We start from the raw sequence: 61,301 nt of genomic DNA on the forward strand, positions 1-61,301 counted from the left end.
GTGATTACCATAAATGCATAAATTTTTTTAAGGAAAGTTTGCAAAGGAATGGTATAGGTGATACAATGAGGGGTGTTTGTCTGAGCTTATAAGATCGAAAATCAAGTGACTTGTTTGTTTATAACTTTTGGGGTTATAACAAAATAACAATAAATAATAATAAAGTTGGGGGATCCTACATTTTTTTTTTCTTATAAGCACTTGTGTTATAAGTATGACTAAATATATTACCACATTACCCTTATTTAATTTTAAAATTCCATCTATAACCTTATTTATTATTTGATAAAATAATGTAGTACTATTTTAATCATTTTAATAATAAAATGTATTTATAAGCCATATTTTATTAAACGCGTTAACTACTTATTAGTCATTTATAAGTATTTTAACCAAACTAGTAATTACTTAAATTTCAATACTTTAAGTTTAAATCTCTTATAAGCACTAATTACTTATAGTTAATTTTATAAGCGCAGACCACATACTTGAATTATTATATAAAAAAGGTGTATAGAAGTCATGTGTTTTGGTAAGACTTAGTATTTATCAGATACATCGTTGGGTGATTATATCATTTATGTTAATAGTTCCAATTCCCTCGTAAATATTATTATCAAATAGTATAGGTATTTACATAATAACAGCGTTTTGTTCCATGATACCAAGAATGTGCATTTCCATCATAAACTTTTACACAAAAGATAATATATAAAGGGAAATTTTCTTAATGATAACCTATTTAGAAAAAGGAATACTCCTAGGCTCGTTTGGTTGGATTTTGGGAATACTACTTTTAGTATTCCCAAAAAACTTAAACAGTAAAATATCAAAAAACTCACGATATTATTCAACTTTAACATTTTTTAAACCCCTTAAATTGTAATTCAATTAATACCCCTAAATATTTTAATGTTTGTTACGGCGACTCCGGCCACCCTCCGGCGGTGGTGGCCGACGTCGTATTTGAGGGTGGATTGGGGGTGTGTTTTTGTAACTTTAATGTTTTATTATAAGGGGTGTTTTGTAAAAAAACAAACATAGGGGTATATTATCAATTTGTAAATCCTACATCGTAATACCCGCCAATTCAACTTTTTTTTTAACTTTTTTCAAAAACTTTTCAAAAACACAAAATTGTGAACAAACAGAGCCCATTTGTTTTAAAGATTCCAATTAAAAAAGCAATCTAGAAAGAAGAGACAATGAAAGAATATCATAAGATTACCAAAAAGGGATGATATATAAAAGGGGAATTTGGTAATAGTGACTTGTTTCTATCAAAGAAGATCTTTCTTATTTGTGGAAAACTACAGTTAAGAGAATGAAGGGATAATGAAATAATATTATAAAGGATTTTCATTTATATAATATTTTTCTCTCTGAACCTCATTGGATTACTTCTCTTGGAATAAAAATAAGAGTAAGGGTTGTTAGATACAGGAGAAGTCGATAAAATATATCTAGAAATTAAATAATAATTTACATCTTGGTTCTAAGCTTTATTCTGAAACTCAGCCCGGTCTGGTTAGTTTAACCAGTCAGACTGAGACTTGGGGCTTTCTTCGAGTCGGGTTACTACTTTCAACTGTTCCCAAAATCCTTAACTTGATTGTTGGTGAAAGAGGGGCTATCAAGTGTTGAGGTTAGAAGAGTTTTGTAAAATAAAGGTCGGTGATTCAAGAGGTGGTGTCTGATTGAATTTTGGATGTCGGAATCAGTTGAAATTTGGTTGGAAAAATCAACCCAATCGCAGCAACATATGTGAGTCACTACCAAGTGTCAATTAGAAGGGTTTTGTAGAGTGGAGGTTTGTGGTTCATGTGATTGTGTCGGATTGAATTTTGGCCGTCGGAATCAGCCAGAATTTGGCCAAAAAAAGTGAAACTCTAACTGTCGCAGGAGTGTGTTTGACAAATTTCAAACCTATAGGGGTTGATGGTATTTTTTTCAAAAGTATGTTTGCTAGATTTTAAACTTACTGGATCACCGATAAATCGCCGGTTTAACCGGTCACCTGGGACCCGACCCCTTGGTTGGATGACACCCAGATTCAATTTCTAAACACTGGTTCTAAGCTTTTTTTCAAGTGTATATAAACAGTAATTGTGATTTAACCATTAAAAAAGGTCGTTTCAATGTGTGTTATTGCTATAAAATAAAATGCTTGCTTATTTTAACATACTTTATGCACAAATAGACATCGGCATCATGTCAAAGCAAAATTTGCTTCATATACAACAATCATTTGGCAAAGAAATTATAAGCATGGGTTTGAAATTAATGGTTCTATGAACATTTGGATGTGGAAAACATATTAACACGTTGGAGTTGGACCCAAAGTTTTTATTCTTCTACTTTTCTTCAAATATTAAGCACGGCCTCGAAAGTCAAAAACCCACCCAACCTTCAACAATTACCTTAACTTCTAAGATTCAATAACATCAGAAACCATTTCTTGTACTACTCTTATATCAAATTTCAGCATCATCTCCATAAGGTTTTAGCAAGACCAGCTTTAGCTTTCTTGTGGGAAAAGGCAAAATAATGGCTGCTGACCCAACAGATGGATACAGTTGTCAACGCAGTGGTTGCAATTTGTATCAATTTTGTTTGAGAAAGCCATGCTGAGTTCCACTGATATTGCTTTGTTTCTTATATTTTCATATATACCAAGTCTTAATTCAATTTGTTCTTTCATAAAAATATGTTTATTCTTCAGCCAAGGTCATTAATTATCAATCGATTTGAATTGAATTCCCAATTCAAAAGATAGCACAACTGCAGACACTAAGCTGTGATCACAAAAGAGAAAGCAAAGATAATATACAGGAGTCAGTCTTCTTTCGCAATAAGTGGCAATCATAGTTTAGTACTGCTGTTTGTCCTTGAGAAATTGAAGTGATATGATACTTACTCCAATTAGGGTTCATAAATGGCAGTTTTGAAAGGCCATATCAACCCGGGTTGAAGCTGTAATTGGCTATGAACAAAACAAAACCTTAAAACAAGAAAAGAAGACATTACAAATTCATACACATTAACTCTCAAAGAATACTGTGCATTCCTTCTCCCCCAAACTAAATCTATTTCTTTTCACATGACACACCCATTCTTCAATCCACAGATGTTCATTTCAGTCATCTCAAGCACAGAAGATATAGGTAACCTTCTAATTAATAGAGTCAATAGTATTTAACTACAGAAACACACGAGTGAAATAGACTTCTACAAGTTGGAAGATTAGGAATTGACTTTTAATAATAATTGATTCTTTTTTCAAAGGTTCAAAGATGACCAATTCTACATTTTGTTTTTCTTCAAAAACTAGCTACCATAATAACAAATTGTCCAGGCATCAACCACCATTGACCAAATGGGTGTACAAGGAGCAAAAATACTTCACAAGGACAAGTGAAAACCTCCCAACTATTACAACCTACTTGACAAGTAAATGTTGTGAGATAGGCAGCCTTACCTGACCATTTGACATATAATTCCACGCAAATATAATTAAAACATCAGTCAATTACACTCCATTATTCTGATTAACAGCTCATAGTCCTATAGTAAATACAGGGTTAAATTAAGAAACAATCTTTCTGCTTCACAATCAAGTCTTCAAAGGGCAATCAGTTCAGGTACTATTTATGGCAAATGGTGTTTAATTCATGGCTGTATAAAAGAACTAATAAAGAGATAAAGGTCCATATCTTATGATTTGAGTTGACACAAAAAGACCATTGAAAAAACTGAAGAAGTTATAGGAATAGATAAAATTACATTGCAACAAGTTGGTTACTTTTCTTTTCCTATTTGTAACAGACATGCTTAACCAGTTGGCAAATGGTGGCATAAAATAGAGGAGGAATATTACAAAAAATCTGAAATCATATGAAGAATAGCCGAATAGGGCAGGAAATTCTTAATGCATACTTCAATAATTCCCAAATACTGCTCTCCATATGTAGTTAAGTTTCTTGTCACTTGACAATAACTTGACCAAGGGAAAGATAGAAAAATTTGAACAACATCATAACAAAGACGAGTTGTTTGGACATGCTTTTGTCCCAAGATGAACGACTTTTAAATATATAACCAAAATGAGACCTAAGCCAGATAGGTAATTGACAAACAACTTCAAAGTAAGTTGGAAAGGTCACAATATTAGATGTTGCAAGAATGAAGTAGAAGATGCTAGATGTTGCAAGAATGGCCTTATATCTAAATGGACAAACAAAATTAGACACATTTGGATAGGAACGTCGCTTCATATCAAATTCAGCCACGAACCCTAGAGCCCCAACATGTATAAATTATCAAATTAATTCAACTTGCAGAGGGACAAACCAAGTTGGGAATATCCTTCTGTACCACAATTAATGATGCCAGTGTATTCACTTTACCATTCAACTTGGATAACCGAAACGACCATGGTGGGGAAAATTCGGATGAATCAACCCCACCATCTCTCTATTGTTCTCCCCCACTCCGTACCTATCTATATCTGCTAATGCAAAGAGCTTTTATCAATCATTACCGAAGAAATTTAAATTTCAACCATAATAGTATTGAGTTTTCAAACCATGTCTCATCAAAAATTGAACACATTAAGGCATAAGATGACATAAAATTAATTTGGTAAGCTTACCATAACAGAAGAGAGCCATGAATTTCAGTAGCACCAACTCCATTTTTCATGACTATAGCTGCTATTCCTACATCATAAAAAGCTACATTCTTCCACAAGGAAAAGTTGATTAGAGAGTGGAAACCAAGACAACCAACGAGTACTCAAAACATGGCAAAACCTAACTAAAGTCATCACTTGATCAGGATTCACAAAGATAAAGAAACCTAGCTAACCTTCCTTGCTATGCTTATACATTGAACTATCAGTACATTTTGCACAAAACCAGTCAGCAAAAAAGCCCCTTCTATCATTCTCTCCTCCATCACCCTCTCAGCCTCTTTCTGATTAGTTAAACGGAGGCGGGCGAGGAGGCGGAGCCCAAAATACATCATGAGGCATTTGTCCATTAGGCAGCAAATTAGGGGGCAGATTATACATAGGCATAGGCATTGTTGTTGAACCACCTTGCTCACCGCCCAAAATCTGGGACTGACCACCACCACTACCTCCTCCTCCACCTCCACCTCCTCCACCACCACCACCACCACCACCACCACCACTATTACTTCCATTCCCTTGCTGTTGCAAGCCCTGAGACTGTCCAATTGACCCTCCACCACCAGCCTGTTCCCCTTCATCTTCAACAGGTAACCTCTCATATGTAGCATTAGTAAACGTAGCTGCTATCACCATCACTGGCCCTGACGCCATTAAAGCCCCCATCACAGTTCCCCCTACCACCTGACCTTGTCCACCCGCTAAATACACGGTTAAGCCCGTAGCTCCCGGTGGCGATGGCGCCGGCAAAAACGCACCAGATAATGATAAAATCTCGAACCTTCCATGGAGAGTGATAACCCCACCGGGTGCTGCTGGTTGTCTGAGTGTGACATTGGTCACAATGCCACTTCCACTTAAGATGGAGACGCCACGGTGGCGGCGCTGAGCGAAATTCGCGATGCTCTCAACGATGTCAGTGCCGCTTGTGATTTCAAGAACGTGGCTACGGAGAGAGTTAGGGCTTTCTTTGGTAATAACAATGGGAGGTTTTGGTTTATTCCTTGAACCAGGTGGTCTTCCTCTGGGTCGACGAGAGGAGGAGCCGGAACCCGGTTCGATGGTTTCAAGGCCCAAGTTTTGGTCTTCAGATTCGTTGTTGTCACGGCTGTCTTCTTGGTCATCTTGGTGTTGTTGCTGGTTGTGGGTGGTGGCGTTAGGGCTATTGGTGTTGGCGTTGTTTGCATTAGTGTTACTGGTGTTTGTGGCGCTATTTGGGTTGTTGTCTATGAATTCTTGCTCTCTTCTTGGACCGAGACGACTTAGACCGCTATGTTCTTCTTCTGGATTTCTCAAGTGAAGACTCGGAGGTGGAGTTATTGGATCAACACCCCTCATTGCTATATTTCCAGCCCACCAGCGATTAGCCATGATTGGTTCTCGAGAATCAATATAAGAAGAGAAGAAAAATTAGTCCTCTATGATCGCCTTTGTTCTTGTTTAGCTTTACTTCCTTGCTGCTTTGTTGAACAATGGGATGATGATGAAAAGCACCAAACAATGAGAAGTCGGATAAAAACTCTCGGATTCTTTTTCCTCTTTGATCTTTGTTTGTTTCCAGCTGTAGATTGAGAGATCTCTGAAATAAAAAACGCAAATCCAATAGATATAATCCAAAACCTTATCCCTTTTTTCCTTTTCTCACCCAAAAATCAGCCAAACCCATCTAGCCATGTTGCATGAATCAGACATTAGAGATATGGGTTCCCCTTGTTTTGCATGAAAACCCTAACCATTAGCCTCCAAATTCCAAAAATCAGATCCCACAAACCCCTCACTTCACATAAACCCCTTTCCCTAGACCCCCCAAAAAAATCAAAGATATAATAACTCATTCACTCTTTAACAAGCTTAAAACCCCCACACCCCTGAAACATAGAGAGTTACGTGTCTATACAATACGAGTGTAGTAAAAAAAAAAGTTGAATAATTTGGTGGTCAGGAGAAGAGAAAGTCTGTACCTCTTTAGACAAAGAATCCGCTCAAGTACGATTACTCTTCTGCGGGACCTCCAGTTCTCTCTGTTACTTTCTGTGTTTCATACTGTTTTAGGGCGTCCGTTAAAACACAACTTAATATTAACACACTTTCCCCTTGGCTGGCGTACGATAAGGATTCGTGTATCACTCTAAATAGGTAAGCGGTTTTGCAGAGAATGGTTTTTCTTTGTCCCCCATGTATCCAGTTTTGTGCTATACAGGTTTCAACTCAATCCACAAACCCAAGTTCAATGAGCCCTAGTCCAACTCCTCTACAACAAGAAACAAAATAAACACCCCCTACTGATCTTTATCCAATAGAAGAAAAGACAGAGCCACCCTTGCCCCTACCACGTGGGGAAGTATAATTGGGGGAGAAGGAGGTTCTCGAAATTGGGAAAGTGTAGAAGAAAAGAAGAAAAAGATAGAGGAGGAGGAGGAATAGCCCGAAGCATTTGGTAAGAAGTGGACTAAATTTCTGAATCTTGAATGGTGTGGGGTAACGTGCGCATGAGAGAGAGAGAGAGAAGGAGATGGGTAGTGGGAACACGTCACTGTCTTCAAGTCCCGACAAGGTATCGAATGCCAAGGTCTGCAACATGTCACCCCTAGAAACCGAGCCACCACCACCATTTTTATTTCATCTCTGTCACTCTGTCCAGTCTTCATTACTGCTCTTCTTATTAAATCTGATGCCTTTTTTTCTCTTTTCTTTTCTTTTCTTTCCTTTTCTTTTCTTTTGGTAATTCTGAGTCCATTTTCGGTGCATAATATCTTTCTATCTTTATCACCTTTTTTAATGCAAACATACTTTTCACTTTTGTGTTACCAAAGCCACCGAGTTCGGATTACATTGGTTGGCTGTTCTACACAATTGTACTGTTGTATGTATCTCCTGAGATTGTGACCCTCGCCAATTCTTTCGAATTATTACTTAATTATGCAGTTCGTTTCACTATATTGTATTTCTGTTGATGTGTACGTTAGATGTTCTGGAAATTCAGAAGGAGCTTTTCAATTTTTTTACTTTTTCTTATTATTATAATGTTTGATTGATTTCAATTAGTTCATTACTATAAATTCTAAAAATTCCTTAAAAAAAATCACAAAACCCCAATAAATGTATAAAAAAAATAATAATATATTTTTTAAATATAAAAACCCCACCTGAATAGAGGATTTTTTAAACTCTTCGGGTGTGTAAGACTTAACCATCTCTAAGAGAGCAAATAAAATTAACCCGAATGAATTAGAGATAAAAATATTTATTATTTTTCAAAAATTTTATCTCAAATTTTATCCAACCAGTCAAGCAAACTCATGGTTTATTCCACTCAGTGATGGTTTTTAGGACGAATGACTCTCCTTAAGCCCATTAAATTCATTACCTAGGCCCAGATTAACTTCCCTTTGGGCTTAGCATTCAAAGCCCAATATTTGACCCGACCCAAACCCTAAAAGCCCATGCCCATGAATCAGCTTCACGTACACAAGAAGTACCCAGTGTGAATAACCACACCCAAACAAAACCCGTATCCTATCAGATTATGCTGATATGCTCATTATCCATTTGCTACTCTGTCACTGCAACTTCTCACAAAAACAAAACAATAATGGCACTTCTCAACGTCTCATTTTCTTCCAAAATCCCACCAAAACTTCCTCTCTCTTTCAATAAACCCCTCTTCACAAACCCTCTTCTCTCCTTCTCTAGCTTCTCTTCACCCCAGGTTACTCTACATTCTCTCAAAAATTTTCCTATTTTTAAGTTACATGCAATGCGAATTGACAGTTTCTATATTCACGTCTTAGCCCATGAATGTGCAAAGTTTTTTACATTTTTTTTATTTTTTATTATTATTATTACAACAGATACTGAAGAGAGAACTCAATTGTAATGAGAATCTAGTCTTGTGTTTAAGTGAGTCCGTGGCTAGAACTAGCTTGCTTGCTCTTGTTTCTGCTTCATTGTTCTTTGCTGATCCTGCTCTTGCATTTAAGGTAAAATAAAACTACCCGTTCTAAATCTGCTCTGAAACTCAGCCCGGTCAGCAATTTAACCAGTCAGACTGAGACTTGGGGCTTTCTTTGCTGGGTTCACTTTCAACTGTTCAAAATCTTTAACTTGATTGTGGAAAGAGGGGCTATCAAGTGTTAAGGTTAAGAATTTTGTAGAATAGAGTCGTGGTTCGAGGGTGGTGTCTGATTGAATTTTGGACTGGAATCAGCGAAATTTGGTTGGAAAAATCACCCAATGAGCGACATATGTGAGTCACGAGGGCTACCAAGCGCAATTAGAGGGTTTTGTAGGTGGAAGTTGTGGTTCATGTGATTGTGTCGGATTGAATTTTGGCTGCCAGAATTTGCCAAAAAAAGTGAAACTCTAATTGTCACAGGAGTGTGTTTGAAATTTCAAACATAGGGGTTAATGTATTTTTCAAAGTAGTATGTTTGCTAGATTTAAACTTATTGAATCACCGGAATCACCAGTTTAACCGGTCACCTGGGACCCAACCCCTTGGTTGGATGACACCTGAGTCAATTTCAAAACACGGTTCTAACTTTTTTTTCAAGTGTATATAACAGTAATTGTGATGTAACCATTAAAAAAGGTCGTTTCAATGTGTGTTATTGCTTAAAATAAAAGGCTTGCTTATTTTAACTACTTTATGCACAATAGACATCGCATCATGCAAAGCAAAATTTGCTTCATTACAAAAATCATTTGGCAAAAGAAATTATAAGCATGGGTTGAAATTAATGGTTCATGAACATTTGGTGGGAACTATATTAACACGTTGGTGTTGGACCCATGTTTTTATTCTTCTGCTTTTCTTCAAATATAGCACCGCCTCGAAAGTCAAAAACCCACCCAACTTCAACAATTACCTTAACTCCCAAGATTCAATAACATCAGAAACCTTTCTGTACTACTTATATCAAATTTCAGACCATCTCCATAAGGTTTAGCAAGCCCAGCTTTAGCTTCTTGTGGGAAAAGGCAAAATAATGGCTGCTCACCCAACAGATGGATACATTGTCAACGCAGTGGTTGCAATTTGTATCAATTTTGTTTGCGAAAGCCTGCTGAGTTCCACGATATTGCTTGTTTCTATATTTTCATATATACCAAGTCTTAATTCAATTTGTTCTTTCATAAAAATATGTTTATTCTTCAGCCAAGGTCATTAATTATCAATCGATTTGAATTGAATTCCATTCAAAAGATAGCAAACTGCAGACACTAACTGTGATCACAAAAGAGAAAGCAAAGATAATATCAGGAGTCAGTCTTCTTTCGCAATAAGGGGCAATCATAGTTTAGTACTGCTGTTTGTCCTTGAGAAATTGAAGTGATATGATACTAACTCCAATTAGGGTTCATAAGTGGCAGTTTTGAAAGGCCATATCAACCCGGGTTGAAGCTGTAATTGGCTATGAACAAAACAAAACCTCAAACAAGAAAGAAGACATTACAATTCATACACATAACTCTCAAAGAATACTGTCATTCTTCTCCCCCAACTAAATCTATTTCTTTTCAATGACACACCCATTCTTCATCCACAGATGTTCATTTCAGTCATCTCAAGCACAGAAGATATGGTAACCTTCTAATTAATAGAGTCAATAGTTTTAACTACAGAAACACACGAGTGAAATAGACTTCTACAAGTTGTAGATTAGGAATTGACTTTTAAATAATTGATTCTTTTTTCAAAGGTTCAAAGATGACCAATTCTAATTTTTGTTTTTCTTCAAAAACTAGCTACCATAATACAAATTGTCCAGGCATCAACCACCATTGACCAATGGGTGTACAAGGAGCAAAAATACTTCACAGGACAAGTGAAAACCTCCCACTATTACAACTACTTGACAAGTAAATGTTGTGAATAGGCAGCCTTACCTGACCATTTGACTATAATTCCACAAAATATAATTAAAACATCAGTCAATTACCCTCCATTATTCTGATAACAGCTCATAGTCCTATAGTAAATACAGGGTTAAATTAAGAAACAATCTTTCTGCTCACAATCAAGTCTTCAAAGGCACATCAGTTCAGTACTATTTATGGCAAATGGTGTTTAATTTCTGGCTGTATAAAGAAACTAATAAGAGATAAGTCCATATCTTATGATTGAGTTACACAAAAAGACATTGAAAAACTGAAGAAGTTATAGGAATAGATAAAACATTGCAACAAGTTGGTTACTTTTCTTTTCCTATTTGTAACGACATGCTTAACCAGTTGGCAAATGGTGCATAAAATGAGGAGGAATATTACAAAAAATCGATCATATGAGAATAGCCGAATAGGCAGAATTCTATGCATACTTCAATATTCCCAAATACTGCTCTCCATATGTAGTTAAGTTTCTTGTCACTTGACAATAACTTGACCAAGGAAAGATAGAAAAATTTGAACAACATCATAACAAGACGAGTTTTTGGACTGCTTTGTCCCAAGATGAACGACTTTTAAATATATAACCAAAATGAACCTAAGCCAGATAGGTAATGACAAACAACTTCAAAGTAAGTTGGAAAGGTCACAATATTAGATGTTGCAAGAATGAAGTAGAAATGCTAGATTTGCAAGAATGGCCTTATATCTAAATGGACAAACAAAATTAGACACATTTGGATAGGAACGTCGCTTCATATCAATTCAGCCACGAACCCTAGAGCCCCAACATGTAAATTATCAAATTAATTCAACTGCAGAGGGACAAACCAAGTTGGAATATCCTTCTGTACCACAATTAATGATGCCAGTGTATTCCTTTACCATTCAACTTGGATAACCGAAACGACCATGGTGGGGAAAATTCGGATGAATCAACCCCACCATCTCTCTATTGTTCTCCCCACTCCGTACCTATCTATATCTGCTAATGCAAAGAGCTTTTATCAATCATTACCGAAGAAATTTAAATTTCAACCTATAGAATTGGTTTTCAAACATGTCTCATCAAAAATTGAACACATTAAGGCATAAGATGACATAAAATTAATTGGTAAGCTTACCATAACAGAAGAGAGCCATGAATTTCATAGCACCAACTCCATTTTTCATGACTATAGCTGCTATTCCTACATCATAAAAAGCTACATTCTTCCACAGGAAAGTTGATTAGAGAGTGGAAACCAAGACAACCAACGAGTACTCAAAACATGGCAAAACCTAACTAACTTCATCACTTGATCAGGATTCACAAAGAAAAGAAACTAGCTAACCTTCCTTGCTATGCTTATACATTGAACTATCAGTACATTTGCACAAAACCATCAGCAAAAAGCCCCTTTCTCATTTCTCCTCCCCCCTCTCACGCTCTTTCTGATTAGTTAAACGGAGGCGGCGAGGAGGCGGAGCCCAATAACATCATGAGGCATTTGTCCATTAGGCACAAATTAGGAGCAGATTATACATAGGCATAGGCATTGTTGTGAACCACCTTGCTCACCGCCCAAAATCTGGGACTGACCACCACCACTACCTCCTCCTCCACCCCACCTCCACCACCACAACCACCACCACCACCACTATTACTTCCATTCCCTTGCTGTTGCAAGCCCTGAGCTGTCCAATTGACCTCCACCACCAGCCTGTTCCCCTTCATCTTCAACAGGTAACCTCTCATATGTACATTAGTAAACGTAGCTGCTATCACCATCACTGGCCTGACGCCATTAAAGCCCCATCACAGTTCCCCTACCACCTGACCTTGTCCACCCCTAAATACACGGTTAAGCCCGTAGCTCCCGGGGGCGATGGCGCCGGAAAAACGCACCAGATAATGATAAAATCTCGAACCTTCCATGGAGAGTGATAACCCACCGGTGCTGCTGGTTGCCTGAGTGTGACATTGGTCACAATGCCACTTCCACTTAAGATGGAGACGCCACGGTGGCGGCGCTGAGCGAAATTCGCGATGCTCTCAACGATGTCAGTGCCGCTCGTGATTTCAAGAACGTGGCTACGGAGAGAGTTAGGGCTTTCTTTGGTAATAACAATGGGGGTTTGGTTTATTCCTTGAACCAGGTGGTCTTCCTCTGGGTCGACGAGAGGAGGAGCCGGACCCGGTTCGATGGTTTCAAGGCCCAAGTTTTGGTCTTCAGATTCGTTGTTGTCACGGCTGTCTTCTTGGTCATCTTGTGTGTGTTGCTGGTTGTGGGTGGTGGCGTTAGGGCTATTGGTGTTGGCGTTGTTTGCATTAGTGTTACTGGTGTTGTGGCGCATTTGGGTTGTTGTCTATGAATTCTTGCTCTCTCTTGGACCGAGACGACCTTAGAACCGCTATGTTCTTCTTCTGGATTTCTCAAGTGAACTCGAGGTGAGTTATTGGATCAACACCCCTCATTGCTATATTTCCAGCCCACCAGCGATTAGCCATGATTGGTTCTCGAGAACAATATACGAAGAGAAGAAAATAGTCCTCTGTGATCGCCTTTGTTTGTTAGCTTTACTTCCTTGCTGCTTTGTTGAACAATGGGATGATATGAAAAGCACCAAACAATGAGAAGTCGGATAAAAATCTCGGATTCTTTTTCCTCTTTGTCTCTTTGTAAAAAAAAAAAAAAAAAAAAAAAACCAATTTTTATATGGAAAAGTCTTCTCTAAAATTTCTCCTTTATCTTTTGGGATTCTATTAGTCTTTATTAATTTGACCTTTCTGTCTCCCCCTTTCCTCTAATTTAATACATATAATATACCACACAAATCACTATTAATTGTGATTTTTAATTCTATGACCTGGACTCATTGTCATTTCATCTATACTTGCCTTTCTATCTTTCACCCCTCAACCTAATTAATTACTTAACAGATGCCAATTCCATCTACTAATAAAATATTTCATGTCTAACTTACACCTCTTTTTAATAGAAACAAAAATTAATAATTATAAACTAATAATCTACGTAATAATTATCATTATCTTTCCATGATCTTAATAAATTTTGAATGATTATATTATACTTTTTTTTACAAATCTATTCTCTAATTAATGATAATGATATTAAACTTTGATCATGACAATCTAGTATTAAGAGCAAGCAGAATTATTTACTATTTAATTTTTTAAAGAACTTAATCATATAAAACATTACTTTAAAAACCCATATAACTCTAACTCATTTTTCCATTGGGCCCTTGCTTCTTCACTTCCAATTTCATCACAAATTTTTATAAGACATCAATAACATCAATTGGTAAGAAAAGAATCCGAATTGAAAACAAATTAGGTCAAGATTTAGGGTTTAGGTTTAGGGTTTTTTTTTCTCTCTTCATATTAAAGAGGTTTTTCCACATAAAACTTTTCTTGCATTTCCTTGTAAATTGGATATTATTTTCAACACATTTGCTCAAGATTTTGCTTCTCATTGATTTATTCAAGTAGGAAAGTATTCTGTTTTTGCATTTTTTTTTTCTTTTTAGCTTCATGATATTGTATTATTTCATTTGCTCAAGGTTTGGTGGGTTTTTAAAAGTTTTCATTAGTTGATTGACAAACAATGGAGGAGCCGCGGAGGCCCCCTGGGCAAAAATCCTAGATCCGCCATTGTCTAGAACTATTGGTTGAGTAAGAGTTCTCTTGACTACTCTTATTAGCACTCGAGGAGGGACTCGAACTTAAGTATTGTTTCAAAATTAGTTCTTATAAAAAGAGTGATTACCATAAATGCATAAATTTTTTTAAGGAAAGTTTGCAAAGGAATGGTATAGGTGAATACAATGAGGGGGTGTTTGTCTGAGCTTATAAGATCGAAAATCAAGTTGACTTGTTTGTTTATAACTTTTGGGGTTATAAACAAAATAACAATAATAATAATAATAAGTTGGGGGATCCTACATTTTTTTTTTTCTTATAAGCACTTTGTTTATAAGTTACTTTGACTAAATATATTACCACATTACCCTTATTTAATTTTAAAATTCCATCATATAACCTTATTTATTATTTGATAAAATAATGTAGTACTATTTTAATCATTTTAATAATAAAATGTATTTATAAGCCATATTTTATTAAACGCGTTAACTACTTATTAGTCATTTATAAGTATTTTAACCAAACATGTAATTACTTAAATTTCAAATACTTATAAGTTTAAATTCTCTTATAAGCACTAACTACTTATAAGTTAATTTTTATAAGCGCAGACAACATACTTGAATTATTATATTAAATAGAAGGTGTATAGAAGATCATGTGTTTTGGTAAGACTTAGTATTTTATCAGATACATCGTTGGGTGATTATATCATTTATGTTAATAAGTTCCAATTCCCTCGTAAATATTATTATCAAATAGGTATAGGTATTTACATAATAAACAGCGTTTTGTTCACTGATACCAATGAATGTGCATTTCCCATCATAAACTTTTACCACAAAAGATAATATATAAAGGGAAATTTTCTTAATGATAACCTATTTAGAAAAGGAAGATCTCCTAATTTGTTAAAGACTCCAATTAAAAAAAAAAAAAAAAAAAATCAATCTAGAAAGAAGAGACAATGAAAGAATATCATAAGATTACCAAAAAGGGATGATATATAAAAGGGGAATTTGGTAATAGTGACTTGTTTCTATCATAGAAGAACTTTCTTATTTGTTGAAAACTACACTTAAGAGAATGAAGGGATAATGAAATAATATTATAAAGGATTTTCATTTATATAACATTCTTCTCTCTAAACCTCAGTGGATTGCTTCTCTTGGAATAAAAATAAGAGTAAGGGTTGTTAGATACAGGAGAAGTCGATAAAATATATCTAGAAATTAAAAATAAGTTAACTCTTGGTTCTAAACTTGCTCTGAAAATCAGCCGGTCTAGCCAATTTAACACAGTCAGACTGAGACTTGGGGCTTTCTTTGAGTGGGTACACTTTCAACTGTTCAAAATCTTAACTTGATTGTGGGAAGAGGGGCTTACAGTGGTTAGGTTAGAAGGATTTTGTAAATAAGGTCGGGTTCGAGGGGTGGTGTTGATTGAATTTGGATGGAATCAGGAAATTTGGTTGGAAAAATCAACCCAATTGTAGCACACTATGTGAGTCCAACTACCAAGCAATTAGAGGGGTTTGTAGGGTGGAAGTTGTGGTTCATGATTGTGTCGGATTGAATTTTGGCTGCCAGAATTTGGCCAAAAAAAGTGAAACTCTAATGTCCAGGAGTTGTGTTGAAATTTCAAACCTATAGGGGTTATGTATTTTTCAAAAGTATGTTTGCTAGATTTAAACTTATTGATCACCGATAAACCGTTTAACCGGTCACCTGGGACCACCCTTGGTTGGATGACACCGAGTCAATTTCAAACACTGGTTCTAAGCTTTTTTTTCAAGTATATAAACAGTAATTGTGATTAACCATTAAAAAAGGTCGTTTCAATGTGTGTTATTGCTATAAAATAAAAGCTTGCTTATTTTAACACTTTATGCACAATAGACATCGCATCATGTCAAAGCAAAATTTGTTCATATACAAAAATCATTTGGCAAAGAAAATTATAAGCATGGGTTTGAAATTAATGGTTCTATGAACATTTGGATGGGAAAATATTAACACGTTGGGTTGGACCCCTGTTTTATTCTTCCTTTTCTTCAATATTAAGCACGGCCCTGAAAGTCAAAAACCCACCCAACTTCACAATTACCTTAACTCCAAGATTCATAACATCAGAAACCATTTCTTGTACTACTCTTATATCAAATTTCAGACCATCTCCATAAGGTTTAGCAAGCCAGCTTTAGCTTTCTTGTGGGAAAAGGCAAAATAATGGCTGCTCACCCAAAAGATGGATACTTGTCAACGCAGTGGTTGCAATTTGACAATTTTGTTGGAAAACCATGCTGTGTTCCACGATATGCTTTGTTTCTTAATTTCATATATACCAAGTCTTAATTAATGTTCTTTCATAAAATATGTTTATTCTTCAGCCAAGGTCATTAATTATCAATCGATTTGAATTGAATTCCCATTCAAAAGATAGCACAAACTGCAGACACTAAGCTGTGATCACAAAAGAGAAAGCAAAGATAATATACAGGAGTCAGTCTTCTTTCGCATAAGGGGCAATCATAGTTTAGTACTGCTGTTGTCCTTGAGAAATTGAAGTGAATGATACTACTCAATTAGGGTATAAATGGCAGTTTTGAAAGGCCATATCAACCCGGGTTGAAGCTGTAATTGGCTATGACAACAAAACAACTAAAACAAGAAAAGAAGACATTACAAATTCATACACATTAACTCTCAAAGAATATGTGATTCCTTCTCCCCCAAACTAAATCTATTTCTTTTCACAGACACACCCCATTCTTCATCCACAGATGTTCATTTCAGTCATCTCAAGCACAGAAGATATGGGTAACCTTCTAATAATAGAGTCAATAGTTTTAACTACAGAAACACACGGTGAAATAGACTCTACAAGTTGGAGATTAGGAATTGACTTTTAATAATAATTGATTCTTTTTCAAAGGTTCAAAGATGACCAATTCTATATTTGTTTTCTTCAAAAACTAGCTACCATAATAACAAATTGTCCAGGCATCAACCACCATTGACCAAATGGGTGTAAAGGAGCAAAAATACTTCACAAGGACAATGAAAACCTCCCAACTATTACAACCTACTTGACAAGTAAATGTTGTGAGATAGGCAGCCTTACCTGACCATTTGACATATATTCCACGCAAATATAATTAAAACATCAGTAATTACACTCCATTATTCTGATTAACAGCTCATAGTCCTATAGTAAATACAGGGTTAAATAAGAAACAATCTTTCTGCTTCACAATCAAGTTCAAAGGGCAATCAGTTCAGTACTATTTATGGCAAATGGTGTTTAATTCATGGCTGTATAAAAGAACTAATAAAGAGATAAAGGTCCATATCTATGATTGAGTTGACACAAAAAGACCATTGAAAAAACTGAAGAAGTATAGGAATAGATAATTAAATTGCAACAGTTGGTTACTTTTTTCCTATTTGTAACAGACATGCTTAACCAGTTGGCAAATGGTGGCATAAATAGAGGAGGAATATTAACAGAATCATATGAAGAATAGAAGCAGGAAATGCATACTTCAATAATTCCCAAATACTGCTCTCCATATGTAGTTAAGTTTCTTGTCACTGACCTAACTTGACCAAGGGAAAGATAGAAAAATTTGAACAACATCATAACAAGACGAGTTGTTTGGACATGCTTTGTCCCAAGATGAACGACTTTTAATATATAACCAAATGAGACCTAAGCCAGATAGGTAATGAAAAACAACTTCAAAGTAAGTTGGAAAGGTCACAATATTAGATGTTGCAAGAATGAAGTAGAAGATGTAGATGTGCAAGAATGGCCTTATATCTAAATGGACAAACAAAAATAGACACATTTGGATAGGAACGTCGCTTCATATCAAATTCAGCCACGAACCCTAGAGCCCCAACATGTATAAATATCAAATTAATTCAACTTGCAGAGGGACAAACCAAGTTGGGAATATCCTTCTGTACCACAATTAATGAGCCAGTGTATTACTTTACCATTCAACTTGGAACCGAAACGACCATGGTGGGGAAAATTCGGATGAATCAACCCCACCATCTCTCTATTGTTTCCCCCACTCGTACCTATCTATATCTGCTAATGCAAAGAGCTTTTATCAATCATTACCGAAGAAATTTAAATTTCAACCATAATAGATTGAGTTTTCAAACCATGTCTCATCAAAAATGAACACATTAAGGCCTAGAGACATAAAATTAATTTGGTAAGCTTACCATAACAGAAGAGAGCCATGAATTTCAGTAGCACCAACTCCATTTTTATGACTATAGCTGCTATTCCTACATCATAAAAAGCTACATTCTTCCACAAGGAAAAGTTGATTAGAGAGTGGAAAACAAGACAACCAACGAGTACTCAAACATGGCAAAACTAACTAGTCATCACTTGATCAGGATTCACAAAGATAAAGAAACCTAGCTAACCTTCCTGCGCTATTATACATTGAACTATCAGTACATTTTGCACAAAACCAGTCAGCAAAAAAGCCCCTTCTTCATTCTTCTCCATCACCCTCTCAGCCTCTTCTGATTAGTTAAACGGAGGCGGCGAGGAGGCGGAGCCCAAAATACATCATGAGGCATTTGTCATTAGGCCGCAAATTAGGAGGGCAGATATACATAGGCATAGGCATTGTTGTTGAACCCTTGCTCACCGCCCAAAATCGGGACTGACCACCACCACACTCTCCCTCACCTCACCTCCACACCCACCACCACCACCACCCACTATTACTTCCATTCCCTTGCTGTTGCAAGCTGGACTGTCAATTGACCCTCCACACCGCCTGTTCCCTTCATCTTCAACAGGAACCTCTCAATGTAGCATTAGTAAACGTAGCTGCTATCACCATCACTGGCCCTGACGCCATTAAAGCCCCCATCACAGTTCCCCTACCACGACCTTGTCACCGCTAAATACACGGTTAAGCCCGTAGCTCCCGGTGGCGATGGCGCCGGAAAAACGCACAGATAATGATAAAATCTCGAACCTTCCATGGGAGGTGATAACCCCACGGGTGCTGCTGGTTGTCTGAGTGTGACATTGGTCACAATGCCACTTCCACTTAAGATGGAGACGCACGGTGGCGGCGTGAGCGAAATTCGCGATGCTCTCAACGATGTCAGTGCCGCTGTGATTTCAAGAACGTGGCTACGGAGAGAGTTGGGCTTTCTTTGGTAATAACAATGGGAGGTTTTGGTTTATTCCTTGAACCCGGTGGTCTTCCTCTGGGTCGACGAGAGGAGGAGCCGGAACCCGGTTCGATGGTTTCAAGGCCCAAGTTTTGGTCTTCAGATTCGTTGTTGTCACGGCTGTCTTCTGGTCATCTTGGTGTTGTTGCTGGTTGGGGTGGTGGCGTTAGGGTATTGGTGTTGGCGTTGTTTGCATTAGTGTTACTGGTGTTTGTGGCGCTTTGGGTTGTTGTCTATGAATTCTTGCTCTCTTCTTGGACCGAGACGACCTAGAACGCTATGTTCTTCTTCTGGATTTCTCAAGTGAAGACTCGGAGGTGGAGTTATTGGATCAACACCCCTCATTGCTATATTTCCAGCCCACCAGCGATTAGCCATGATTGGTTCTCGAGAATCAATATACAAGAAGAGAAGAAAAATTAGTCCTCTGTGATCGCCTTTGTTCTGTTTAGCTTTACTTCCTTGCTGCTTTGTTGAACAATGGGATGATGATGAAAAGCACCAAACAATGAGAAGTCGGAAAAAACTCTCGGATTCTTTTTCCTCTTTGATCTTGTTTGTTTCCAGCTGTAGATTGAGGATCTCAGAATAAAAAACGCAAATCCAATAGATAATCCAAAACCTTATCCCTTTTTTCCTTTTCTCACCCAAAATCAGCCAAACCCATCTAGCCAGTGGCATGAATCAGACATTAGAGATATGGGTTCCTCTTGTTTGCATGAAAACCCTAACCATTAGCCTCCAAATTCCAAAAATCAGATCCACAAACCCCTCCCTCACATAAACCTTTCCTAGACCCCCCCAAAAATCAAAGATATAATAACTCATTCACTCTTTAACAAGCTTAAAACCCCACACCCCTGAAACATAGAGTTACGTTCTATACATACGAGGTAGTAAAAAAAAAAGTTGAATAATTTGGTGGTCAGGAGAAGAGAAAGTCTGTACCTCTTTAGACAAAGAATCCGCTCAAGTACGATTATCTTCTGCGGGACCTCCAGTTCTCTCTGTTACTTTCTGGTTTCAACTGTTTTAGGGCGTCCGTTAAAACACAACTTAATTAACACACTTTCCCTGGTGGCTACGATAAGGATTCGTGTATCACTCTAAATAGGTAAGCGGTTTTGCAGAGAATGGTTTTTCTTTGTCCCCCAGTATCCAGTTTTGTGCTATAAGGTTTCAACTCAATCCCCCACCCAAGTTCAAGAGCCTAGTCCACTCCTCTACAACAAGAAACAAAATAAACACCCCCTAATGATCTTTATCCAATAGAAGAAAAGACAGAGCCACCCTTGCCCCACCACGTGGGGAAGTATAATTGGGGGAGAAGGAGGTTCTCGAAATTGGGAAAGTGTAGAAGAAAAGAAGAAAAAGATAGAGGAGGAGGAGGAATAGCCGAAGCATTTGTAAGAAGTGGACTAAATTTCTGAATCTTGAATGGTGTGGGGTAACGTGCGCATGAGAGAGAGAGAGAGAAGGAGATGGGTAGTGGGAACACGTCACTGTCTTCAAGTCCCGACAAGGTATCGAATGCCAAGGTCTGCAACATGTCACCCTAGAAACCGAGCCACACCACATTTTTATTTCATCTCTGTCACTCTGTCCAGTCTTCATTACTGCTCTTCTTATTAAATCTGATGCCTTTTTTTCTCTTTTCTTTCCTTCTTTTCTTTCTTGGTAATTCTGAGTCCATTTTCGGTGCAAATATCTTTCTATCTTTATCACCTTTTTTAATGCAAACATAATTTTCACTTTTGTGTTACCAAGCCACCGAGTTCGGATTACATTGGTTGGCTGTTCTACACAATTGTACTGTGTGATGTATCTCCTGAGATTGTGACCCTCGCCAATTCTTTCGAATTATACTTATTATGCAGTCGTTTCACTGAATTGTATTTGTTGATGTGTACGTTAGAGGTCTGGAAATTCAGAAGGAGCTTTTCAATTAGTGTTCATTACTATAAATTCTAAAAACCTTAAAAAAAATCACAAAACCCAATAAATGTAAAAAATAATAATAATTAACTTTATAATATAAAAACCCCACTTGAATAGAGGATTTTTTAAAATCTTTGGGTGTGTAAGACTAACTATCTTAAGAGAGCAAATAAAATTAACCCGAATGAAATAGAGATAAAAATATTTATTATTTTTCAAAAATTATCTCAAATTTTATCCAACCAGTCAAGCAAACATGGTTTATTCCACTCAGTGATGGTTCTAGGACGAATGACTCCCTTAAGCCCATTAAATTCATACTAGGCCCAGATTAACTTCCCTTGGCTAGCATTCAAAGCCCAATATTTGACCCGACCCAAGCCCTAAAAGCCCAGGCCCATGAATCAGCTTACGTACACAAGAAGTACCCGTGTGAATAACCACACCCAAAGAAAAACCGTATCCTATCAGATTATGCTGTATGCTCATTATCCATTTGTGCTCTGTCACTGCAACTCTCACAAAAACAAAACAATAATGGCACTTCTCAACGTCTCATTTTCTTCCAAAATCACCAAAACTTCCTTCCCTTCAATAAACCGCTCTTAACAAACCTCTTCTGTCTTCTCTAGCTTCTCTTCACCCCAGGTTACTCTACAATCTCTCAAAAATTCCTATTTAGTACATGCAATGCGAATTGACAGTTTCTATATTACGTCTTAGCCCATGAATGTGCAAAGTTTTTTACATTTTTTTTTTTATTATTATTATTATCAACAGATACTGAAGAGAGAACTCAATGTAATGAGAATCTAGTCTTGTGTTTAAGTGAGTCCGTGGCTAGAACTAGCTTGCTTGCTCTTGTTTCTGCTCATTGTTCTTTGCTGATCTGCTTGCATTTAAGGTAAAATAAAACTACACTTTAATTGTAGTATGTTTTGATTGATTTTTGGTTTGGAAACTTTAGATTAAAAAAGGTTCAATTTTTATAGTATCTTGTATTCTTAATTGAAAGGAACAAAGGGGTTAAAATTTCAATATTTTGCTTTGATTCTTCTTTACTGTTTCTGTTTATTAGTCTTGAAGCTTTCCTTTCATGGTGATGTGATGGAAGGGAGGAGGTCCATACGGTGCTGAAGTAACAAGAGGCAAGATCTCACTGGGAGGACTTAGTGGCAAGACTTTGATCAAGCAAGACTTCAAAACGGTCTTAATAAATCAAATTTTTGTTTATGTATGTGTGATTTAAGATTATATGATAATTGAGAAATGGGGTTTGTATCTGCTCAGTTATATTGAGACAAGCCAATTTAAGGGCGCGAAGTTACTAGGTGCTAGCTCTTTGATGCAGATTTAACGGGTAAACTAAATTCCTTTCTCAAGGAATAAAGTAATGAGTTTTATTTTATATTTGATCTTGCATATTACTCATCATCAAGCAATAAATTAAATTCAAATGAGTATGGCTGTTTCCAAGTGGTGTTGGTGCACATTACAAATGTGTTTGAGCTTGAACTATCTAGCTTAGAACAAACAAATCTATATAATGTTTCCGTTGGGGCTATAGCATATAAATCATCAGCAGGGGCTTTTTGTGGGGCTAATTTAGTGTCTATTACTATTGCTTTTCCTTTTGTTATCAGGGGTGATCTTTCGGATGCTGATCTAAGAGGGGCAGACTTTTCATTGGCAAATGTGACAAAGGTTAATTTCTATTATGCTTTTCAGATCTTCTTAAAAGTTTTCCTAGTTTCCTTCTGATGTATATGCACATGTTTGAAAGGAGCAGTTTTTGTGGTGATGGTAAATTGTTTTGATATTAAATATATAATATGAGTACTATTTATTGAATTCTGTCGACATCTCTCAAGTTGGCTGCGTTTGGGAGCAATGATACAACTAATCAGCACTATTAATATTGAAGCTTTGTGTGACATGTGTGGCATGTCTCACTAATTTCTGCAGGTAAATCTAAGCAATGCAACTTGGAAGGGGCACTTACGACTGGGAACACATCTTTCAAGGGATCAATCATAACTGGTGCTGGTATGTAGAAACATTGTGGTGATTTTTTTCTTTTTTAAATAGCTAAACTGTTAACGATTCATTACATTTCTTGAGTCAATCGTTAGGGGTCTGATAGGCCACCGGTTACTAAGATGTATCTCAAGAAGGGTGGAAGGGCCACTAGTGGGAATAAAGGCAATGGGGTTAGTTAATAATGAGTACACATGTCCTGGATGTAGCGAGTATTAGTGGGGAATCAAGTGTGCTTATAAGGGGGACTAACATATGAAAACAACAAGCTGTTTTTTAAAAGGAATATGTTGGGAGGCCACTAGCTCCTCGAAATGCTAGTTATTATGTTTTCTTTCATGTTCTTTATTATTTCCTTTGATTGTTCTTCAATTGTTAATCTCTATCAATATAATACATATCAGTTTACTCTTATTAATTCTGTGTTGTTGAGGTTGCTTGTTTGTGGGTTTGGACTGGAATTGCTATTGGGTGTTGAGGTTCTTTACAGGGTCATACTCATTGTATCAACATAGGCAATTTGCCAATCTACTTAAATTACGTTACTGTAGCATAAGCTGCTGGCAAAGAGGACAAAATGTTTAAGAAAAACAATATGAACAATAATAGATAAAGAGTGAAACTCATAGCAAATGTTATCTCAGTGAACCTGGAAACATTTGGCTCTTTCAGTTAATTACGTGACTGATTTACTTATATAAGATGCAGGAGTTGTTAATGGATATTGTTAGTTTGAAAACATTGACATGCGTATTTCGATTCATAAACAGACAACTTCTTTGAATAAAATATTAAATATCAACTGAGAGGACAGTATTGTTTTCAGTACTATGTATTGTGAAAAGGAATTTTACATTTTATATTTCTCCAGCAAAGGACATTTTATTTGGGTAGGGATTGTAAATGCACTCGATCACCCACTTACACACACGTTCACACTCATTTGTTAAGGTTGAGGTTAGCTGCTTCAAAGTTTGCTTCTCCATTTTTATATTGTAATTAAGCTTCTATCTGTTCCAGGAAACAACTGGTAATATATTTTTTTGTCTTGGACAACTTAAATATGAGCTTTGTTAAATCCTGCAGTGGTTTGTTTTGACTGATTGCCTTTGTCTGGTAACAGACTTTACAGATGTGCCTTTGAGAGATGATCAACGGGAATACCTTTGCAAAGTTGCAGATGGGTAAGTTGACTGTAATTTGTTGTACTATTTTCTGCTACTGTGTAATCATTTATGATAAAAGCAACCTTTTGTGATTAGGGTAAATTCAACAACCGGCAATGCAACGCGTGACACATTACTTTGCAACTAGAATTTCTTTACTCATGTACAGAGAGGGATCATCGTTCCTATCGATTAATCTGTAACTGCAGCAATTTGAGAGGCTTATGTTAAACTTGAATAACAAATCCGAGCATGTAATATATTGTATTGTGTTTTTGAATTATTAGATTGTGTTTTTGTGCATTCTGAAAGAGTCCACCTACAATCTTTAAGACTTTAAGTCTTTAACAACCAGATCAGCTTCTTCATGTTCACTTCTTCTTCAGTCATCATCTCTAGAACACAAAAGGTTGACGCATATTGAAATGACACTAGACAAAGAAGCATATTTTTCGCTCTTTTTTGGTTGCCCCATTTGGTGGGAAATCAACCGTGGCAATCCACAGGCACCATTTCACATCTCCTTTAGTTCCAAGCCGTAGATAGTGGTGCAACACTTTATGGGAATATAATTTTAAAGGTTTACAACATCATCAATCATGTCCATGATATGAATAAAAGGCTCTCTTTTTCTATAATGGAGAAGAAAAGTAAAATCCTGAACTTTATTTCCGTAGAACGGTATAATTACAAGGAAGGAAATGTCAGAATGCTAATCTAGCCATTTAATTAATCTAATTAATCTAAACAGCCATAATCTCCTTCGGCCTGCACTTTCTAATCCTGATCCGCAAAATTTCACCCCTCATTCTTCCACCATCCAAAATTTCAAAGCACTGTCTCTGTGGTGCCTGCTCACAAAATCAAGTCAAAACACTGTAAACCCACCATCTCAACTTAACTCAACCCTTATATTATTAAAAAAAATAATAATAATAAATAAAAAAAATTGGACTCACCTTGTGCCAATACTCTGGATCCATCTTCATTGAAGAGACGATAATTCTTTTGAGTGTCGAGGCCTTGGCATATTCTCCGTTCTTACAATGCCCAAACTTGGGGACTGGCCCGATATATGTGGTTCGGGTCCCCGTCTTGCCCACTTTCTCAGCCCGGTTCAGGAAATAAACGACCGGGTTATGGCACGGGTCAGGACTCAGGGATCGTGTGTTGAATACAAACGGTCCGTTGCTCCAACTCCGCCATGTCTTGAAAGTCTGCAGGGGCATGGCCAAGTTGTTTGCGGATACTAAAAACGGATATATTTGAATGGTGTAGCCCCATGAGATGGATATGCACCATCTTCGCTTGCCGTCATATCCGAAACTTTGTTGCAGGATCCGGTTCGGGTCGATCCTATATGCATGAATGAGAGTCTCCAAGGACTCTATTTGGGTTCGGTTCGGGAACAGAGAATTCAAGTAATCAATGTGATGAAGTGATACAAGTGGCGCTATCGGATGGGCTGCCAGAAGGCCATATGGGTCCTCTCTAATATCTAGCTGGAAATATAAAAATAAAAAAATAAAAAACCAGGATCAATATTTATAAAAGATGAACTTTTAGGAACTAGGAAAGTAGTCAACATGTGAAATGAACTATATTCATATTCTTTTCTCGAGAAACAAAAATCAGGGATTTTTTTTCACAGATTTTTTTTAATATTAAATTTGATTATATTATTTTTTGACCCAAAAGGTTTTTGATATCGCTAAAAGATGAATCATCATATTCTATAGAATTTTCTAATGTTCTATTGAAGCTTTTCCTCATTTAAAAATGAGGCAAAAAATGGCGCTTATGTATTGAAACATTGACACGTTTACTTGCTTTTAAATTAAGAAAAACATGAAGGTAAAATTTCCTCTTGATTTCCACACGAAACGTGTTAACTTCTATTCCCTACCAACGAAACAAAAGGTCCTAAAGTTAGTCCAAAAAAGTCCCCTGCTTCCGTGAACAGAGTACCCATAAGGCCTCTGGTTCACGTTTCTCAGCTGCCAAACAGGTCACTGTCTCTGCAAATATGCAATACAAAAGGACAATGGTCCATGAAAAGTAAGTCTCAACAAGCAACGCGTGTCAATTATGGCCACCATTCTCGATGCAATGACAAAACCCTGAACCTAAAGTATGATTTGTCCCTGTTTAATTACTATAAACCCACTTTCAAAACTAGGTTTTGGGTCATTTTAAACCGTCGGATCGATCTGGTAGGCAACTAAGGCAAGGCATATTATTATATTTTGGATAAATCCATGGTTGACACGTACAAATCTAGCATATAACTGATAAAATGTTCGACCTTTTACAATGTGACAAAATTTGTCGTATTTCTTTTGTGGGCAAGTGGAAAATTCAGATGCTTCGTGATTTTTAAGCAGTATTTCGATGGACAACCTTCTCCATACACAAACTGTTTGCCTACTATCTTGGAACTTTCTTTATCGCTACGGAGGACTCAACTGGATTCACGTTGTAATATGGCACTTGCCTCTATCATTTTAAAGCTAAGAGTAATATGACACCATAGAATTATGAAAAACACTATTATAAAATATCTTAGTAATATTTTTTTCCAAATTATTTTATGATTCACTCTCTCCGAATTTACCAATACTAAGCGACATTCGATTTCTCACCATAATTTATCAGAAAGGTGATGGACGTGGACGAACAAATCAAATTTTAAGAGACCAAACAACCACTCATTGAAAAACAAGTCTATACGCGTGGAAGAACCCACAACACAATCAATCTAACGTTGAAAAAACTCCGGTCACCGGTGTAAACCTTTGACCACTTTTACCTCAATCAATATACCACGTGTAAGAAGATAAACCAATCAAAACTAATAGACGTACCTGGTGGAACCCGCGTTCCGGTGTTAAAGTGACGCCAATCTCGCTAATGCAAGCCCAGATCCTCTGATCGGAACCGTAGAAATAATAGTATCTCTCAAGACAACCGTCCAATGCATTGACCAGTTTCTCCGCTAACGGATAACTGACCGCAAATCCACCGCCACCGAATGCCATGTTGAACGAGTGCATCACATTTTGTTCAACACTTTCACTATTACAACCGATGTACCACATCTGATTATGATCATACTTCGTTAACACCGAAACTAAGTTTTCAGTGAAAAACACCGTATCATCATCTCCCATTACGAACCATCGCACGTTAGGCAAGTTCAGCTTAAAGCCATCCCATATTATCCGGGCGATCCGAACCGCAGGTCTGGAGCTTGAGTACCCGAACCGGGTCCATCCCGCGTCCGACACCTTATACGGCAAAGAATTTTCAGGCAGGGTTTTGTTTTTACTGCTGGTGTTTTGCCCGGGTTTCTCATCCAACCAGGCGTATCCGCGTGTCTTGTCCGGGTCCCACCAGAGGCTGGTGTAATGAGCTCTATGGTGCCACGTGGCGGCGGAGCCGCTGATACCAAATAAGATGTGGGAGATGTTGGTCGGTGTTGGGTCTGGTGGCAATGAAATGGGTTTTGGTTTGGGTAAGTTGAAACGGATCGCCCGAGACTGAGTTGAAAAGGCCGCGTAGAGAACGAAACCAATTGACGTGACGAGACAGAGCATAAGAGGAATTTTCGTGATGAGTAAAAAAACATCACACGGTCTCAGTCTCTCCACGAAAAAGGCAGCCTTCGACGATTTCAACTCGTCATCAACTCGAACCTGACTCATCTTCAACCCCAAGACAAAGAAACCATTTGCCGGCTGCCCCCAGTCGCCGGAGTTTTTTTTCAGTCACACTCCTGAAAAATATAAATTCCCCACCTCACCCCGCTCACCGGAAAAAATTTCAAACCTTGAGACGAGAAATGCAAGATTGCTGGGCGGTGATGAGCGAGGATCAAAGAAGAAAAGTTCTGGTTTTAAGAACATAGAATGTGGATACAAGGGAAAAAGGCTTGGGTTTAAATTTTGGTTTTTGGTTTTGTGTTTTATTTTTCTGGGGGGTTTTTGTTTTGAGTTTTGTGTATTTGTTAAGAAAAGGAACCAACTTTTCGAAACAGTGAAACCCTGAAACTACTATCGTTTTCGTCGAAGCGGAGCGGTATCGTTATAATTTGTTTCCCAAATTTAACGGGACTCCGCACTTCCGCTGGTGGTGTTTAAACTTTAAAGAAGGAGATAATAATAATATTCGTTGTTCCGATGTCGTATCAGAGGAAAGCATGGCTCTGTTCATTTGTTTCTCTCCCTGTTGTTTTTGCATATATGATTTAAAGTGGACCAATGAAATTAAGCCAAGTGCCACATATTAAAGTTACAAACTACTTTATTTATATCTAATAATTAATCTTAGCACGTGTATGATCTAATAGTAATAATAAATCAAAATCTAAAGAATAGAAACTTGCCACATTTCAACCTCTGATTCGTTAAATTGTTACGTATCGGGGATGGCTTTTAAGTGGTCTCTAATTTTTATGGGGAAATGACAAGAAAACTGATGGAAAAATGAAATTTTTTTTTTTTTTGGTGGGTTCGCCATTGATGAAAAATACTCACCTCTCATGAAAGAAAATAATAGAATTATTGGTAACATTTGATCCACCAAATTGAATGTGATTTTCGATTTATGTCAAAAGCTTATTTATTAAAGCTATTTTTCTGCTAAAACTTTAATATTTTTATTCTATAATGAGAAATTCTATCTTAAAAAAGAAAATAAATCTTGTTTTTACCCATTTTTAATATTGGACATAAATAAAAGCATGGAATTGGGCTACGAAAAATAGTCAGAAAATCGAACTGAACCGACGAACTGAACTAAAACTGGTTTGAAAAACCGTTTCGATTTCGTTTGGAAAATAGGCCAAACCGCTTTTTCAGTTCGGTTACCGATTTGGCCTATTTTCCAAACCGGTTTTTTAAACCGGTTGTCCTTAAAACCTAAAAGGTAATATTGTAAATTGTAATAAGTTTAGACCCTAAAGACTAAAGTAAAGCCAAACTTAAGTAAAGTGTAAAACCATATATTACTAAAAAGTAGAAAGTGTAAAAGTAAATCCTAACACTTACACTCGAGACTCTCTCCTTCTCACCGTCGCCCTCACCTACCATGGTACTCATCTTTTCTTCTCCATTTTTGCCATCATCTACTCACCTTTTCTTCTCTATTCTCAAACTGAAACTAAATCCCTAAGGCCTAAACACTACAAACTCTCTTTCTCGCCATCACCTATTCTGCTACTCTTACTCTTCTCACGTTCTCTTCTCCATTTTCGCCGCCATCTATTCACCTTCTCTTCTTCATCGTCGTCGCCTTCTCGTGTTCACCATTCTCGACGTCACCATCTGTAACGCCCCACTTGAGGTACGTAGTTAAGTTATGGTGTATTGCTTGAATGTTTATTGTTTTGCTTTTATTGGGTTGATATATTGTTAATATTAGTTGGTTGGCCCTTATTGAATTTTTGTTAAAGTTATTTGAGAGAAATGTTAAGAAAATCCCTTAACTTTCATTAGGGGTAAAATGTTATTTTCACTCAAATTAGTGAATTGTGGGAGTGAAAAGAATAGAATTTCTAGAGAATGCATTAAAATGAGGGCATTATGGTCATTGACTAAGGGACATAGATGAAATTTCTAAGAAAAATAAGGGCATAATGGGAAGTATGGTTATAAACTAAATGTTAAGGGTTTGAAACCCTTATTTTCTTCTTTCCACCGCCACACACCCCCCATTTTCTCTCAAATTATCATTCAATCCTCCAAGGATTTTGAGGCTTTTAAGTGGTTTTTCATAGGGTTTTGATTCTAGCATTAAAAGGTAAGGATTCATGCTCTTTATCTATGATTTATTTGTGTAAAGGTTGAGTTCTTATAAAGTTTATGCTTAGGGTTAAGAGAATATTGGAATCCAACAAAATAAAGAGTTTAGGAGAGACTACCAAGCACAAGGTAAGTAAATTCTACTCAAAATCCAACTTAAGCTAAATTTAAGAATTCAAGTGAGTAGAGATTTCTTTTAAATATGCATATGTTGTGATTATTGGAAATTGGATAGATGTTATGATGAATTATGCTTATGTTGGATATATTTGAATATGAGAAGTATATGTGATGATTGATGATGGTTTGAAATTAAAAGATTGAGAAATTTTTGGGAGTGTGTTTGCCATGTATTATGTGATGCTACAAGAGAGTTTTTCTCTCATTTTGGATAGTTTGAGAATAAATAAAATGATAATGAATTAGGGTTTGTTTATGCACAACTAATGTTTGATGAAATGCCTAAGTGAAAACATGTTACCAAACTGTCTTATCACAGCTGTAACTTTCTAAGTGATTTTTGGGCTCTTCGAATTGAATTGGGTTTAGACCAAACATAAAAGTTGTAGCCCTGCTCTAGCTTTAAAACGAGACAACCCTATCAATCCGATGTGTATAACTCAAGTTATGTCTTCTTGAGTGTGACCTGGGCAGAATGACTATCTTGATGCAATATTGCATTTGTGCATTTCATAAGTGTATTAAGTAAGAAACTTTAAGCATGAACCATCCTTATGCATTAATTGTGCATTAAGAAGTAGTTTGAGAAAGAGTAGGAACTTGTGAATGAGCTACTCTAAAAGTAAAGAGAATGAGAAAATCTAAGAATGGGTTAGTGTTTTGTGAACTCCACCCGAAAATTATGAAGAATGGGTTAGTGCTTTGTGAACTCCACCCGGAAGTCACGAAGATGTTGGTGCTTTGTGAACTCCACCCGGCCGTGCCTCCGGTAAGATGAGGCCATGACATTCAGTGAGAAAGAATGAGAAAATATGAGAAGAGAGAGGAACAGAATTAGTAGAAGTCACGAAGATGGGTGGTGCTTTGTGATCTCCACTTAGCCGTGCCTCCGGTAAGATGAGGCCGTGACATATAACAAAAGTTAATAAAAAGAGGCCGTGTGAAAAGAAACAGAAAAAGAAAATAAACGAGATGAGAAGAGTGTAGGAAAGAATTAGAGAAAGAGTTACGGGGATAGACGAGTAAAGATTTACTTACTGAGCATTATTTTATGCTCACCCCTGTTGTTTATCTTTGTGTTTGCAGGATCTAGGTGAGGTCGCGATCAATGGGCGTCGGCAAGCAAGGACAATAGCTACACTGTCAACTGTTTTTGATAACTTTTACAAATGATACCTTACTTTGTATAAAGATGATTTATATATTAAAGAAACTTTCTGGGGCCCATTTACTTTTGCTAATATAAATGCATTTTACTTTATGTATTTCTATGAGTAACCTAGTATGAAGCAGTTATTACACCATCCATACTCCAGTTCACCATTCTCACAGTCGGCATCCATACTCCATCGATTCAGCAATGTAAGATCTAATGCATCTTATGAGTTTATTAATTTTATTTTCTGTTGAACATGTATTTGCAGTTTGCTTTCAAAGTTTATTTTCAATCTTCCATCACAATATTTCACATTATTTAAACCTGAAACTTAATCATATCACACATATTTGCAACTTGACAGTTTTTTTTTTATCATATAGAATTAATTTGGTTTCATTTTTATGGATTAAAGAGACTAAAGTCTGAAACTTTGATCCAACTCACTGAGTCACTGTACTTTTGAATCATATATTTGAGATGAATCTAATTTATTTTTGTATTTGGTGGTATTCATAAAAGTCTGTAAGTGGGGCATACACCAAAGAATTTCATAAAGTCTTTATAATCGTGCTTTGGATAATTGAAGTATTAAACAACTGTCTTGTATATGTGGTGTATAACTTTCAGTTAATGTAATTTAATCAATCTTATATGTGTCATATGATATTATGATGTGTGGATAATTTAATTTGCAATTTGGCATACTTAATTTTCTATTTCTTATGGGCTTGGTAGGCTTGGCTAGTTGGTTTAGTAGTTGGGACTTGAGACTTGGGAGTTCGGAGACTTCAGACTTGGCATTCTAGGTTGTTGGCAAATTGGAAATTTGGTTTGCTATTGTTAGCTTTTTGTAAACTTTTTATATATTTCTAATGGTGGTGAAAATGTTTGCAAGAGCCAAGAGGTGCTGGTACTTGGTTGTGTTTGGTGGCTGCCGGAATATTTTTTGTAAGCATTGTTTTGGACTTTGGGAGGCATTGTTGGCGTTACTGCATTGTTTTGGCTGCATTTTATTGTTTTGGCTGTTGCCTGTTGTAAATGTTGCTATGTATTATTGTATTTGGATTTTGGCTATTGGAAAATGGAAATTCTGTTATGTATTTAGCTGCATTACTTTGGTTTAACAATCTTTTTATGATGATGGCTTGTTGAATTGTTTTGGTACTACTAATAGGAAGAACACTTGTGGCTGAATTCAATACAAATGCTTTAGTTTTGATTTCAATTTTAAGATTATTCATACAGATTACATATAATTACATAGATTACTTACAATTTTTGTGAAAATGGTCTTTTTATGTTATGTGTTAATTGTTTTTAGAGATGAGAAAGGAGTATATTATTAAATTAAAATAAAATTTAATATTTTTTGCAAAAACCGATTTATAAATCGGTTAACCACTAACCGAACTGAAAATTTGGTTCGGTTAGTAATCGGTTCAAGGGGTAAACTGGTCCAGTTTCGGTTTGCAAAATCCCTTGAACTGAATAACCGGTTTGGTTAGTAATATGGCCAATCCGGTTCGGTTAACCGGATTTCCACACCTCTACATGGAATAGTAGAATTTAATCAAGAAAACCTATTTTATTTATAGATAAATCTTTGTATTAATAATGTGATAATATGATATTATACATTATCAATAATCATTAATTAGACAAACTATAAAGATTAAAGATGATGTTAAGGGTAGTAATTGAAGATTGATTACATTTACACTTGAGAGATCGATAAATTTCGAGTGTTCCATCGATTTTCTTAAATTAACCATTAAAAAATTATTAAAAACCTCTTAAGTATATATATATAAAATTGAATGGAATGGAATGGGATATTTAATTGATTTAATACAAAATAATTATTAACTAAATTATTTGAACGTGAGAATAAGAACGAAATAATTCTGGAGTTGTAGAATTGCCAAGATCTCATTTTAATTGGCAAAGTTTGAAAATAAAAATATGGAATATATGAGTTTTATAAGAAGAATTAGGATTAATATTATATTAATTATTGACTAGATAAAAAGTTTTAAGTAAGTCAAATATATTATGCATTTATATTTTTATTGGAAATAAAATTACTGTATATAATTCATATATAATAAGAATTATAAAAATAACTGTAAAAACAACCATTTTTATTTTATTATATTACTTATTTACGCATCATAGAAATGAAATTAATGCATTAAACTGTTTGTGGGGCGATCATGATTTAATTACAGCCGACAATCTGATACCCCATCCTAAGACAATTTCACATGGTAGGACACAAACACAGCCAGGTTGGAAATACTTTTATTATTTTTCATCTTTTAAAACAAAAGATTGTCGGCCTTATTTTCAGTTCAGAATTACTGAATTAGAATAATTTTTTTTTTTTTTATATCCAGGGTATTAGGGTTAGTTTACATACATTTCAACTAATTTTGAAAATTTATTAAACATTCTATAAGTCTAATAGACCGTACTAGAATTATTATGCATCCTATAAGCCCAACAAATCCCGTCAGGTTCATTAAACATCTTATAAAAGCATCTCTAATGGTGTTTTTTTATTTTGAAAAGCATCTTTATTATAAATAAAAAGTATTTTCATTAATTTTTAAATATAAAGAACACAATTTTTATTCAAATCACGAGACTCTTTAAATTTAATGAAGATGCTCTTTATTTTTAAGAAAAATACTTAATGGGAGAGAGAATTAATAAATAAAATGCATAGGAATTTGTAGTTTTATTATTAAATAGGATAGAGAGTGAAATTTGACTCTCTAAAGTGGAGAGCCAAACTCATTTCTAATTTATATTTTAAAGATGAAAAGTCTGTTGGACTCTTATTTTTAGGATAAACTCTTTATAATAAAAGGTTTGAGTCATATAAAAAGTCATTTGAAGATGCTCTAAGCTCAATAGATCCTGTTGGATCCATTAAACACCCTATAAGCCTAATGGGTCACACGGCTATATTGGGCCTCCCTAATCCTTAGGGTCACGGAATACTCTATAAACCCAATAGATTAAGATAATTGTACAAATGTGATAAATATATTTTATTGATTTGACACAAGACTTCTAGATATAACCAATCGTAACTAAACGATTTATCATCCGGCTATGAATGAAAGAATTACCCTAAAAACATTCATTTATTCTTTTTCTAAATTTTTTAATGGACATAAACAAGACGTTAAAGAAATTACAAATTTGGACCCGATGTATATAACTAATATCATTATTGCGACGACGTATAAATTTCATGCACTGTTGTGAATTGTCGTTTAAACGTTCTACTGATTTTTTAAAACTATTAATAAGTTTTATTTTTTTTATGACAATGATTTGACCTGCCAATGTGAATATCAGTATCTAGTTGGTGTTGGACAGATCCTTACATCTGTAATTAGATCAAGATGAAAAGCTAGCAGATGATGGGCTTGGCATTACATGGAAGGTGGGCCTAGAAAATGGATTAATGGGCTAAGGCTAAGTCCAACAGAACCTGGGTTTATGGGTTCGCATTGTTTGGGCCGTAATATAATTTGTAACTAAAGACTTATTTATGATGTACCACATCGTATGTGCTCTTTTATTAGGTGGTTGTCTTTGTATCAAATGCAGAAGATTTGGCTTTCAAGCTGGAAAATCAGTACAATAAAGTCTTATATACATCTTATTATAATATAAATTTGGATAATAAAATGATATTTTAAAAGTTTGTGGATGAAAAAGTATTATTAAGCCATTATTTGGGTGGGAAAAAGTCGTTTACTCATATAATTCACCATTAAGCAATGAAAATATGTTATTTCAATGTGACTGGAACAGAAATAATTAATCCTTACTATTAGATGCCAGAAATTCCAACTTCAGGTAATGTTATGGGCTAGTGATGAAAATGTGGACTAAAAAAGGTAAAGAACAAAACAAACTAGAACTAGAAAGCAACAATAAGATGCAATAACTATCTCTGGGTGATCGAGTGGCTCGATAGAGACTTTTGGGTGTATTACTTAAGATATCTTGAGTTCGAGTATTTTCTCGAATGTTAATAAAAGTAGTCACTCGAGCTTTTACTCCACTAATAGTTATAAGATCTCGAGTGATTGTTTCTCATCAAAGAGTAATTAAGTAGTTAATTAAATATAATCTTATCCATCAAGTCATTGAGTGTCATGTCACACCTAATATCACATTCGACGAGGAGCACTCAAACTGTTAGACGGCAACGTTAATTATTTAATTAGTTCGATAAGCTCCATTATCTCTTCATAATTTAGGTAAACATATCTTTAAAGACCATCTGTTTGTTGGTTTGCAATCAAGTCATAAACCCTTGGGATGTTAATTTTCAAAGCTTTATTTTCTTTCACAAGTTGAGAATGAAGACAGTTTAGGTAGAATTAATCAATCAAATATAAAGACAACCTTAGCAGTACGTACTATTATTATATATAATCAACTGATCGATCTTCTCTAGTCAATTATTTTGATAATTAAACTATTATCTCTGTCCCTTCTCCCTTATTCTTTAAGCTTTTGGAATTTTCCTCTCTTAACCTAAAACCAGCTTAAACAAATCACCCTTCTTTTGGTTTTATGGGGCTGTGCTTATATTCTTTAGAAGAATCACCCCCCAACTAGTTGATTGAATAACAATTCAGCCATTCAAAGAGATACGAGAATATATACATTTGGCTGCAATAGTGAACTTCATTAAATACCTTAATGGGGTGGTTTGTCAGTTCTCAGTTGTCCCAATTTACTTCAATTTCATTTCTTATTATAAACACACACGTATATATAGATCACGAGGTTATTTGGTGGCTTCGGTCAGCTAATTAAATTTGAGTTTCGTCTTTCTTGATGAGCTAATTGTGAAAGGATTCCATGAACACTGATGAATGAGGTAGTTGCCTAATTTTAATATTGGTCCTCAAAGGTCAAGAATGACAGACATTGTTGGCAGCATTAGATATAAACCTAACGGAATATATTAATTAATTATCTATGATGAGAAAGAGTTATTGTGTTGACTAGTTGATGACTTGATTAAGCATCTTCTACATGTTGCTACACTAAAGGAACCTTATATATATATATATATATACAGAGCGAACTCAAATAAAACCTTCAACACTGCAGGATTAAATGTTTCAACCGACGCGAAAAAGGCGTCGTCCTGTATATTTATCATCAGTAAAATGCCACATTCCATCGATAGTTCTATTGCATGCGTCGTGCAACTTTATTGTAAGCGTCGTTGGTGTAGTGTTTGTCAAATAATATTGGAGATTACGACATTGTTTGTGTCACAGTAAATTTCATTTTCTGATGAAAGAAGAAGATGATAGGTAATCAGCACTTGACTCATCGAGTATAGTGCAGATATTTCATTATATCTAATGAAACTTAATTAATACTTTAACTTAGAATTTAAAGTTTATTATTAGGTGAAGATCAGCATTAAATGGTTAAGTTAAGCCATGAATATTACTTGGCTTGTTATCTTGACGTGATAATGAAGAAACAATTACATTCACTGACTCTACAAAAAGAAAAAGTAAAATTTCTTGAAACGATCAAATCAAAGGATGAGTAATCAATTATCATAAAAATATAATATAATCTACGTACCAAACAGAGAATGATAGACCCTTGGAATCGACACAAGAGAGTTCAAAGCATTAGTTGAACAGATAGAAGGTTGAGGAAAACAACAATTACAATACATAATATATAATCAGATGGGTATTTTTTATTTTAATTTATGAATTCTTCACCCGTGCTTTGTCTTATCTAGATTTAGTCTTCATTGATGGGGTCTCCACTTCCACACCTAAATACATAAATAAAACAGTGGCTCTCTTATAGGGTATAAGAAAACAGTGTTTCTGTTACGTCATTTCTTTCTAAGCAAGAGCTAGAAGATGAATATGAAAACGATGTATGATAAAAATTATTATATAGATGAATTAATGACCGTGAGTTCTTTCATGCATGTGGATATCATATGTACGAGAGTTGCTTAAATGGGGCCTCTCAAAAATCATGTCCATTAACTTTGTCTGTCTATCAAACCACAAGCTAATAAAAACACTGAAAAAGCCAAAGAAGAGAAGCAATCTGATCACACTCAAAAAGCTAGAAAGAAGACCTTTTCAGATGAGCTCTTTCTCTTCCCCATAGATTCTCAAGTTGCTGTCATTGTATTCAATATATACGAATATACACCTCCACTCTTTATAATTATTATTCCTTCTTATATTAACCTCTCTTACTCTCTTCCATTACACAACTTCAAATTAATATCTTAAAGCACAATGGAGCAAGCTCAGTATTGGACGTGGATGAAGAGAAGAGAGATCTTGAACTCTTTTAGCGATTCTAATTGGGAAGAAAGAGCTTTTGCAGAAGATGCAGCCGGGTCTCTTGGTGGATGTGTATGGCCTCCCAGATCTTATTCGTGTAGTTTTTGTAAAAGAGAATTCAAGTCTGCTCAAGCCCTCGGTGGTCACATGAATGTCCATAGAAGGGATAGAGCTAGGCTTAAACATTCTCTTACTCTAGACAGCGAAGTTCTTAACCAAAATTCTCTTCAACCATTGGAGCCTAAATGCCCATCTGAGGTTACTACTCTTTCACCTTCTTGGGTTTCAGCTTTATCTACTCAAGAAAATTTAAGTGGAAACACTACACCTGATTCTTCTTCTTTTGTTGAAGAAAAACATAAGGGTTATTTATCTATAGGTCATGAAGATTATGTTGAAACCAATTTGTCTGTGGGGTTGAATTTTGTTTTTCGTCGAGATCGACCAACTGGGTCCTGTGGTGATGAAGCAAGTAGCTGTAAAAGAAGCAAGACCAGTAGTGGCGTTGCAACGCTTCCTTTTTTTTTATCAAACGACAAATATAATGGTGTCCGCATGGAGGTTCTTAATTTCAGGTCTAATTCCAAGGATAATTTGGATCTTGAACTCAGGCTTGGTCATCCACCGCATGTGAAGTAGTGAAGTACGTACAAGAGATTATCGGGGAGCTGGCTTCAATGGACTCATTGCTTTCTCTTAGATATATAGTAGTTATTATCTTTCGTTAATTTTCTTTTCTTTTCTTTTATGTAATCCCTTTAATCTAACAAAAAGTAGGCAAAGGCCTCTTGTGCACATTTTGAACTTTGAATAGAGAATGAAAAAACTTTCAAAAAGTTTGTGCTCTCGTAAAATTTGTTGTTCCTTTTTTTCTTGTTTTGGATGGTTTTTTGATACCAAACCCAGTTGAAGAATTAAATCATGACGATTTGGTTCAACTATATTATATCTTAATGATGATCTCTACATGCATTGACATGAAATATGATGAAGATGTTTGTATTCTAGTCAATCTATTTTGTCTTCTCATTAATTTATTGACTGTTTCTGGTTTATTAATAAGGTAATTAAAGGACGGTATGATCGACAATACTCCTGAGAAGATCTGTTGCATGGTGGAAATTACAATTCCCATAAGCACTTCTGATCTGATTCACTTCTACTCCTCTTCTCTCCAATCCTCCAAAAAGTTCACGAACTCTACGCAATAAAATTGAATATATTACTCGCTTGTCTCAGACAATATCACATCATTTTGCACTATTTACGCGTCCTTGGTTGTTACTCTTGTTCGTAATAGTGGCTATATTAAATCCGCAATGACCTAACCTAATAGCCTAAAAGAAACAGAAATATATAAAAAAATTCAAAACCCTAAAAGTATTGTCTGGTTAGAGTAAGTATTTTCCTATGGCACAGTAATATATAGGTAGCTAAAATAGCAACCTTTCGATACCGAAGGTTCCTCCACAATACACGGCGAGTTCTCAGTGTTGTATTGATGTTTTTTCAACGTTTTCCTTATAAGGAAATTTGATGAAACATGGCTTATGACTTAAGAAAATTTTCTGTTCTTTTTGTTGAGATCGATGAGAGAAAGAAAGAGAAAAAAAACTAAAGACTTTGCTGTATATTACAAAGAATTTATGTTGCCTCAACAAGTTTATTCCCTTTAAAGCAAAGAATTGAAGATTGATTGCGTGTTTTCTACGTGGGTTCTTGGGGTTGGGGACAGAGATTATATGTATGTATGTATATAGAGAGAAACTGAGAATGGTTGCTTAGGTTTCCATGAAATTCCTGGTTTGTGTAAAAGAGTTCTTAAAGATAAAAGAGGATTGGTTTGAAGGCTGTCTCTAGGTATAATGGTTAATTAGGTGACTCGTTTTCTCGAACTCAGTGGGGGGTTTTTAAGTGCAGCAGTGACAGAGGCAGAGCTTGCACATGGGGGAATGGATTGAATTGAGTTGATGTGTTTGTTTCTGTGTTGCTTTCATGGATTGATTTTTAAGGGAATGATCGATCGATGTGTCTACAAATATAATATTAAATTTTAGGTATGAGATTGATTGAACTCAGTTCAGCAGATTGGAAGGTGGGAATTCTGAAACCAATCTTTGTAGCAATTGCTTTTGCTTGCATATGGAATTAAAATTTTGCTGTTTGATCTCTTACTTTTTGCTTCAAATTATCAACTATATGTATCAAACAAATCGCTGAGGTCATATCATTATCATAGTGAGTTGAAGAGACACTACTTCTCAACTCGACCCCTTGACAAATTAACATTAATCAACCTATCCATGAAATGACTTAATAGAGACTAATATCACAAGAATCATCACATTTGGGTCACTTTTGACCTAATGGACTGCTACGCCAATGATAATTTTTTTTCTTTTTTTAGGTAACTGGGTGTTTGGATCAGTTTGTACACATCTAAACTAATATCTGGAGTCCATTGAAAGGGTCAGGTAAATCATAATGTTATTTTAGTGGATGGCCTCAAGATTGGAATCTAAGAATTCAAGGAAGAAAGCAAACCCCCTTGAATGCCAAACTAATCCTTTGGGGTTTCGTTAATGACATTTAACTCTATAAAACATTTCAAATTACAAGGTTTTTTTAAGTATTTCAATTTAATAATAATTACGGGGTTTTATATATATATTCCATCACATGTACTAACCACTATAAAATTTGTAATTTTTTAAAAATTAAAAAACTAGGGTTCATTCTGTAATCTTAGAGGGCAGCTATTGAGTGTTATTTAATTAAAGGTCTAAAAATTCTTATCATTCCTCAAGACAAGAGCCTACACCTAATATTCTCCANTTAATTAGGTGACTCGTTTTCTCGAACTCAGTGGGGGGTTTTTAAGTGCAGCAGTGACAGAGGCAGAGCTTGCACATGGGGGAATGGATTGAATTGAGTTGATGTGTTTGTTTCTGTGTTGCTTTCATGGATTGATTTTTAAGGGAATGATCGATCGATGTGTCTACAAATATAATATTAAATTTTAGGTATGGGATTGATTGAACTCAGTTCAGCAGATTGGAAGGTGGGAATTCTGAAACCAATCTTTGTAGCAATTGCTTTTGCTTGCATATGGAATTAAAATTTTGCTGTTTGATCTCTTACTTTTTGCTTCAAATTATCAACTATATGTATCAAACAAATCGCTGAGGTCATATCATTATCATAGTGAGTTGAAGAGACACTACTTCTCAACTCGACCCCTTGACAAATTAACATTAATCAACCTATCCATGAAATGACTTAATAGAGACTAATATCACAAGAATCATCACATTTGGGTCACTTTTGACCTAATGGACTGCTACGCCAATGATAATTTTTTTTCTTTTTTTAGGTAACTGGGTGTTTGGATCAGTTTGTACACATCTAAACTAATATCTGGAGTCCATTGAAAGGGTCAGGTAAATCATAATGTTATTTTAGTGGATGGCCTCAAGATTGGAATCTAAGAATTCAAGGAAGAAAGCAAACCCCCTTGAATGCCAAACTAATCCTTTGGGGTTTCGTTAATGACATTTAACTCTATAAAACATTTCAAATTACAAGGTTTTTTTAAGTATTTCAATTTAATAATAATTACGGGGTTTTATATATATATTCCATCACATGTACTAACCACTATAAAATTTGTAATTTTTTAAAAATTAAAAAACTAGGGTTCATTCTGTAATCTTAGAGGGCAGCTATTGAGTGTTATTTAATTAAAGGTCTAAAAATTCTTATCATTCCTCAAGACAAGAGCCTACACCTAATATTCTCCAATGTAATTCGGTTCTAGAGTTTCTTCCTTCAAATGGGCCTATCAAAATCAACCCATTAAACCAAACAAGGTATTGGGCCAGTCCAGCAAAGTTTACTTTGCATTTTGGCAAAGTTCAGTGTTCGCATGAAACAAAATTTCGGATGACGTGTTTTTCCAATTCTGAACATTGCGACATTTGAAGAGTCGAGAGTTGCAGATGTTTACACAATTTCACAACACAAAGTGAAGTAACAACAATAATGTCAAATTCAGAAACCAGCAGTTTCTTAGGCTCAAGATGGTCTCTTAAGGGAATGACAGCTCTCGTCACTGGCGGCACTCGTGGAATTGGGTTCTTTCTATTTCTCCTTTTCACTTTCTTTGTCAATAAAAATGTCAACGTTTCTTTTTCCAATTGATTTAAACATAACCTTTTGTTGGGTTTGTTATTTTATGTGTAGGCGTGCGGTGGTGGAGGAGCTAGCTGGGTTTGGTGCTGCTGTACACACTTGTTCGAGAAACGAAGCTGAGCTTAATCAGTGCTTAGAAGAATGGCGAAGTAAGGGGTTTGTGGTTAGTGGGTCAGTTTGTGATGCCGCTGTTTCTGCTCAGAGAGTGAAGCTGATGGCGGAAGTTGGCTCTGTTTTTAATGGCATACTTAACATACTTGTAAGTATTCGTCTAGAATACAATGTGCTTATTTGTTTATTTATTTTTAATTTCTTTATCTTGATTGGTATAAGACTTGCTTGCTTAATTTTAGTGTTTGGTCAGTGTGATTTTCCTGTAAAAGACGACTTGTTTGGGGCTATGGTGGCTAGAGTACTATTGATGTATAGAAAATTATTTATTTAGTCTTTTTCCTGTTCCAATTGGCAGAGTTATGAGTAACTAGCTCCCTACTGAAAATTTGTTTCAGTTATATTGAGGCCTTAACATTTCAGTGTTTATTTCTGTTTGTTGATACTTATTGTTATTTGCTCTCTTTCACTTTTATGATAATGGCATTTCAACAGTAATATGGGATGTGCCCATATTGCTTCCTGAGCATTAAAAATGTTGTCTGGCTTGAATCTTTTGTTAGTAATTAAGAATCGATATGAACTTTGCGTGGAATTGTCCGTTAATGCAAGTCCAATATGTGACTTTGATTGACAGGATTTTGTGGACTTTGAACTGCGTATTTGAAAATCTAAATGAATTTCCGCAATTCGGATCTAGCCTCCTCTAACCACTGACTAACATTCGTACGCATTTGACAAAACTGAACAAAATCACTTCAAGGAGCTTGTGTTCTTTTTTACATGAGCATTTATGGAAGTCACTACTCTTTTACATTTTACTTAACTTATAACTTAGACTCCCCAGACTTTTGAGGGATTTTTCATGATCTTCTTGGTTTATTAGGTCAACAATGTTGGGACAAATATCAGGAAGCCAACTATGGAGTACTCTGCTGAAGAATATTCAAAACTTATGACTGTCAACTTTGAATCTACATACCATTTGTGCCAACTTGCATATCCTTGTCTAAAAGCATCTGAAACAGGAAGTATTGTGTTCATTTCATCCGTTGCAGGTGTTTTGAATATCGGTAGTGGATCCATTTATGGAGCAACCAAAGGTGAGTACATCAATCATTGGTGATGTTTTGGCACTAATATTAGGTGCAAAAGTTAAAGGGTTTTGTGTCTTGCTATTGTGAGGTGCAATGAATCAACTTACCAAAAATCTGGCTTGTGAGTGGGCAAAGGACAAAATCAGGACAAACTGTGTTGCTCCCTGGTACACCAAAACCTCGTTGGTAGAACATGTAATATTCTGTACTCTGCTTGTTATCATTTAGAAACTTTGAATTTTTGTTGCAAGGTGATATTTCTTTTCAACAAGGGATCCTGTCTATTTTCTCTAGAAATATTCCAAAAAATTTAACTAGAAAACTCTGCAAAATTAATAGATGATGTGTGTGGTTCCAAAATGGATTTCTTCTTCTGCATAGCACTCCTTTAATTCTAACCATGGATGCACTATGAATGAGATGCTTAATATTGCACATGAACATTCTTTAATATTAGATTGGAAGTTGTCATGACAGCCAGACAGAGTCCTTATCCAAAAGCAAGGTGTATTCATTGTCACGTTTTCTGTATTCTGGTAATACGGACAGAATCATGTTGGTGCTTGAATTAGTCTAGCAATAGAGATCCTTTTGGGTTTAGAATATTGAAGAACAAAGTGGAACAAAGATACTGCATCAAAGATCACCTTGATTCTTAATTGAATGTTGATCATAAGTCCTAGAGCATTTAAAAAAATTAACTCCAAATGCTTTCTTATTCGTCTAGATCTTAACTTGGGTGTGTGTATACTGTTATGGTCTGATATCATATAGCATGTATGAAGCTTTAAAACGGGAAAATTCTTCTAAGCTAAATAAAGTATCATAATTCACTTTCTATAGCCATGTCCTTGAATAGCAATGTATATTCTTGTCTCGAAACTTGTCTTGTATAGATCATCTTGTTACAAATCTGGGGTTGAGTTTTTAATCCTGTGAGTAACCTTCATATGGAATTTATTTCCAGTCTATGGATTGTGAGATTGCTTCCCTTAGTTTGTGCAAATAAAAGAGGTGCTTGGCCAAAGTAATTCAAGTTGGCCAGAATTTTCCATTTGGACTTAATCTGTACTTTTCTCTGGCACATTTATACAATACCAATTGTTTATCGGTGGAAAATTCATCTCATTTCTGCTAATTTCTTTTTCCTGCAGTTGCTTGAAAAAAAAGAATTCTTGGAAAAGATAGTCTCTCGAACTCCGCTTGAACGTGTTGGAGAACCAGAGGAAGTTGCATCTCTGGTGGCATTTCTTTGTCTGCCTGCTGCTTCTTATATCACTGGACAGGTTATTTCTGTTGATGGTGGATTCACTGTAAATGGTTTCAACCCTGACATGAGACTAGATTGAAAAAATTGAGCCATCTCCCCCTCCATTTGTGCAGAACATCCAGAACTGTTCAACAAAATTAACATGTTCCTTTAGTTATTTATGTTGATGATGCCCAATAAGGTTAAAATGTGATATTTGAAACTTCTTGTCTCATTGTTTTTACGCATATTGTTTTTGGTTGCAGTACTTTCCTCTTTATTTGGTTCCAACTTTTGTTTAGAGATCAATCCATTTTGTAAGCTAGAAACTAAAGCATGGATAACTTTTAATATTGAATGATTTTCTGAATATCTTGGAATAAAATTTAGAATAAATACTAATTTCATAATGAGTTTATTGAAATTTATAATTAAGTTTGTATGGAGATTTTGGCTATGTTATGAATTCATTGGTATTATCTTAATCAATATTCATGTTAAATTAAATGGGTTCAAAAGAAAATTAGATAATTTGGTAAATCACATTGTTTTGTATTAAAAAATGGTGGTCTAATGAGACAATATCCCATCCTTCAAATTTTACTTAGGCCGCTGTTTGGCCCATAGAAAGAACAAACGGACAAACAGAGGGAAGATAATGGGGCGACGTTTAAGTGTAAAGTTGACATTAGACAATAAGACAAAATTCAGATCACCGAACTTGATCTCTCAGCAATCAACGAAGTACGATGTCAAACGCAGAGAGCAGTTTCAAAAGTTCGAGATGGTCTCTAAAGGGAATGACTGCTCTTGTGACTGGCGGCACACGTGGAATTGGGTTCTTTACATCTTTCCTTTTCAATTTCTTTCTGGAGAAAATTAACCATTGATTTAAAGTTAAAAGAAAAGTCCCTTTTTTTTTGTGTGTTTAGGCATGCAGTAGTGGAGGAACTGGCTGGGTTTGGTGCTTCTATACACACCTGCGCAAGAAACGAAACTGAGCTCAATAAATACTTACAAGACTGGCGAAGTAAAGGGTTTGTGGTTACAGGGTCAGTTTGTGATGCAGCAGTTTCTGCTCAGAGAGTGAAGCTGATGGAAGAAGTTGGCTCCATTTTTAATGGCAGACTCAACATACTTGTAAGTACCTCGATAGATTTTAAATCTTTATTCGCTTTCTCATCAATATAATGTGTTGATCTTTTAATATAGTAGAAGAGATTACACGTTTTTAATGATTGGTTAGCGTGATTATCTTGTATTGGTTCTTGTTCCAAAGTGGCTTGTGTAGTATTTGATCTACAAAAGATCTTTTGATGCTCATTGTGATTGGTTCCCTATAATTTTATGATAATGGCGTTTCACTACCAATCTGGGATATGGGCTATCATTTATGATATATGAACATTGGGAACTGTTTTCTTGAGCATTACAAGTGTTGTGTGATATAATTTTTTCTTTTTACTAGTTGAGAACTGATTTTAACTTTTGGTTGAATTGCCCAAGAGTGCAAGTCTAATTTTTGTCCCCTTGATTGTATGGCACTTCCAGATAATTATATCAATAAATTTGAAGATCAAAATGATTTTTCTTGATAAGGGTTTAACCTCTTCTATGGTTATGACAAAACCTGAACAAAAGTGGTTCATGGAGCTTATGTGTTATTTGTAACATGAACATCTTACTTAACTCTCTCCTGTGTCTTTTGAGGGAGTTCTTTGTGATCCTTGTTTATTAGGTAAACAATGTTGGGACAAATGTCAAAAAACCAACTATGGAGTACTCTGCCGAAGAATTTTCAAAGATAATGACTACCAACTTTGAATCGGCATACCATCTGTGCCAACTTGCACATCCTCTTCTAAAAGCATCTGGATCAGGGAGTATTGTGTTCATTTCCTCTGTTGCTGGTGTTGTGCATATACTTACTGGATCCATTTATGGAGCCACTAAAGGTCAGTTACAGCTCTCCACTTGGTGATGTTTCGGCACAAACAAATATGAGCCGTGAATAAGTTAAAAGGATTGTTTCCTTTCTTGCTATTCTCAGGTGCAATGAATCAACTTACAAAAAATCTGGCTTGTGAGTGGGCAAAGGACAATATCAGGGCAAACAGTGTTGCTCCCTGGTACATCAAAACCTCGCTGGTACAACATGTAATATTCTGCTCTCTACTTGTGATCATTTAGCAAAATTTATATGTAGAAAAATGTTCCCAAAATTTATACATGACATGTTTGTCTAAATCTTATAAGTCTTATAAATCAACTTCAAATGTTCTCTTCTTCCACTAAATCCGTACTGGGGAATGAGTATACTTTTATGCAATAATATCATATGTTCCTTCTTTGTATTTCTGCAAATAGAAGAGGTAACTATGGCAAATGTATTCATGTTGCCCAAAATTTCCATTTAGACATAATCTTTATTATTCTCTTGTACAGTTACATGATAGTTCATACCAGTTGTTTATCCTTGAAAAAATTTCATTTTTTGGGTTATTTTGTTTTCATGCTAGGTGCTTAAAGATGAAGAGTTCGTGGAAAAGATAGTTGCTCGAACTCCTCTTGAACGCATTGGAGAACCGGAGGAAGTTGCATCGCTGGTGGCATACCTTTGTCTACCTGCTGCGTCTTACATCACTGGACAGATTATTTCTGTTGATGGTGGATTCAGTGTAAATGGTTTTAACCCTAGATTTTAGACTAAATGAGAAAATTAGACATTTCGGTTACTCTCAGTGCAGAAGTTCCTCGACTATTCAGCACGAATAACTTGTCCCTAGCGTTTTATATATTGACGATGCTCAAAAAGGCCGAAAGGCCATATCTGAAATGTCTTGTGTCATTGTTCTTGAGAAACCTGTTCTCCCTTACAGAACTTCACTCTCTATAGAGATTTTAACTTGCTTTGATTTAGAGATCAATCCATTTGTAAGCTACAATTTATGTTTATTTTCTTCACCATGAGCCAAAATTTGCACTCGTCTTTATTATCCTACAATGGCAGGACTTATAAACCAGGTGACTTAAAACTTAAAATAAATTCTTAGTACCAAAAAATGAAAAAGAAAATTTTATCTAATAAGATCATGTTTTGAAATAAAGCCTTATAAAATTTGTTAAAAATATTATATAATATTTATATAAGACCTTAATTTATTTCAATATTATTCTTGCTATTCTTTTATTTCCAGCTTGAAGCCCGTTTGAAGAAATATTGGGCTGGGCAAGATAATTTTCCTTCGGCCATTGTGGGCTTCACACAAAGAACGGTGATCCACTGATCCGCCGCTAAAAGTAAATTCAGAATCACTTCAGATAGCGATCCTCGTTAGTCGTTAGTCTGAAGAGCCGAGCTTGAACTCGAAAGTCAAACGCAGTGAATCGAAGAACAATGGCCAAGAAGGAAAGCAGTTTCAAAAGCTCGAGATGGTCTCTTCAGGGAATGTCTGCTCTTGTCACTGGTGGCACTCGTGGAATCGGGTTCCGTTAATCTCTCTCTTTCCTATTCTAAGTTTTCTTTCTCGAGAAAATTAAAGTAATGTAACCATCGATTTAAAGTTTAAAACAAAAAGCCTTTTCGGGCTTGTTATTTTACGAGTTTAGGTATGCAATAGTGGAGGAACTAGCTGGGTTTGGTGCTGCTATCCACACTTGTTCAAGAAATGAAGCTGAGCTTAATAAGTGCTTACAAGAATGGCGAAGTAAGGGGTTCGTGGTTTCTGGTTCAGTTTGTGATGCTTCAGTTTCTGCTCAGAGAGAGAAGCTGATGGAGGGAGTTGGCTCAATTTTTAATGGCAGACTCAACATACTTGTAAGTATCTCTATAGAATGTTTTACGACTTTATCTTAATATGTTATCAGTGATTGCTTGCTTAATGTTATTGTTCTATGAGCATTATAAATTTTATCTGACATGAATTTCAGTTTTGATTAATAATTAATGTTGATGCTTGATTTTGACACCAACGATGCATACGTACAAAGTACTAAGTTGACTTATAAATTTCAGCTTAGAAATTGCACATGAACGAAAAATGCAATGACGTAAATGGAAGATGATTTTTAAAGTGGTTTGGATGCTTAAAGCGAATCCTACGTCTACTATTCTTTTATATATATGAGGTTAGAGGAGATCGTATAGCGAACAGCGAGCCGAGGTACAAATGACTGATTATTCAGAGAAAATATCAAGTCAGTCTCTTTCTCACAGGTTATCTATGTTTTGAGAATAAAATGTTATAATCAGAATGCGAATTTTTTATCAGAATCTCGAAAATGAGAGGAGGAGCCCTCTATTTATAGTAGAAGATTTCAGGGTAATGATTACAAATCTGTAAGTGGATAGATGTAGTACAATTCCTACCGCACTCCCCATTGGCTGATTACATAAGAGATATCCTCAAATCGCGTAGGGCTTGGACAAGTGGGCGACTCCCATCCACTCATAGATGAAGCGTGAGTCTGTCAAGTTGATGACAACCATACTCTTTCTGTCTTTAGACGACGTGACAGCTCCTGAACGGTACAAAGACTTCCTGAACTCTGATTGGCGCTTGCTGACGTAAACTCGTGTCAGCCCTATTTTTTTAGGCATAACAATCAATATGAAACTTGAGTAATTTCCAGGATTGCAACTTTAAGTTTTGTCACTCGATTGCCAGGCACTTGTGCGTTTTGATCTTTAATCTTATCTTATGAGCAACTTTTGACAATTTAAATGAATTTTCTGGATATAGATTTTTAACCTCTACTATGGTTTTGGAAACTGGTTCAAGGAGTTTATGTGCTATTTGCTACGTGATCACTTCTGGAAATCATTAGTCTTGGAAAACTTAATTCTTCATGTTGATTATCAGAGTTTTGAGGGAATTTTACATGATCTTCTTAGTTTATTAGGTAAACACTGTTTGAGAGCTTGTCTTGTATAGCATCATCTAGTTACAAATCTGGGGTTGGACTTTGTTATCGTGTAATTGACCTTCATATGAAACCATTCTCTGATTTATGGCTTGAGATATTCCTTATTTCCATCCCTGAATTTGTGCCAGAATTTCCATTTGGACATAATCTTTACTACTCAGGTAGAGTTTTATAATGTCAAATGTTTATCCTCCAAAGAATCTCATTGTTTGTTAATTCCTTTCTCATGCAGGCGCTTAGGGACAAAGAATTCGTGGAAAAGATACTCTCTCGAACTCCTCTTGAACGAGTCGGGGAACCAGAGGAAGTTGCATCCCTGGTGGCATTCCTTTGTCTACGTGCTGCTTCTTACATCACTGGACAGGTTATTTCCGTTGATGGTGGATTCACTGTAAATGGTTTTAACCATGGCTTTTAGACTAAATCGAGAAAAAAAATTAGCCATTCCGTCACCTCAGTCAGAGCTGAAGTGCCTGAACTATTCAACACAAACAACACATTCCTAGAGTTTTTTACGTTGATGATGGCCAATAAGGGTCAAAAGGCAATTTCTGAAACTTCTTTTATCATTGATTTTAAGCATTTTGTGAGCCACAATTTCATCCCGGATAAACATTGACTCTTAATCCAATATTACAAACTTTCTCTCACAATCACAATGTAATAGCTCGCAATTGGATAGGTGAAACTTATTTACGAATTGACCAATTACGAATTGTCACGTTAGGGTTATAAGTATAGTATTATCTATTTTATCCAATTTTTGGTTACATCTTTATCATCCTACGGTAGGAGTAGGACAAACGTAGAACTTGGGAAACATTACAAGTTATTCGTCGATATAAATTTCGCATTATTCAATTCAAATATTCTATATAATCCCATTTAAATATGTTGAAAACACCGACCACAAGCATATCTTTCGAAAACATGTTCTTTTTTCGCCATAATCTTTGAGTTATGTTGACTCAAAAATGGATAGAAACTTTATATTATAAATTAGTTAATCTGTAAGAGAATTCACTGGTACCATTTTTATTTATACGAGAATCCACTTTGAGTGTTAAGGAAGAAATCAAATCTGAATCAAATCAGAATAAAATCCGTTGACTTTTGGTTATTACTTCTGACTTCTGAGATTATTGAAGATAATCAATATTAATTTTTGAGAATATTATCATTCGTCTTTCCTCATCCGTCAAACCAAACACATTTTACTAAACCTAAACATGAAAAGACTACATTAACCTACCAATTATTTGTTTAATTAAGTGGAGAATTATAAATTATATAAAATAAAAATATCTTGGAAAAATCTCCACCTCAGCATTTCTTTGTAGGTTTTTTGGTTACGATGATGAGTCATGCTTTTTGCTGGTAACCTAAAAAATTATCTGACCTGCACAATTACTATTATTATTATTATTACCACCAATAATCGCACCAAACTTTTATGAGAGACACCCTCATATCTGTCACGTGCAACTGTCCTCATACGTGTCAAACAAAAAAACTAAAGTCACCAATCCTCATTGGATACTTTTTGTAAAAAATTTCCCGGTAATTAAATTCTAAATTATTATTAATTTTTTTATTTTTCAAATAGATTATTATCTATGGAGGCTGGGGTGGAGAGCAAAGGGTTTGACTTAACCAGATGGTGTAGTTATCTGATAAGGCTGTAAAAGTAACTGTGGTTAAGTGGGTTGGAACCTAAGGTTTAGGTCAGTCACTGGACTCACTGACTACTACTTTCTCACTCACGTGTCACTGCCTTTCGTTGCGTCACATCATGCAGGAGATTCATTGCTTGACAGCTTACACCCCCTTCTACGTGGCACTATCAAACTCCTCATCACTTTCACTTATTGCCTATCGGTCCCCACCTGCCTCATTGACGTGTATTGTATCGTTCCATGTTTCTGAATGAATATCTTCTGTCACGAAATTTCTGACGTTACACGTGTCGTGTCCCCACAAACATTACAAATAATCTAGGGTGATGAAAAAAAATCATTTTAATTTTAAAACTTTTACAAAATGACCCCTTATTGGTTATTTTTATAAAAAGTATCTACACAAGACATCGAATAAGTCATAAGCGCAATTATCATTAATTGTCAATAGCTGTCATATTTTGAGCAGCTGTAGTTTAAAATGTACTAATAAATGAAAAGAAAATGACCCACATATATCCAAATCCAAAATTTATTTAATTTTAAAATATAAGATAAGAGAGAATTTGAAAAGAGATTTTATGCTTGCCAATATCTTATGTATTATTTAATAAAATTAAGTTAATTGTGGATTAATTTGGATTTCAATCATTTGAAATTATTAATCATCATAATTTAAATACGCGAGAGTTGGAGGAGATCAATGTTAGTTTTACTTGGGTTAAAATGAAATGTATAAGAAATGAAGGGTTTCTTTTAAATTTAGAAAAGTATGTAGAAGGTGTCATTAACTGCCTTTCTAAATTGGGTTAGGGGACGGCCGAATTTTATAATTTGCGGGGAAGTCAGTGCTCGAAACGTGTAACAGCGCGAGGAACGAGAGATGCAGCTTAAACTCCACGTCAGACCTAGACACGTGGCTATTCAAAAGCTATTGAACCTAAGATATCCTGCAGTATTATCATCGATCTTTGACATGTGGTCCCACACGCGCCTAAATTTCCCTCGTTACGTAGACGCTTTCGCTGGACAACTGGATGGAACGACCAAAATAAAAGTGAGAAGCACCGATTCTATTCCCTTAACCAGGGCGCGTCCTTGCACGAACCAATTACTGGCAAGCACGCATGTATAAGCATAACCCTTATTATTCACATGAAATTGGTATATTTGAAACAAAAATCTGTACTATGAGATAATTATCTGTCTAATTAATGGTTATAACCATTACCATAAAATATTTGAGCTAATAAGAATTTCAGAAACAAAAATAAATATTTATAACATATTCTTTATATATGTGCATTTATATGACAAATATATTTATTTTATGTTATTAGTTGTGGAATTACTACATTAATCTCATATGTGATTTGATGTTTAACTAGTACATAAAAATTTATGAGAATTTTTTCATAAATTATAAAATAATTTCTTAAAATGATTAGATTCATGGTTACTTTTAATTAAAACACATCAAAGTTAATATTATTAGTAATTGCAAAAAAAAATAAAAAAAATAAAGGAAAAATCAAAAAAGAAGAAAGAAAAAGGTGACGAACTGATTATAAACTGCTAAGTCGTACAGGAGAAGTGTTTGGGTGGCACTCGCAACAAAAGCGTGTGAAAAGGCGAATCCAATTCGAATATCGTATTCCACGATCTCGCCACGTGGTGATTTTGTCTGTAACAGCTTTTTTTTTTTAATCAGGCAAAAATGTGTACAATGTATACGGCGTTAACTCACAAAAGAGGCAGGACCACATGCGTGTCAGAAAAGGAGGGTCATATCTTCCGATGGTGTCAGCCTCTCATTGGACCACGTAAACAAGTTCATAAAATACTAATACACGTGGTGATTAATCAAGGAGAGAGAAAGATCGTGCCAAAATGGACGGTGTAGATGGTATCTTGTATTCAGTAAATCGACGTCACACCAACTGTACGTGTCTGATACCTGCCCGTGACGGTGACGGGTAGGCTGCCCGCTATTACGTGTGGCCCCCAGGTGAAACTGTGCCTTCCCTTGTGTAGAAAAGCTTCATTTCGAGGGATTTTAATAGGTGCTTTCATTTCTGCAAGAGATCTCTCATTTCTCTTCTGTCTCTTCTTTGTCTATAGAAACTCATTAGTCGCTTCTTTCTTCAATATAATTGTAGAGTACTGAAGCGGTGAAGCCAACTGATTGCAGAGTTAAGAGTTGGAGTTGGAGTTGAAGTTGAAGTTATCAACTTGAGCTTGTGTTTCATTATTTTCTTGGAATTCAATGGCTGGAATTTGTTGTGGAGTTGTTAATGAGACTGAACCAGCTGCACCAGTTGAGCCCAGCTCACGAACATCCAGGCGAAGGAGGTTAGAGCTACGGCCGTTTAAGTTGGTGGCAGACGCCGCCGTGCAACCTCCAACGCCGTTAGAAAACGGTCGGAAACGACAAAGGCTTGAACTTTTTACACCCGTACCACGAGAGAACTGTGAAACGAACGTACCTAACCGAAGCCGTTCTGTTAATAATGAAAAAGTTAATAGTAATGAAGCCCTGAATTTAAGCTCCCGTGCAAACCTTGTGGATGATGAGGGAGATGAGAGTCCTAAATTTGGGATGACGTCAGTTTGTGGGAGAAGACGAGACATGGAAGACGCAGTTTCGATTCGCACGTCGTTTTATAGGAAAAAAGGCAGCGTTTCAGCTAACACGCACTTCTTCGGCGTATTTGATGGCCATGGTTGCTCTCATGTAATAATCTTTAAAAAACTTGATACTTCTATCAAATATTTTGATTCATTTCGTTAAGTGACTCATCTTTTGATATGTTCCTTGTTTTTTAGGTGGCGATGAAGTGTAAAGATCGGCTGCATGAGATTGTTAAAGAAGAGCTTGAAGCCTGTAATGAAGAAGAAACTGTGGAGTGGAAGGACGCTATGGAGCGAAGCTACGAGAGAATGGATAAAGAGGTACAAGGGTTGACCGAGAAGTCGAAGATCTCAAGTTGTAGATGTGAGCTCCAGACTCCTCAATGCGACGCCGTTGGATCCACGGCTGTTGTCGCCGTTGTTACTCCGGATAAGATTGTCGTCTCTAACTGTGGCGACTCTCGCGCTGTCCTCTGCCGAAACGGAGTCGCAGTCCCTCTCTCTTCGGATCATAAGGTACGGTTAACGCTTTACGCTTTACGTTGTAATTTCACCTTCTCTTGGCACGTGCTTTTCAAAACCGTCCCTTCACCTGTTTTTGGTTTTTTTCAATTACAGCCGGATCGACCGGATGAGTTGCTCCGAATCCAAGAGGCGGGTGGCCGGGTCATTTACTGGGAGGGACCACGTGTCCTCGGTGTTCTGGCGATGTCAAGAGCAATTGGAGACAATTATTTGAAGCCGTTCGTGATTCCGGAACCGGAGGTGATGGTGACGGAGCGTACGACGGATGACGAGTGTTTGATTCTGGCGAGCGACGGCTTATGGGACGTGGTGTCCAACGACACAGCCGTTAACGTGGTGCGCACGTGCTTCCGAGCTCACAGAACGTCGACTTCGTCACCCGGATCGCCGGGAAGTGACGTGGCTGGACAGAGTTCCGATAAGGCCTGCTCCGACGCGTCAATTCTGTTGACCAAATTGGCCCTGGCTAGACATAGTATGGACAACGTGAGCGTTGTTGTGGTTGATTTGAGAAAAAATTCACAGCAACAGAAGCCATAGTCCATAGAAAAATTATACATAAACTAAATTTACTAATTTTCCGACTTGAATTAAAAATGAAAAAAAATATATATATAATTTGTAGGGTTATTTTAAAGAGGCAAAATTATAAGTGTAATGCTTCTGAGTTTTAGTTTTTCTTCTTATAATTTTTAGAAATGGTGAGAAATCTGCAACAAAAATTGCAGAAATGGGAATATGGTATTTTGTAAAATATATTAATGATGATATATTATCGAATGGCCTTGAGTCCTTTCACAGTCCATTGAGTTCTGGTTAATGCTTATCTTAATTCTCAATTCAGTTGGATCTGGTTTTTGTAATTGAACCTGAAAGATGGAGATGGCATTGAAAATGTCAAAATGATGAACACCACTTTTTGACCGTAACGTACGTGTCTTTTACCAGTTCGTTACAGAAATTAAATAAGGTTTACAACCGTCTTCGATTCCCAATTCGTATAAATAAAAAGAAGACGATCACAAAAGGGAGGTCAGAAATATAAATAATAAAAAGATGACACGTAGCAAAGGCATGGTCAGCAGCATAAACAATAAGAAGATGACACTTAGCAAAGGCATCGCCAACAGAACGTGGTGGAGTAGATTTTGTAAGATCTGATGTTGATGCCATTCCCTACAAAACCCAATATTTAAATCATTAAAAGACTTTAGGGTATTTACAAGTGGTGAGTGATTACGTCAGTGTCCAGTCATCATAATTAACTTTAAACTCAATTACTTGAGCAACTAACTGACCACGCCTAGCCTAAGGCCTAACTCTCAATTATTAATTTATTTGTCAGACCAATGACTCTTCAGTTGGTCCGCCATTTCTTGATTTGGACTCCTGACTCTTGATCTTGACTGCACAACTTGTCCAGAAATGCCATCAAATTAGTGCATGATATAATTAAAGAAAGAAAATAAGATAGTAGCTTCATTTAATATTTGATATTTTCCTAAAATCCTAAATCTTCTTGTATTCAAAGATTGTAATAAAATATATATTAAAGTGATAATAATAATTTAAGAATTTAATTTGAAAAGTTATATACACAACTTATCAATTATATAAGAGCAAACCAAGAGAGAAATAGACAGGGAGGCATGACAATAAGTGGTTGGAGAAGTGAGTAATGTATTTTATGGAAAACGGTCACAAAGATTGCAGAAAATAAATAGTACAATAAACCTAAACCTGCCAATATGAATTTACAAAAACACCCTATGTAACACTATATACGTACACATGCAATCACAAAGTTAATCTTCAATACAAAGGAATAGTTTTTCTTGATTAATCCAATCAAAGGAAACAGAAAGTATGAGAGAAACCAAGAAAGAGAGAAAACATGAAAATAAATGTGTATTTTCAAATTCCAGGATCAATAAAATATGAAAATATCTTAATGAGGTTAATATAATATGGGTAATTTTAGTAGGATCAATATAAATTTTAGTGGAATCAAAATTATATGCTGCATGACGCATGTGTTGTTTTAGGAATAAGTATTTGCGTTTGGAATAATATATTCTTGAAGAACATATGCAACATAAGTACCATAAATTTAAGCTACAATTCTATTGAAACTCCATGACCAATAAAGATGGTGAAGGCATGGCTAAAGTTTCACCAGAAGTTCAAGGGTCTAATAAAGCTACAAAACCAGCAAAGTGAACACAAAAGAAGTAGTAAAAAATGATGGAAAAGACAACTTATCAAATAACTATAAAAGTAACATGGGATTAGGGGCGCTTAATGGGCCGAGCCACTCGCGAGCCGGCTCGACTTAGCTCGAGTCTGGCTAGTTAACGGCTCGGCTCGATTCATGAGATAGAACGAGCCGAGTTCAAGCCATACTCGGCTCAGCTCGTTAGGCTTGTAAGCCGAGCCTGGCTCGAAAAAAACTGGGGGTTTTTTGAAGTTCAGGGAATTAAAATGAAAATTTAACAACAATTTTTTTTTTAAAAAGGACAAAATCCCCCCCAATTTTTCAATCCCTAAAACCACGCACTTTCTCATTTTCCGTAACTCTTCGCCGTAATCCCTAAATTTCATCGATCCCCAACACGGTTTGTCGGCAGCACTAGCACACCTCCTAGTCACCGTCAACTCTTCGCCGTGAACCACGTCTTCTTCATCAGATTTGCGTCGCTGAGCTGTCGCCGTCAACTCTTCGCTGTGAACCACGTCTTCTTCATTGGATTTGAGTCAAAATTTTTACAAAAACCTTCAGAGTATCAAACCTGCGTGCTGCCTAGGTTATTAAAAAAAAAAAAAAAAGATTGATTTTTTCTTTAAAAATTTGAATTTTTGAGAGTGGGCTCGTGAGCTAGCTCGAAATATTCCCAACTCCTTCCCGAGCCGAGCCGAGCCATGAAATCTTCAGCTCAACTCGACTCGATTAATAATCCTCTCTCACGAGCCGAGCTCGTTAAGCCAAAAACTCGGCTCGTTAACACCCCTACATGGGATGTTGCATAATCATATAATCAAAATTGAAAAATATCAAAAGAATGGTTTTTTTTTTTTTTTAATCTCCAGGGTTATTCATGTTAACTTGCGCGCACCTTAACTAATCTCTCGAGATCCTGGAGGTGCTGGTTGGGTAAGAGTCCTAGTGGCCACCTCTATTAGTGCCCGGAGGGACTCGAACTCAAGAGCTCATGAAACCTCTTTTTGCTCTTTTATTATCAAACCACCCAGTGATATTACAAAAGACGGGTTTGATCATGAGGAAAGTAAAGCAAAACAGGAATGGAGAGACAAGTTTGATTCTCTCAAATAGATCATGTATATTTACTGTAATTTTGAACAACTTAAAATTCAATCAAACTTAATTCCATTAATAATATCTACATAATACAGTAATTGTAATTGTTTATTGATAAATAAGAATAGGTTATTGATAGGCCTCCGTTTTGTCGTTGAATGGGCTGAGTAAGCTCTCAATGCTCATAACTGAAAAGTTTCTCCGATCTCTCTCCCGCAAACTCACCTGCAATTGATGAGAATGATCAAAACTCACTTCGTGTTAAATTATTTCTTCAAGCATTGCAATTATTTATTTAGATAAGAAAAATAATATTATATATACACTCCAGTAGGATTATGGAGACAACCTTTCCAGTTTTCGCTTCTTGTTCACCAACAACCAATATATACAGTAGTTGTACTGCGCATCGTGAGCTTCCCATATCATATCTGCAGAAAATATAAGACGTCGGATTCTAATAAGAAAAGAGAAAGGAAAATCATTGTATAGATGAAGGTTGAAATGAACCTTTCTCTGCATCTTTCTATTGCTTGTATCGACGTCAACATAGGAACCCGCTTGCTGAATTTGATCCCGCAGCTATAGAAATACAGAAAGAGATAATCTGATGAAAAAATCAAACTAAAATGAAATTTTGTACAATAATGAACATGTCAACTGATCCCTTTGTAATGCTCCAACAGTATCGCAAACATACGCTCAACTGATCCCAGTATGGCTCTGTGTCTCATAACAGGTCTTTCCATCTTGGCTTCATCTTCGGCTGAGTAAACCAAGTTGAATCGATCAGGTACCTGGAAGTCGAGCTGTGATTGTAATTAACCCAGACATTCATCTATTAAGTTATAATTCTTCACCACTACAAGAAAAGGCAAAGCAAAATAACAATGACCATCACAAACCTATAATGTTGCACACTGAAATTTCCTCCTCAATGCATCTGATACACAGATGTCTATTTTTGGTCCATAAAATGCTCCATGTCCTTCTTTTATCTGCACTTTATGCGATAATACGAACAAAGGTCACAGAAAGCCAACATAAATGGACATTTATAATTTATTAAAGGTAAAGAAAAAAATTACCTGCCAGGGTTTACCAAACTCAGTCAATGCTTCTGTAAGAGCAGCTTCGGCTTTCTCCCATGTGGCCAAGTTACCCAGATAATTTTCTGGCCTCTGAAATGAAGTATTTGTGACAAAAAATTAATGAAATAATCCATTTGAGCACTCAAAGAAGTATTTTGTGGATACAGTGATGGATATCATATATTCCACTTCAATACTGTTAGAAAAGATAAAGGAGAAGAAATATCATACAGTTGATAGCTTCAGCTCATATTTGAACCCGAATATCGTGTAAGCATAATCGATGAATTCCAGGACACCTCTTACTTCATCTTTTATCTGAAAAATGAACAATAATTATTGCAACATATCTACAATCAACAAAAACAGAAACTTTTTGTGAGATATCAATCAAACTCAACTCACCTGGGACTCCCTGCAGAAAATATGAGCATCATCCTGTAAAAAAAAAAACCAGATTAAAAATTATCAAAAGAATGGTATTTTTCCAAACCAACAAATAAATTCAAGGGAGAAATGAAACTATGAATGATAATATTCTTCAAGAGAATAGTGACGTTTTTCTACCGTGCTCGAGGATGTAGGTAACAATATCCAACCTCATTAAAATTCTTGGTGTTCTTTATTTTTGCATTTATTTTGGTTTTAATAGTTGTTGTTATTATATTTAAATTGTCATCGTTAGAGATTATGTTTCCTCTACACAACAATATATTGCTTGTGTTGCTCTTCATCTTCATTGTGCTTTGTGTATATTTACAATGTTTATTCACAAAGTATCACACAGCTTTCTTGAAAAATAAACTAATTCCTAACAAATTCATATTAACATAAGACAGGCCATATAAATCCTAATTCCTAAAGCTAAACTCAAATAAGAACCCTAAATAAAATAGCATTATTAAGGTAACATGAAATTTGTCTTGTTCATAAAGCAGGTGTTAACTAAAGAAATAATGCATGTTTCATAATTTTTCAAATTTCACTTACACACAATTATATTGAACAAGAGACAGTCCCTTTTATTAAATACTTAAAAGAGTCAATGGGTGTAAATAAATGGGGCATTTAGCATCACTTTTTTTTTTTTTTTTTCCTGATGATTGGAGGTGTCTGGATCAACGCATACTTCAATTAATCTCCTAGATCCTAGAATTACCGAGGTAAGAGCTCTAATTAGGGGTGTAATCGAGTCGAATATTTGATAAATCGAACTCAACTCGATCGCTACAGTACCAAGTTCGAGCATGAGAAATCAAGTTCAAACTTGAACTTGGTACTTGAAATTGGAAATCGAGTTCGTATAATCGAGTTTTTTTCAAGTTTTAGTCGAATTATTTTTTAGTTTTAAATCGAGTTTGAGTTCAAACTCGTTTTTGAGCTCATATAACAATGGTGGATTTACATATTTTATAACTTTTAAATTCATATAACCCTATTACTTTAAAAACTATCAACTTAACCATCGAACTCACGAGTTATTTGACTCGATCTTCACCTTTAGATCCAGTGGCTCTTACCTAGTGGAATTTGGCCCAATTATCTCCAAACTGACCACATGCTGTGAACCCAGATGGAATTTGGCCCACTTTGCCTCTAAATAGTAAATAATAATGTGATATATTGACCGCCCTAACTAGAATAGTTTTCCCAATGTTAAAGTAGAAAGGAAAGGACAAAAATATATAAAGAGAAAAGAGGGTGGCTTTATTTACCCAATAATATTTCATTTAAGTGTTTTGCTTATTCATTCTCTCGTTTTAAGTCATGAATCAAATAATTTTTATCATGATTTATCAATATTTGTTGACCTCATATATCATCTACATAATTATTAAAATAAAGAATAGTATAACTTTAAATTAAAGGTCCGTTTGGTTCATTATTTGATAGTTTTTAGAATAATATTTTGAAAAAAAAATAAATTGGATGGGTATTACAATGTAGAATTTTAAAAATTAACAAAAATATTTCATATATTTGTTTATTTACTAAACATCTCTATAATAAAATATTCAAAGTTAACAAAAATACCCCTAACCCACTCATTAAATACGGACAGCCGGCCACTACCGTCGGAGGGTGGTCGGAGTCGTGCGCCGATATGACACTTTCCTGCCAGATTTATGGTGGATCTGGTCGAAAAATGTCAAATCTACTGTTAGATTTAGCCATTAATGGCTAGATCTAGTCGCATTTGGTGGTCAACAATGGCCAAAGATATGGCCGTCGTTAAAGGTAAACGACGACCATATCTTAGCTGTTGTTGACGACTGTCTACGGCCAAAGATCTGACCGTTACAGCCAGATTTTTTGACGTAGATCTGACATTTTTCGGTCAGATCTACTATGGATCTAGCTGGAAAATACTAGATTAGTGCACTACCGG

At 35.7% G+C, this 61,301-nt stretch overlaps 7 protein-coding genes, 1 long non-coding RNA gene and 2 pseudogenes across 11 annotated transcripts; 5 read left to right on the forward strand and 5 right to left on the reverse strand.

Annotated features, from left to right (window-relative positions):
- Window positions 1-2,684: 2,684 nt before the first annotated feature.
- On the reverse strand, window positions 2,685-7,126 carry LOC116132493 (AT-hook motif nuclear-localized protein 15-like). 4 transcript variants are annotated; one of them, XR_004128423.1, is made up of 2 exons: window positions 4,652-7,126; window positions 2,685-2,795 (listed from the first exon to the last, which is right to left on the reverse strand). XR_004128423.1 is itself a non-coding variant. In XM_031418161.1 (2 exons), the coding sequence occupies exon 2, from the start codon at window positions 6,059-6,061 to the stop codon at window positions 4,979-4,981; it is 1,083 nt and encodes a 360-aa protein (XP_031274021.1). In that variant the 5' UTR covers window positions 6,062-6,269; window positions 6,652-7,126; the 3' UTR covers window positions 4,590-4,978. The 4 variants fall into 4 exon arrangements, 2 of the variants coding, with proteins under 2 accessions (XP_031274021.1, XP_031274020.1); XR_004128422.1 differs by lacking the exon at window positions 2,685-2,795 and adding an exon at window positions 4,220-4,507; XM_031418161.1 differs by lacking the exon at window positions 2,685-2,795 and having other exon boundaries at window positions 4,590-6,269; window positions 6,652-7,126.
- Window positions 7,127-12,098: 4,972 nt separating this feature from the next.
- On the reverse strand, window positions 12,099-13,070 carry LOC116132508 (annotated as a pseudogene).
- Window positions 13,071-18,760: 5,690 nt separating this feature from the next.
- LOC116132509 lies at window positions 18,761-19,837 on the reverse strand (annotated as a pseudogene).
- Window positions 19,838-23,020: 3,183 nt separating this feature from the next.
- Window positions 23,021-24,756, forward strand: LOC116132469. Its single transcript, XR_004128418.1, has 4 exons — window positions 23,021-23,086; window positions 23,348-23,428; window positions 24,543-24,603; window positions 24,682-24,756. It is a non-coding gene; the product is annotated as an uncharacterized LOC116132469 (long non-coding RNA).
- Window positions 24,757-25,236: 480 nt separating this feature from the next.
- LOC116132468 lies at window positions 25,237-28,740 on the reverse strand. Its single transcript, XM_031418128.1, has 3 exons — window positions 27,450-28,740; window positions 25,545-26,087; window positions 25,237-25,436 (listed from the first exon to the last, which is right to left on the reverse strand). The coding sequence occupies exons 1-3, from the start codon at window positions 28,287-28,289 to the stop codon at window positions 25,329-25,331; spliced, it is 1,491 nt and encodes a 496-aa protein (XP_031273988.1). The 5' UTR covers window positions 28,290-28,740; the 3' UTR covers window positions 25,237-25,328.
- Window positions 28,741-38,036: 9,296 nt separating this feature from the next.
- Window positions 38,037-38,772, forward strand: LOC116132460 (probable transcriptional regulator RABBIT EARS). The gene has a single exon (XM_031418117.1). It carries the CDS (start codon window positions 38,052-38,054, stop codon window positions 38,736-38,738), a length of 687 nt encoding a protein of 228 aa, XP_031273977.1. The 5' UTR covers window positions 38,037-38,051; the 3' UTR covers window positions 38,739-38,772.
- A 3,309-nt stretch (window positions 38,773-42,081) lies between these two features.
- Window positions 42,082-45,015, forward strand: LOC116132466 (tropinone reductase homolog At5g06060-like). Its single transcript, XM_031418126.1, has 5 exons — window positions 42,082-42,232; window positions 42,342-42,549; window positions 43,288-43,504; window positions 43,587-43,693; window positions 44,653-45,015. Exons 1-5 carry the CDS (start codon window positions 42,141-42,143, stop codon window positions 44,845-44,847), a joined length of 819 nt encoding a protein of 272 aa, XP_031273986.1. The 5' UTR covers window positions 42,082-42,140; the 3' UTR covers window positions 44,848-45,015.
- Window positions 45,016-45,314: 299 nt separating this feature from the next.
- Window positions 45,315-47,674, forward strand: LOC116132467 (tropinone reductase homolog At5g06060-like). Its single transcript, XM_031418127.1, has 5 exons — window positions 45,315-45,585; window positions 45,680-45,887; window positions 46,486-46,702; window positions 46,798-46,904; window positions 47,267-47,674. Exons 1-5 carry the CDS (start codon window positions 45,497-45,499, stop codon window positions 47,450-47,452), a joined length of 807 nt encoding a protein of 268 aa, XP_031273987.1. The 5' UTR covers window positions 45,315-45,496; the 3' UTR covers window positions 47,453-47,674.
- Window positions 47,675-53,403: 5,729 nt separating this feature from the next.
- Window positions 53,404-55,112, forward strand: LOC116132496 (protein phosphatase 2C 37). Its single transcript, XM_031418162.1, has 3 exons — window positions 53,404-54,083; window positions 54,176-54,496; window positions 54,599-55,112. Exons 1-3 carry the CDS (start codon window positions 53,616-53,618, stop codon window positions 55,043-55,045), a joined length of 1,236 nt encoding a protein of 411 aa, XP_031274022.1. The 5' UTR covers window positions 53,404-53,615; the 3' UTR covers window positions 55,046-55,112.
- A 3,034-nt stretch (window positions 55,113-58,146) lies between these two features.
- On the reverse strand, window positions 58,147-59,359 carry LOC116132463 (probable threonine--tRNA ligase, cytoplasmic; the record flags this gene model as incomplete). The annotated part of the gene is made up of 6 exons (XM_031418121.1): window positions 58,147-58,252; window positions 58,332-58,618; window positions 58,727-58,819; window positions 58,910-59,002; window positions 59,144-59,230; window positions 59,318-59,359. Coding segments are annotated over 4 exons (315 nt in total), but the record flags the coding sequence as incomplete, so codon positions are not given.
- Between the last annotated feature and the right edge of the window lie 1,942 nt (window positions 59,360-61,301).

This window comes from Pistacia vera, unplaced genomic scaffold (genome assembly GCF_008641045.1).
Source record: "Pistacia vera cultivar Batoury unplaced genomic scaffold, PisVer_v2 Contig254, whole genome shotgun sequence".
NCBI lineage: Eukaryota > Viridiplantae > Streptophyta > Magnoliopsida > Sapindales > Anacardiaceae > Pistacia > Pistacia vera.

Coding starts and splice junctions, on each gene's coding strand:
- LOC116132493 (XM_031418161.1), bottom strand. CDS start 6,061: ATGGCTAATCGCTGGTGGGCTGGAAATATAGCAATGAGGGGTGTTGAT.
- LOC116132468 (XM_031418128.1), bottom strand. CDS start 28,289: ATGAGTCAGGTTCGAGTTGATGACGAGTTGAAATCGTCGAAGGCTGCC. Junction 26,088..27,449: donor CGGAACGCGGGTTCCACCAG/GTACGTCTATTA, acceptor TTATATTTCCAG/CTAGATATTAGAGAGGACCC. Junction 25,437..25,544: donor ATCCAGAGTATTGGCACAAG/GTGAGTCCAATT, acceptor TTTTGTGAGCAG/GCACCACAGAGACAGTGCTT.
- LOC116132460 (XM_031418117.1), top strand. CDS start 38,052: ATGGAGCAAGCTCAGTATTGGACGTGGATGAAGAGAAGAGAGATCTTG.
- LOC116132466 (XM_031418126.1), top strand. CDS start 42,141: ATGTCAAATTCAGAAACCAGCAGTTTCTTAGGCTCAAGATGGTCTCTT. Junction 42,233..42,341: donor GGCGGCACTCGTGGAATTGG/GTTCTTTCTATT, acceptor TTTTATGTGTAG/GCGTGCGGTGGTGGAGGAGC. Junction 43,694..44,652: donor AAACCTCGTTGGTAGAACAT/GTAATATTCTGT, acceptor TTTTTCCTGCAG/TTGCTTGAAAAAAAAGAATT.
- LOC116132467 (XM_031418127.1), top strand. CDS start 45,497: ATGTCAAACGCAGAGAGCAGTTTCAAAAGTTCGAGATGGTCTCTAAAG. Junction 45,888..46,485: donor ATGGCAGACTCAACATACTT/GTAAGTACCTCG, acceptor CTTGTTTATTAG/GTAAACAATGTTGGGACAAA. Junction 46,905..47,266: donor AAACCTCGCTGGTACAACAT/GTAATATTCTGC, acceptor TTTTCATGCTAG/GTGCTTAAAGATGAAGAGTT.
- LOC116132496 (XM_031418162.1), top strand. CDS start 53,616: ATGGCTGGAATTTGTTGTGGAGTTGTTAATGAGACTGAACCAGCTGCA. Junction 54,084..54,175: donor ATGGCCATGGTTGCTCTCAT/GTAATAATCTTT, acceptor CTTGTTTTTTAG/GTGGCGATGAAGTGTAAAGA. Junction 54,497..54,598: donor CTCTCTCTTCGGATCATAAG/GTACGGTTAACG, acceptor TTTCAATTACAG/CCGGATCGACCGGATGAGTT.